This window comes from Bos indicus, chromosome 5, assembly GCF_029378745.1.
Source record: "Bos indicus isolate NIAB-ARS_2022 breed Sahiwal x Tharparkar chromosome 5, NIAB-ARS_B.indTharparkar_mat_pri_1.0, whole genome shotgun sequence".
NCBI classification, from domain to species: Eukaryota; Metazoa; Chordata; class Mammalia; order Artiodactyla; family Bovidae; genus Bos; species Bos indicus.
The window spans coordinates 44,630,294-44,702,382 of NC_091764.1; the positions used below are offsets into that span (position 1 = coordinate 44,630,294).

The window sequence follows — 72,089 nt, forward strand, 5'->3', positions numbered from 1 at the left end:
AGTACATAGAGACAGAAAGTAGATCAGTGATTGCCAAGTGCTGGGGTTAGGGGTCAGTAGGTGAAAGCTGAAGGATACATTTCTTTTTGAGGTGATAAAAATGTTCTGAAATCAACTTTGGTGACAGGTATATGTATCTGTGAATATACTAAAAACCCAAGTGTACACTTTAAATGAGTGAGGTGATGGTATGTGAATCATATCTCAATAAAAGCACCTAAGAGAAACAACAGAGTGCAAAAAATATCAGATCAAATCAGATCAGTCGCTCAGTCATGTCCGACTCTTTGCGACCCATGAATTGCAGCACGTCAGGCCTCCCTGTCCATCACCAACACCCGGAGTTCACTCAGACTCACGTCCATCGAGTCAGTGATGCCATCCAGCCATCTCATCCTCTGTCATCCCCTTCTCCTCCTGCCCCCAATCCCTCCCAGCATCAGAGTCTTTTCCAGTGAGTCAACAGGCTAAATTTTGTAAGAAAAGAATGGAGGGGGTGACAAAATGTTTCAGAACAAAAAAGCTTATCTATGCATAATATTTCAGGGAGGGCCCAGGAAACAGAATATATTTATTGCCTCCAAGGAAGAGAACTGGTGACTGAAGGACGTGTTTGGAGGAAACTTTACATTGCATTATCTTTTTACATTTTCATGTGCCATATTATTAGGCAGACTTACCATGAAACTACTGAAGCTTAAACTCTGGGCCCCTCACTTGCACAGGCTCTTCATAAGGCCCCAAGAGGGCCCTAAAACATACTTACCTGTTTGTAAAATTTATGTTCCTGTTTGTAAAATTTCCAAAAATGAAATGTGTTAACTTCCAACAACTCACCTTGCTATTTCTTTCCACTCCAAATTCCCCTTCTTTTATTTCTCCTTTTGTGATGTGTGAGGAAAGAAGAAAGAATCTGGCTGCAAACATTTTTGGGAGCCCATGCTCTGCAACAAGAGAAGCCACCTCAGTGAGAAGCCCAAGCACTGCAACTGGAGAGTAGCCCATGCTCGCTACAACCAGAGAAAGCCCAAGTGTAGCAAGACCCGGTTGAGCCAATAAACAAATAAATGAAATTTTTAAAAAAAGAAATGTTTTACCAGTTTTATTGAGGTATAAATAACATACAAAAACTGCATTTTAAAGTATACAATTTGATATGTTTTTATATATGCATACACCCATGAGGCCATCACCACAGTCAAAAAAAATGATCATATTCTTCACCCTCAAAAGATTCCTCTTATTCCTTCATCAAATATGTGCTTTGCAAAGATTTTATTCCAGTATTTTCATTATCTTAGCAGCATCTTTTTAAAAGCAAAACTTTCATAAATTACATTGACGTTCAATTTATTTATTTGTCCTTTTCTTGATTGTGCTTTTGCTGTTGTATCTAACAAACAAGTCGCAAGATTTTTGCTTATTTTTCTTGGAGGAATTCTATTGTTTTAGATTTTTCATTTAGGTCTACAATCCATCTTGAGTTATTTTCCGTATGTAGTGTGCAGTGGGTATTCAAGTTCGTTGTTTTGCATTCTGACATCTAGTTATTCTAGCACCACTTGTTAAAAGGCCCATCCCTTCTCCACTACATTGCCTTTGTGCCTTTAAAACATTTTTCTGTATTTACAGAAAAGTTGCAAAGGTAGTACTGACAATTCTGTCACTGAGTTTTCCCAATGTCAATTTCTTAGTTTTGGCAAATGAACTAGAATCACGTAAGATGTACACATTAGTAGATTACTATTAACTAAGTTCTAGGCTTTATTTGATCCTACTAGTTTTCCCACTAACGTTCTTTTTCTGTTCCAGGATCCAACAGGGGATACCACATTATATTTGTTTTCATGTCTTTTTAGGTTTTTTGGTTTACACATAAATAAAATAAAAATGCACTTAGACCAAAGTCTTCAACAGGAACAATAAAGAACATTAAATATTATTCGGAAGTGCTAATAGTTGTGGCTATTAAGATTTTAAAGCAAAAGGGACTTCCCTGGTGGTGCAGTGGTTAAGACTCCATGCTCCAATGCAGGGGGCCCAGGTTTGACCCCTAGTCAAGGAACTAGACCCTGCATGTTGCAGCTAACAGCCTACATGCCACAACTAAAGATCCTGGATGCAGCAATTAAGACACATCACAGCCAAATAAATTTTACAAGGAAGTTCAACTGTATTAAAAAAAAAAAAAGATTTTATAGCAAAAGAATTTTCTTACAGAGTTCATAATGAACAGCAGCATTATTAAATAGCAAATATTTCATGGGAATCATCAAAATAGCTGCTGTTTTAATCCAGGAGCATTCGGAAAAATACTAAAATTTAAAAAGCTAATTAATATTTATCCAAAACACTTTATTAAAAATTAAAATGGAAAAATATGTATAAAATTAATTGGTAAATAAACAAATCAGACAGCAAGTAATAGTCCATTACTGGAGATTTTATTTCAGATGTAACAGCCCTGATCAATCATTGATTGTTGTGTAATATGGTTAATATAGAAAACCTTATGAGTGATTTTTAACTTTATTATCAACTGAAAACTAGCTATGGCTTTATTCAACAAAGTGGAGCAACTTCTGGATGACTTCAACCTGCTGTTGAGTGGTATTTATAGTCAGCTGTATGATAAGAAAGCTATAATGAAAGATGTGAATAAGGCATTCTTTTAAAACATGAACAAGTACAGAACATGTGCTCTGTCTAGTTTCTTTAAATTCACTGGAGAAAATGTCACATCTTTGATATTAGGATTTGTTGAGTTGGATTCAACATTTTGCAACTATTATTTGTGTTCTTTTCACGTATAATTCTCCACTTTTACAAAAGAATTCTGTTACTAGAATTGCCTACATGATTTCCCAAAAAGATTCTAATTCCATATGCTAACTCACAAATAGTCCTAAATAAATAAATATGTATAAGGAGTATACATGCACGCAAGCTCAGTCCCTCAGTTGCGTCTGACTCTGAGACCCCCTGGACTGTAGCCCACCAGCCTCCTCTGTCCATGGATTTTTCAGCCAAGAATACTGGAGTACGTTGCCATTTCCTAGTCCAGGGGATCTTCCCAACCCATGTACCTGGAGGCAAATGAACTTCTCCAGTGTAACTGTGACTGCAATATGTGAGTTTAGAGTTATGGTGAGAGTTTGTGTCCTTGCTAAGTGCTTGCATTGTTAGAAACAGAGGCTCTTTTTAAGTAGATAAGACACCGAATTCTGGTAAAAGTTCATTATGCCCTCCAAGTCCCCTAGGAGGACACTGGCTTACTATGTGAGAACAAAATGAAGGTCCATCATCAGGACTGTGGAGGCCTTAATGAGTTCACTATTCCAGAACTTTATATACACACTCACTACTCCCTGACCAGCTCATTGGGAGGTGGCTATCTTGTAAAAATGTGGAGCTTCAACTTTATACAAGGCAACACGTGGAAGATGGCCTTTCAAATGTGGCTTGGCCATTCCTGAATACAACATGACAGTCAGATTGTGAAAGGCCCCAGACATCCACTGATTAGCAACGTTCCCTTCCAGTTATTTTCCCATAAAATGTTTTCTCCAATCATCCCCTCCTGAATTCAGTTCAATCATCCTTTTATCCTCACCACTTCAATAATATCATTCCACTCAAAGTCACCATGAATTCCAGATGTCACATCCAAAGGTCAACTCAGTCTTCATTTTATCAAAACCGTCAATAGCGTGTGACACACCTCACTCTGTTTTGTGAAACTAGGCTTCCAAGACACCCTCCCTTTCTTTCCCTCTCTCCCTCCTTCTTTCCTCTGCTTTCCTTCCCTCTCTATCCCACACTCCCTCCTTGTCTCCCCACACTTCCACCTCTCTCTTCTTTCTCTCCTCTCTTCCTTTCTTCCTTGGTTCTCTTGCCTCAGGAGCTGCTGCCTATCTTTTTTGTTGCATCATTCTATCTTCCCTATTTCTAGGTATGCTGCTGCTGCTGCTAAGTCGCTTCAGTCGTGTCCGACTCTGTGCGACCCCACAGACAGCAGCCCACCAGGCTTCACCGTCCCTGGGAATCTCCAGGCAAGAACACTAGAGTGGGTTGCCATTTCCTCCTCCAATGCATGAAAGTAAAAAGTGAAAGTGAAGTCGTGTAGTCCTTTGCGACCCCATGGACTGCAGCCTACCAGGCTCCTCTGTCCATGGGATTCTCCAGGCAAGAGTACTGGAATGGGGTGCCATCGCCTTCTCCATTTCTAGGTATAGGAGCCCCCTTTTTCAGACTGTTGACCTGTCTTCTTTATCCATCACTGTTCTCCTGGTGATCTCACCTGCTCCCACTGCTTTAAATATTAAATATATTTAGACACTGATATTTCACACAGTGGTACCTCTAGTCATAAAATTGTCCTGAATTCCAAATATGTACATTGAAATGAGTACCTAGCTCCACTTGGTAGCCTAATCGTTGTCTCAAACTCAACACGCCCAACATGAAACTTTTTATTTCTGCTCCCACCAAAAAAAAAAAAAAAAAATCCCACCCAACCCTCCAGTCTTTATCTCAGTAGAGAACAATTCTATTTTTCTATTTCTTAAGACTATAGGAATATCTTTGATTTCTTTCTCTCTCGTTCAGCTTTTGTCCATCAACAAGTAGTCAGCTCTATCTTTAAAATATACTGCCTTACTGCTTCTCCGTAACTATTGCCTCAATCAAACCACTTCAATTCCTCACTACACTAATGCAAAATCATTCCAGTTGGTCTGCCTGCTCCCACAACTGTTCCCTAACCATTTCTTCTCCAGATAGTGACCAGTGATAAAAGTGGGATTACGACACTCCTCTACTCATACCCTCCCATGCTTCCTGTCACTCTGTGAGTAAAAACTAAAATCTTTACCATTCCCTATAAAGCCCTTGGAGAAGGCAATGGCACCCCACTCCAGTACTCTTGCCTGGAAAATCCCATGGATGGAGGAGCCTGGTAGGCTGCAGTCCATGGGGTCGCTAAGAGTCGGACACGACTGAGTGACCTCACTTTCACTTTTCACTTTCATGCATTGGAGAAGGAAATGGCAACCCACTCCAGTGTTCTTGCCTGGAGAATCCCAGGGACGGGGGAGCCTCATGGGCTGCCATCTATGGGTTCGCACAGAGTTGGACACGACTGAAGCAACTTAGCAGCAGCATAAAGCCCTACCCAGCCATGCCCCCAAACATCTTCCTAAATCCATTTCCAACCATTCTCCTTCCTTCATTCTCCTATCCTTTGCTGCCTCACTTACCTTTCAGGGCATTTGCTCTTGCTATTCCCTCCACTAGAATGGTCTCCTCCTTGATATACACACGGCTGACACCCTTACTGTCTTTGCATCTCTGTTCAAACTGCACCTTATAAAGTCCCTCCCTGATGAACCTGTATAAAAATACCCTGCTTTACTTCACTTAATAACTTTAACACCAGTTGGTAAATTTGACATTAAATACAAGCTCCAAGAAGCATGTTATCTGTCACAGCCAGGGCTGCATATCTAGCTCCTGGATCTGTGGTCAGCACACTTGTTAAATGAATGAATCTCTCCTACCTGGAGAGAGATGCTATCTATACAAATTCTGATTTGAACACCATATTTGACCTCACATAAACCCCTCTTCCCAAGATATCCTAAATACTGCAGCAACACCTCTTTTGGGACTAACCCTGAAAAGTGCACATAAAAGACACTCAAAAAGTTAAGTTCCTGAGCTATGTTTTCTTCAGCCAATTTAGCTCCATAATATTCAAAAAGAACTCACAGACAGGAGCCCTCCAAACTGAGGAAAATAAATCCACTGCTTCAGAGAAAAATTACCTTTTCTTCACTAATCTTAAGATGAAGGCTGTTTTTTGTGTGTTTGTCTTTTTTTAATGTGGCCCTAGAAGAGTGCCTGGCATCTAGTAAGCACTCAGTAATTGGTAATTAAGGCCTTTCATCTGGAAGACATTATTCACTGCCATCCATATACCAGCTTCCCTAACCAATCTTGACCTGCCACCTAGTGGCAGATGCTTCTAACACTACGCTGCTGCTGCGGCTAAGTCGCTTCAGTCGTGTTCAACTCTCTGCGACCCCATAGATGGCAGCCCACCAGGCTCCCCTGTCCCTGGGATTCTCCAGGCAAGAACACTGGAGTGGCTTGCCATTTTCTTCTCCAATGCAGGAAAGTGAAAAGTGAAAGTGAAGTCTCTGCGACCCCATAGACAGCAGCCTACCAGGCTCCTCCGCCCATGGGATTTTCCAGGCAAGAACACTGGAGTGGGGTGCCATTGCCTTCTCCAACACTACGCTAGAGCCCCCTTTGTCTCAAGATGACTCTAGCTCTGGTTATCTCCATCTTAGTTAATTTCTTCAAGAAGTAGACTGCCTCCAATGTGGGAGTCATTAGCATGAATAGTTATTTTTCAGTTTTTGAAAAAAGGAGGCACCACATCACATAAGGAGGACAGAAATGGCTTGGCACAGGTATATTACTAAGTACAAAATTTCACCCAGAGTGGCTCTAATGCTGCTGCTGCTAAGTTGCTTCAGTCATGTCTGACTCTGTGCAACCCCATAGATGGCAGCCCACCAGGCTCCCCCATCCCTGGGATTCTCCAGGCAAGAGTGGCTCTAGGAGGCAGAAAACTCCAGAATAGTCTGCTCAGTGAGGGAGGGTGACTTCTCAGTCTACATCCATGTACATTGATTGTATTGCCCACTGCATTCCCTCCAAGACAACGGATACACAGAATATACTTTTGTGTAGCCTCCCATCTAACTGAAATTTCAGAACGTCTTACTTGTTACTGACCATTGTTGGTAACTGCCTATTCCAGTACCCTGGGACACTGGTCACCAGGCAGTTGGCTTCCTTTAACCCGTACTGTATTTTAAGGCTATTCTGAGAGAAAGTATTGTCATTAGCTCACTTCTGATAAATATAAACCTTACGGTGCTGGAAAAGACTCTTGAGAGTCCCTTGGACCGCAAGATCAAACCAATCAATCCTAAAGAAAAATCAACCGTGAATATTCACTGGAAGGACTGATGTTGAAGCTCCAAACTTTGGCCACCTGATGTGAAGACCCAACCCATTGGAGAAGATTCTGATGCTTGGGGAAATTGAGGGCCATAGGAGAAATGTGCAGCAGAGGATGAGGTGGTTGGATGGCATTACCGACTCAACAGACATGAGTTTGAGCAAACTGCAGGAGACAGTGAAGGACAGGGAAGCTTGGCATGCTGCAGTTCATGGGGTCACAGGGTCAGACACTGACTTAGCAACTGAACAAAAACAATGCTTTACATTATTTGAAAATTTGAAATAAAACATAAAAGCAGTATTAGTTTAAAATACACTTTTCTAGACTATACATGCTTCTTTCTTGTTAAGAATCTGATTAGACCAGGAGACTGGTTATAACATTATCTGTCTACCATCACTATGCCCTCAACAGATTGTGCTAACTCATACTTCAAGTAAGTGAAAGTGAAGTCGCTCAGTTGTGTCCGACTCTTTGCGACCCCGTGGACTGCAGCCCACCAGGCTCCTCTGTCCATGGGATTCTCCAGGCAAGAATACCAGAGTGGGTTGCCATTTCCTTCTCTAGGGGATCTTCCTGACCCAGGAATCGAACCCAGGTCTCCCGCGTTGCAGGCAGACGCAGGCAGATGCTTTAACTTCTGAGCCACCAAATTTATTTACAGTTACTTCAAGTAAACTGGTACTCAAATGAATCTTCAAACACAAATAGGAAATCAGTTGTTTTAAAGTAGCATTTGCAACGTTTTTGGAGATCTACCTTAAGTATTAAATACTTGTTAGTGGCATTATCTAGGTATTCTAGGTATGATAGCATAATCTAGAATTCATCTGGACTTACACAACAGGCAATTTCTATAACTGCAATCTTATTTTGTATTAAATATATCTAACATATATTTACAGTTCAAACCATACAATTAACAAATGCAATATGCCACCTCATGAGCCTCCTGTGGCATGCTCCCTTAACTGTATTCCTCTGCCTCCCTGCCTCCAGTACTATACTAAATGTTGTTCATGACTTCCTTGAACTTTTCTAGGGTTTTCCTTGTATTGGAATCTCTAATACAGTTTCAAAATTTTGCCTGTTTTGGAACATTATATAAATAGAAATATACTGTGTGAATGTTCTGTGACTTGCTTTTTCTAGTCAACATAATTTTAAGATTCATTTATGTTGCTGTGTGCAGCTAGAGTTATCTTTTCAGTTCGAGTAGTTATTTTCATTGTACAGATGTCCTACTATTAATCTATTGTCGGTGGTCATCTGTGCTGTTTCTAGTTTTTTGCTATTAAAAAATGATGTTGCTATATACATTCTTGTAAAAGCCTCCACACACAAAGAATCAAGTTTCCGTGGTGCATATATATGCACATTTACTTTACAAAGTAATGCTAAACTGTTTTCCAAAGTCATTGTAACAATTTACATCCTTTCCAGCAGTACTCTTCATTGCACCATATCCTAGCCAACACAGAACTTATCAAACTTTTTTTTTCCCCCTGGCCTATATACTAAGTGTGAAATGGCACCTGTGATTTCAATATGCATCTCTCAGATTCCTAATGAAGTTGAACATTTCATGTACTTATGGAATATCTTTGTATGAAATATTAACTCATGTCTGTTGCCCATTTTTCCACTGGATTTTTGTTATTCTCTTATAGAGCTGTAGTTTATTATATATTGATACTATCCTTTATTCGTTTTATGTGTCAAGTATTTTTCCCCACTTTGTTGTTCAGTCACTCAGTTGCATCCAACTCTTTGCAATCCCTGTCCTTCACCCATCTCCTGGATCTTGCTCAAACTCACATCCATTGAGTCAGTGATGCCATCCAACCATCTCACACTCTGTTATTCCTTCTCCTTCTGCCTTCAATCTTTCCCAGTATCAGGGTCTAACAAGTCAGCTCTTTGGCAAATCCCCACTTTGGGGCTTGTCTTTTCTCTATTAATGTGTCTTTAATGAACAGAAGTTCTTATTTATGTTTATCAATCTTTCCCTTTATGATTTGCACTTATATCTTAAGAAATCCTTGTCTAATCCATGGTCATGAAATTATTTCCTATGTATTTTTTCTTAATAGTCTAGCTTTGTCTGTCCCATTAAATCCACATTTAATCCACCTAGAATTGATGTTTATGTGTAGCATTAGGTAAAGAGTTCATTTTTCTTTTTCATTATAATCTTTACAATTTCCATCTTAGCATAAACTCTAGTTTTCATTTATATGTGGTTTCTGGCCCCTCTGTATTGTTCCAGGGCCTATTAATTTATTGCTGTATAAAGTTTGCACTATCTTATTACAGGTCTTGGTATGTGACAGCAACTCTTCCCTTCCTCTTTTTTAAATTTTTATTAACTAAAAAAAAAAAAAAAAAAAAGTATTTGGCAGCACCAGGTCTCAGTTGTGGCAAGATGGATCTTCTATCTTCATTGTGGCATGTGGGATCTAGTTCTCTGACCATGGAACTTAGCCGGGCCCCTTGCACTGGGGACAGGAGTCTTAGCTACTGGACCACCAGGGAAGTCCATATTATTTGCTTTTAATTCCACATAAAGGTTAGAAGCAGACTGTAATATACAGTAAGACTTGACAAACCTCTTGAAATTTTAGTTGGATCTGTAAGTCAATTTGGAGGGAACTGTTATACTTACATTAAACCTTCTGATTCACGAACATGGGTTTGTCCATTGATTTGAGTCCATATCAAATCAAAAGGACTCCAAATATTCAAAACTTCCTTCAAAAGGACTTGCACATCTTTTATTAAATTTAGTACTACTTAATCTGTTTCTACACTAATGTTCACAGAGCTTCATAATCTTTTGACTCTAATAAACTGTAGTCTTCCACACCATCTCCTATCTTCTGTAAGTAATGACAACTAAGTCCCACTGTCACAGTCTCTATATCGGCTCTTTTGACCCAAAAGTGGATTACTGCTTTGCTATTGAATCTTCCTAAATTTCTCTCTTCACCTATAAAATGAGGAACTCCAATGGAACTGATTTCTTAAAAATACCACATGGGACAGTGGCCAGTAGATGTCTGTCACTTCAACTGCTTTCTTCCAGACAGCACATGGTTTTGTGTTCTCATGCTATTTTGTACTCTGTAGTCATTTTGAATATTCATCGGGTATAAATTATTTTATTTCCTCTCAAAGGACAAAATGAATATCCCTTGGCTTATATATCCTTTCTGAATGCCACATATAGCACAGAGTGGACACTCAAATGCTAAAAAAAAAAAAAAGGCAATTCACCTAGGATTAAAAATAAAACAGGTATTATGTAGTTAAGTCAAATTAAGCCCACACTCTTACACCTACCCTGAGAATTCTATTCAGAATGGCATTAGAATACTATATACTCTTGAAAGAAAAGTAAATATATTCTCCAAATAAATAATCTACATGTAAATACAAAATATGTAGGTACAAAATTCCTTCCCTTCAAGTAACACTTTACAATATAAAGTTTTATACCTTTACAATATAAAGATATAAAATTTTCTTAATGGCTTTCATCAGAATCATCAAGAGTATTATTCTCATCATCACCTGATCTTTTGGTTTTACTGTACTGCTGTGACTTAACAGGGACAACGGCTTAGAAAAGAATCTTTCAGATCTTGGATGAGAGCTTGGCTTGGATTTTTCAGCTCTTGAGTTTGCTCTTAATTGGTATATTATTTGCGGTCTGAATGCGTACACTTAACTGTTCCCTCAATTATAAGATGAAATTACTAAATTATGACTTACCGTTTTATTTCTTAAATAAAATTATCACTAGATGGCAGCAAACATTGTTAAGATATTTTTAAAACTAAATATTTTAAAATATTATACTGTTAAAAAAACACATTTTTTAAAAAAGATACCAATTTTCATATCTAAAATCAGTAATTTTAAAAGCATTCATTATTCAAAAGGAAATGGAGAAATATCCATTTTCACATACAGCTGTGGTCAGAGGGCACTTTTATGTGTCAAAAACATCAACTGTTCATATTTACTAAATCAAGCACAAGAAACTACTTTCTGGAGAATATGTGCATTTATAATTACTCATAAGAATATTCATTATAGTATCCTTTATACAAGTCAAAAATCTAGTGGAATAATCTGAGTGTACCCAATGGTAAGAACTGATTAAAATGCCCTCCACCTAACCTAGCTATACAGTCTCTATAAAACTCATTTACACATTCGTATAGAAAAAATTCGTACTAATTACACAAGACTCAGTGTGTGTGTTCTGAAACTACACTGATAGTATTTCCTGTGATTTCATGACTTAATATTATGTAAAGCAACAAAATTAAGAAGAGGTGGCAAGAATACACAGAACTATACAAAAAAGATCTTCATGACCCAGATAATCACGATAGTGTGATCACTCACCTAGAACCAGACATCCTGGAATGTGAAGTCAAGTGGGCCTTAGAAAGCATCACTATGAACAAAGCTAGTGGAAGTGATGGAATTCCAGTTGAGCTATTCCAAATCCTAAAAGATGATGCTGTGAAAGTGCTGCACCCAATGTGCCAGCAAATTTGGAAAACTCAGCCGTGGCCACAGGACTGGAAAAGGTCCGTTTTCATTCCAATCCCAAAGAAAGGCAATGCCAAAGAATGCTCAAACTACTGCACAATTGCACTCATCTCACACGCTAGTAAAGTAATGCTTAAAATTCTCCAAGCCAGGCTTCAGCAATATGTGAACCGTCAACTTTCAGTTCAAGCTGGTTTTAGAAAAGGCAGAGGAACCAGAGATCAAATTGCCAACATCCGCTGGATCATGGAAAAAGCAAGAGTTCCAGAAAAACATGTATTTCTGCTTTACTGACTATGCCAAAGCCTTTGACTGTGTGAATCACAATAAACTGTGGAAATTCTGAAAGAGATGGGAATACCAGACCACCTGACCTGCCTCTTGAGAAACCTATATGCAGGTCAGGAAGCAACAGTTAGAACTGGACATGGAACAGACTGGTTCCAAATAGGAAAAGGAGTACGTCAAGGCTGTATATTGTCACCCTGCTTATTTAACTTATATGCAGAGTACATCATGAGAAACGCTGGGCTGGAAGAAGCACAAGCTGGAATCAAGATTGCCAGAAGAAATATCAATAACCTCAGATATGCAGATGACACCACCCTTGTGGCAGAAAGTGAAGAGGAACTCAAAAGCCTCTTGATGAAAGTGAAAGTGGAGAGTGAAAAAGTTGGCTTAAAGCCCAACATTCAGAAAACGAAGATCATGGCATATGGTCCCATCACTTCACGGGAAATAGATGGGGAAACAGTGGAAACAGTGTCAGACTTTATTTTTCTGGGCTCCAAAATCACTGCAGATGGTGAGTGCAGCCATGAAATTAAAACACACTTACTCCTTGGAAGGAAAGTTATGACCAACCTAGACAACATATTGAAAAGCAGAGACATTACTTTGCCAACAAAGGTCCATCTAGTCAAGACTATGGTTTTTCTGTGAAGAAAGCTGAGCACCAAAGAATTGATGCTTTTGAACTGTGGTGTTGGAGGAGATTCTTGAGAGTCCCTTGGACTGCAAGGAGATCCAACCAGTCCATTCTAAAGGAGATCAGTCCTGGGTGTTCTTTGGAAGGAATGATGCTAAAAGCTGAAACTCCAGTACTTTGGCCACCTCATGCGAAGAGTTGACTCACTGGGAAAGACTATGATGCTGGGAGGGATTGGGGGCAGGAATAGAAGGGGATGACAGAGGATGAGATGGCTGGATGGCATCACTGACTCGATGGACGTGTTTGAGTGAACTCAGGGAGTTGGTAACGGACAGGGAGGCCCTGGCGTGCTGCGATTCATGGGGTCGCAAAGAGTTGGACACGACTGAGCCACTGAACTGAACTGAACTGAACTGGAAGCAACAAAATATGAGTGCAAACACAAGTGGTTCAAAGAAAACTTCATTAAATGCTTTGGAAAGACTGGCTAAACATGAGTCATTTTAAAAATCACAGCTGATAAAGAGAGACATTACATAATGAGAAAAGGGTCAATTCTCCAAGACACATAACAACGCTTTATGTGTACATCTCTCACAACACTGTCAAACTACATTAGGCAAAAATGGTAAAACTCAAGGAAAAATAAAAATCACAGTTCACAGTGTCATACTTCACACCCAAAGGATGGCTATTATAAAAAAAAAAAACGGAAAATAAAAAGTTTACTCAAGATATGGAGAAACTGAAATTCTCATGCATGGCTCATGGAAAATATGAAACAGTACAGCTGTTGTGGAAAAGCTTCAGGGTTCCCCAAAAAGTTAAATATAAAATTACCTTGTCTGTGTGCTCAGTTGCGTCTGAATCTTTGTGACCCCATGGACTGTATAGCCCACCAGGCTCCTCTGTCTGTGGAATTTTCCAGACAAGAATACTGGAGTGGGTTGCCATTTCTTACTCCAGGGGATTTCCCAACCCAGGGATAGAACCCATGTCTCTTGTGTCTCCAGTATAGGCAAGTAGTATCTTTACCACTGCACCACATGGGAAATTACAGAATTACCATGTGCGTGCATGTTAAGTCACTTCAGTCATGTCTGACTTTGCAACCCCAGGCTCCTCTGTCCATGAAATCCTCAAGGAAACACTGGACTGAGTTGCCATGCCCTCCTCCAGGGGATCTTCCTGACCCAGGGCTTGAACCCACTTCTCTTACAGCTTCTGCACTGGCAGGTGGGTGGCTTCTTTACCACTAGCACCACCTGGGAATTACTATAAAATTCAGCAATTCCACTCCCATATATGTATCTGAAAGAACTGCAAGAAGAGATTTAAACAGATACTTAATACACTGATCTTCAAAGCAGCATTAGTCACCACAGCCAAAAGGTGGAAACAACCCCAATGGCCAAATTGATAAACGAAATATGGTATATACATACAACACAATATTGTCTTCAAAGGAATGAAATTTTTATTCACGCTACAACATGCATCCTGAAAACTGTATGCTAAGTGAAATAAGCCAGCCACATAAGACAACATATTCTATAATTCTACTTATATAACGTATCTGGAATACACATATTCATAGAAAGCACAGAAGTTGCCAGGGAGGGTCTAGAAGTGGGAGAGGAATGGTCAGTTATTGTTTAGTGGGTACAGGATTTCTTTAGGATGAAGTTCTGGACATGTACAGCTTCCCTTGTGGCTCAGCTGGTAAAGAATCCACCTGCAATGTGGGAGACCTGGGTTTGATCCCTGGATTAGGAAGATCGCCTGGAGAAGGGAAAGGCAATCCACTCCAGTATTCTGGCCTCGAGAATCCCATGGACTGTATAGTCCATCAGGTCACAAAAAGTAGGACACAACTGAGCGACTTTCACTTTCTGGACATGTATAGAGGTAATGGCTGCATTGCACTGTGAATGTACGTAAGGCCACTAAAATGGTTTAAATGGCCAATTTTCATTATTTTGTGGTGGTTGTTGTTCAGTCCCTAAGTAATATCCAACTCTGTGCAACCTCATGGACTGCAGTAAGCCAGGCTCCTCTGTCCTCCACTGTCTCCCAGTTTGCTCAAATTCATGTCTGTTTAATTGTTGATGCTACCTAACCATCTCATCCTCTGTGTCCCCTTCTCTTGCCCTCTATCTTTCCCAGTATGTCTTTTCCAATGAGATGGCTCTACGCATCAGGTGGCCAAAATACTGGAGCTTCAGCATCAGTCCTTCCAATGAATATACAGGGTTGATTTCCTTTAGAAGGGCTTCTCTGGCGGCTTAGAAGGTAGAGTCTGCTTGCAGTGTGGGAGACCCAGGTTCGATCCCTGGGTCAGGAAAATCCCCCTGAAGAAGGAAATGGCAACCCACTCCAGTATCCTTGCCTGAAAAATTCCATGGACGAAGGAGCCTGGCAGGGTACAGTCCATGGGGTCACAAAAAGTTGGACACAACTGAATGACGTCACTTCCCTTTCTTTTTCTTTCCTTTAGGACTGACTGGTTTGATCTCCTTCCAGTCCAAGGAACTCTTCTCCAACACAATTTGAAACATCAACTCTTCCACTCACTAGCCTTTATAGTCCAACTCTCACATCTGGACAGGACTACTGGAAAAACCATAACTTTGATTATATGGACCTTTGTTGGCAAAGTGTTAACTTTTTTAATACATCTCGGCCTGTGTAACTTTCCAAGGAGCAAGGGTCTTTTAATTTCATGGCTGAAGTGACCGTCTGCAGTGATTCTGGAGCCCAGGAAAACAAAATCTTTCACTGCTTCAATTTTTTCCCCTTCTGTTTTCCTTGAAGTAATGGTACTGGATGCCATTATCTTAAGTTTTTTAAATGTTGAGCTTTATACCAGCTTTTTCACTCTCCTCTGACACCCGCAAGAGGCTCCTGAGTTCCTTTCTGCCATTAAAGTATCATCTGTGTATCTGAGGCAATTGGAATGGTTTTAGTCACTGCTTCCTGTGTATCTGTCCATAGACTCATCTACTAGAACTAATCCCTTCAATCTATTTGTCACCTCACTGTATTACTGTAAGGGATTTGAATTTAGGTCATACTTGAATGGCTTATGTGTTTTCCCCTACTTTCTTCAACTTAAGCCTGAATTTTGCTAAGGATCTCATGATCTGAGAGTTCATGATCTGAGCCAGTCAGCTCCAGGTCTCATTTTTCCTGATAGTACAGAGCTTTTCCATCTTTGGCTGCAAAGAATATAATCAATCTGATTTCAGTACTACTATTTGGTGATGTCCACGTGTAGAGTTGTTTTTTGCATTGTTCGAAGAGTGTGTTTGCCATGACCAGTGTTTTGTGTTGTATACTTTAAAATTTGAAAGATGCTGAATTCGCTCTTATCACTGTACTGTCATAAGCTTAACAGGATAATGTGGTAGACCTAAACTTTCAGGATATTCATTCATTATTTATTGAACGTCTACATGCAATTTATTTATGTAGGCACTTGAGACTTCATATGCCTTACAGTCTTACATACAACAAACGTAACATATTGTGCTAATATTATGTATTCTTAGCTAAAAAACACTTTAGAAAAAGCAGAATGAAGGAAGACAGTGGGTTCTATTCAATACAAAGGTGAAAATAGACCTCATTAAGATGACACTGTCATGCAGATATCCAAAGCATTCCAAGCAAGGAAAATGGCCTAAATGCTGAGGGAACATTTGCTGTTGTTCAGTCACCAAGTCATGTCTGAGTCTTTGCAACCCCATGGACTGCAGCATGCCAGACTTCCCTTTCCCTAACTATCTCCCAGAGTTTGCCCAAGTTCATGTCCATTGAATCAATGATGCCATCCAACAATCTCACCCTTCGTCACCTTGTTCTTTAAGAATTTTAGAGGAACACACCTGGACTGAAAAGGGAGGCCAGGGTACTTCCCTGGTGGTTCAGTGGTTAGGACTCCAAGCTCTCACTACTGAAAGTCCAGGTTCAGTGGTTGAGTGGCCAGGGAACTAAGACCCCACAAGGCATGTGATGTAGCTGAAAATAATAAATAAAAAGGAGGGCCAGAATGGCTGGAATGCAGTGAGCAGGGAGAGAGGTACTGGGAGGTCTAGCCAGAGAGGAACTAGGAGCCAAATCACAGAGGAACATTTTAAGGACTGAAGCTTTACTCTAATAGGAATGGGGAGTCATAGCAGGACTTTGAACAGAGATATGACAGAAACTCTGACAGCTGTGCCAAGAACAGACTATAGGGAGGCAGGAGCAGAAAGCATGGAGACCTATTAGGAATCACTCCAGTGATACAGGCAAAAAATTAAAGTAGTGGGAGCGGTAATTAAGTTGTCAGATTCTAGATATAGTAGACAAAAAGATTTCTTGCTGTACTGGCCGTAGGGTGTGAGAAGAGTCAATAATTTCAAAGTATTGGCCCTAAGCATTTGAAATGATGCTGATGCTAGTTGCTGGGGCTGAGCAGGTGGTGGGGAATGCACAAGGGTAAAAGAATTCAGCCTTGGCATGTTATCTTTGAGATGCCTAGCAGACATTCCAGTAGAGATGTCTAGCTGCCAGTTAAGCCTCTAGTTGGAGAAAAAGGTCTGATTAAAGTCTAGTAAGGTTAAAATCCTCTAAAATTAAACAAATGTTCTCTGAAACTTAGATTTAAAAATAAAACAGCCTAAAAATCTTTTAGGTTTCTAAATCCTAATTTTAGTCAGATATCATCTGCTTTAAAGACCATCAAAATGGCAAAAAAAAAAAAAAACCACCACTATCCAGGAGGGTGGCTTAAATATAAAATACCAGCAATTTGTTATATTGCAAATATATGGATTTATTATTCACACCATACACAACAGTTAACAAATCATAAGTCAAACAAAAAAGACAAACTGCAAAGTCTTATAAAAACTGTGTTTTATTTTCAATACAAGATAAATACCATGCTCGTTACTAGTGCAGTTTAAAGGCCAACAATGGCCATATAGCAAACTGCTGAACAGTCACCTAAATGCTAAAGAAAGAAAAGACAGAAAGTAAACATTAAACACAAAATTGCAATTACAATCATTTTAATAAAATGGAATGAGCTTTTTAATAGAAGCTAATATGGAAGTCTATTTCTCATGGACATCAAAAAGATGTGTTTATTTGATCAAATATCACCTTACCTTTTGCACAGAAATTTTATTGTGAAGTCACCATAGAGTCAATAGCTAAAATTTTAAGACTTTCTTTGGCCTTCTGGTATTAGATAAAATTATTTACAAACCGTGGTTCAGTAATTCACGTATAGTGGTAATATGATACAATTTTTTGTTAAGGGCTTTCCATTAAAAATTGTAAAACAACTTTGTAAGGCTGTACAAGGCTGTAAACTACTTTGCTAATATATCATGGAATGAAGAGGAAGGAGGAATAATAGACCTTTTTTTTAAGGCTAAAGTCATCAATGTTATAGATGCATTCCTTAGAACACATTATGATTTACCCCAAAGGATCTTTTCCCATTAAATACCACCTGAGTACTACAATTTTCAAAGTAAAAAAATAAACATGAATTCACCATTTTAAAATAATTTAACTTACAAATGCTGGGATGGATTACGCAGTAACAATGAGACGAAAAGAACACATCTTCCAAATGAAATGTTTCCACTAAAGGCAGGGTCTGTCCAATTATGAAACTGATGTAAAACATTTACATCTATGGCAGGAGTTTTAGGATACTCCCACATGAAAAACTCTCTTAAGTATTTACTGTCTGCAGATACCGTTTCAAGATTTGTGTGACTTCAATTAAACTCTACTTAATATTTTTAAAAACTCCCATTACAAGAGGCTAATTAACATAGCAGGAAGTCTTTAAAACATTAAAATCTATATAAACCTAACCAAGTGTTTATATGTCCCATAAAAAACCATAATAGCTGCACATTCAGAGTGAATACCAACAACCTGAAACTTTAAAGAAATTGGTTAAGACAAACCTAAATCAATCCAAACACAATACAACTGCCTATTGAGTATTTATAAAACTTCATATTACTTCTTTCTGATTCCAAGAAAGAAGAGTATAAGAACTTCCTCCCAGAAGCCTAGACATTTTAAAACACATTTTCTATTTCAGCTTACAATTATTTTAATCCTGAATCTTTTGAAATCTCTAAATCAAAAATCTCACATTACAAACACAAGGAATGCTATATTTAAGGCCACATCTTAATAAATTTATAATTTTTGGTTTAGTGTTTATTAAAAAATTAGTCTAAGGCTTCTAAGAGTCAAGTTGCTAAAAAAATAAAACACATACACCAGTGTTTAAACTGAAGGTTAATGTAGAAAACAACAACACAAATACTGCAGAACAGAAAAATAGAATGTTTGCTACAAAAATCCCACTTAATATATTTCAGCACAAAAAATGTCTAATGTGTACAATGGATAAGCGTGCACTTAAAAGTACATACAACTACAGGAAACATTACAGATGGCCATGGGATGCAAACGAACTTAATGGATAAAATTTAAAAGGCAGTTATATGTAAAACAGCTAGGATCTCAATACTGTGTTCTCAGTAAAGAATTAGAACATAAACTTCCTCTTAAAAAAACAAGCTAATGCTTAAAACACAAAAGTGAGGCCATCTTACAAGATACAGAAAACACAATGATCATTCAGGTATGAAAACCAAAATGTCGAGAGCACTGCAACAGAAAGTCTTGCAGTAGTATCTCATTGTATAAAACAGTATGTATTTAGGTTATTGGCACATTTTAACACATAAAGGAAAAAAAGTCTTTACCATTCCAATTATTTTCCTCTTTCACTATAAAATGTTATACAACATTGATTAAAACCGCCATGTTTATTTTAAGAACGGACCATAAACTAGTAGAAAACAAAGTAATAATCTCCATAGGAGAATTAACTGAAAATAATACCTTAAGCTACAATCCATAAGTTTTTTGTGAACTCCAAATTGTAGTTAACTGCTTAAGAATATTCTAGGTAAATGGGCTAAATTATGATCATTAGCCACTGCAACTTACTCCAAATCTTGCTTATGAAAATCGACAAAACACTCACAAATTTATACTGGAATATCCTTTCCAAAACCTATGTCCTTTAACCAAAAGCACATTCAATTCAAAGGGCTGCTTCAGAAGTAATACCATCTAGGTGCTGTATCACTCATTCATAACTTTACCAGCTAAAAGGAATGTGACTGCATAGCACTAATAAATGCTATGGCTTAAAATTAAACTCAAGTTTTGATTTCATAGCCATTACAGTTATTATTAAAAAGAAATAAAAAAGATCTCTGGGACTCTTTTTTGGTGTCCATGTAAAGATGAATCTCTTTGGATTATTTTTAACATTAAAAAAGTTTTCAGTAACATCAGCCCATTAAAAAAGGGGGGGGTATGAAGAATAAAACAAAGCTTGCATTTTCACCTTTACTGTTATACATTCATGTATCAGATAAAGACTTCGCAAAAACTGGTCAAATCTAAAGTTATTCCCTTTTGATGACACTTAAAAATAATAGACTAACAGCAAACAAGTATAGTACACTCACATTGTCTGCAACAAAAGTACGTAATGAGATCAGCCAAGCGGGGAGAAGAATGATATAGAATGAGCAATTTAAAGGGTTCCACTGATAAAAAAAAATGAAAACATATATGAAGGATTTAATTAGTATAAAACTTCCAGTTTTCATTTCAAATTCAAGCACAGTTAAGATTTTTATGATTCCATTTTTAAACTTTTCAGAGAAAATTGTATCCTCATGGACATTTACTTACCTTTTAAACTATTAACTAATTCCCTTGTAATATTTATGTCCATACTTCTTCGCATTACGGCATTGTAATATTAAAAAAGCTAAGAAATAATAAAAACTAACACCACCTATACACAAAGCAAGAAAACTGATTTTGATACAACTTTCAAATGTTAAAAAGCCAACTGCATTTTCAACAAGACAGAACACTTAAAAAATCATTTCTGAGAGCAAATAGTTCTGATGAACACCAGTGATTCCATGCATTTACCCTAATCACAAAATGTTTTAAAATAAAACTGGCAATATTTGGAGCAGCTAATTCTATAAGAGCTAGTACGATGGTGGACAACATGAAAGTGAAGAACTGCAGTTCTCTGGAGGGCTTCTAAGGTTGCACGTTATGTTATACCAGGGTGCTTCAACTAGCACTGTCCTAAAATTTAGCTATACTTTAAAAATGTGTATTATCAGAAGATCTCTCAAAGATAATTAGATTTTAAAAACATTAAAAACAAGCTTAAAGGTTTTAACTCAAATTTCTGAAGCAGTGATTCAGAATGACCTTCCTAAACTGACACGCTGCCTATGCTGATTAAGAACACATGCTAGCCAGGTGCTTTTAATGTGGGCTCATATGCAAGGCAGGTTTGGAAAAAACCTTTGATTAACTAGATAATTTTAGCGTGAATTAAACAGACTGCATGAATACACAGAACTCCTTAAACTGTGGAGACAGGTACACCTATAATCTCCCATTACACATACAGGAGAATACAACCCAATGTTAATAAGCCTCACACCCTTCAGAAGTCTATTTTCTGTAACTGGAAAATAAAACTAAGGCTTTCTTTACTCACATTTGTCTGCTGCACGGCTGCCTATATTTACATCGCCCATGGCTTCAAAAATAAACCATAAGCACTATCAATATAAAATAGCAAATAACCGCTGCATCAAATCAGAATTGTCAAAATATTTCTTCAATGCTAGCAGTTTACAATTAAGCGTTTCAGTACATGTGTCTTGTAATTAAGCTGCATTACTATAGCAAATCACGTGTAGGTTTCTACTAAAATGTTAAAATCACAAAATCTTTGTTGACCCCTAACACAATGACTGGATTGCTATGTCGTGAAATTTCAGTTTTTTACAAGTTTACATACCATTCAGCAAAGTCACAAGCTTAACTAGGTAAAAACAGCTAGAAAAGCAGAATATAGAAATATTAAATATCCAGGTAATCACCTATTCTAATATCAAAATCAAGGGCAAGAGACACTTAATTAGTATGTTTAATTCACTGAACGCAAGATTAGGTTGATGCATATCCAAAAACGCTATTGCAATGTTTTTTTTTAACGACAGTATAAATGTCATAGTAACATTATCTTTAGATATTGCTGAACACAAGACTTTCCCTGAGGTGTAAACATCAAATAACTTGAACAGCTTTACACATCAGCCCCATTAAACAGTTTATTACAACACTACATCTATTGTAATCAAAGTGGTGCTGTTTACAGACATTATCATATGAACATTTTTTTAACAAGAACAAACTACTATAAAACAAGCATTTACTTGACGTTTTTTTTTTCCAATTGCTTGCACATTATAATGGCCAAATGTATATAACCAGTAATAAAGTTGCAAAAGCTTTAACTTTTTAAATCACACAGGTTTCCTTCAAATAAAACAGTTAAGCAACATAAAAAATAAAAGTAGAGCTACTGGTTACCATTTATGCAGATTTGCTTTATTCAGATCTATTCCTGTTCATTTTATCCATGAATCCTTACAGGTTCAGTTCAATCACAAGAAGCAAACTGCTGGATAAGCGTCATTTTTCCAGAAGACTGTTTTGTCTTGGAAGGTGTTCCTCTTCCTTCAGCTGTAATGTGTCAAAATTTATGATGTAGATTTTGCTATTCCCCATAATACACAGAAAAACGCTGGCTTAACTATACATACACAGTCGTGCATCTACGTCACTGTTACGTATTCTAACACAAAATAAGATAACTGAAACAGTAGCTGCCTTTGTGATGGAGAATGCTCCCAATTTATGTGATGATTAAAAGAGACATTCTGATTTCCTTCTTCTTAAGTATTACTGCCTTATAAATTTAATGACTGAAACAAATGAAATTGTAGCAGCTACTGTTTCTGTGAAAATGGAAACATTTGTAAGTCATTTTCTAAAGTATTCATACTACAAAAATGGAAAATGCCTGTATGATTTTAATGTAAATATTTCATTCATCCACATAAATTCTATATAACTCATAAACAAATGAGAACTGAATATAAATGCAATAAATTATTGTACAAATTAGTTGTATTTGACAGTATACAGGAACTTCTGCAAATATAAATCAAACGGACCTCCATGTTACAAAACTTGTAAATATAAGCTCAGTATGCACATGTAAATAAATATGACATTCACGTACAAATCTTTAGACATATACAAATTTATAACAGTACTGTCACTCTATTTCACCTATATCAAAATATCTAATGTATATAAACTAAACCAAAACAAGCTAAATGGGAATCTACAAATTTCATTGAAAATTCACAAAAAGGAAAAAAAAAACCCAATAAATGAGATAAACTAAAATTTTTGGAATACATAAAAATGCAAACTTCAGGTAGAGGTTCACAAAGGAAACATATTCAATTAATGTGATATTAGTGACCACTGAAACACCAGTTATTTGAAATATAAATTCCAAGAGAGCATGTCAATAATAAGATGATGTAAGAGGCAAAAGGGCACAATGTTTAGTGACAGTCTTCCATAAAATTAAGAAAAATACTTTTTGCTCTACAATTAAGAATAATTAGTATTCTGTCACAACTAACTATAAATTTTCTTTCATGTCCTTTCCTTCTCAACTAGGGTGTAAGCATCTTAAGAGCATCAATACACATACTCACATTGCCTAGCAGTAAAAACCTAAATTTTACAACTGCAAAGAGAAAAGCAGACACTATAATCCTGAAACTTTTGAACTATTTTTATTTGCCCTTATTTTTCATATAGATACTTAAGCCTTTTTTAATGCTAACTTTTATTGTACTTTATCTTATGTTGATAAAGCTTTTGGTGGAATTATTTCATGGAAAAAATCTGGAAGATGGCTGGCTTTCACATATCTTTACTACTTTTCAGTACACTTAAACAAACTGGTATTGAAGCATTAAAGAGAGACAAGGCATATATTCTAACCAAAAAAAAATTAATAGGAAATTCACAATTCTTACTGTAAGAGAACGCTATCGCCCTAATTATTCTGTCATACTGAAAGGGTTAATTAAGAAGGAAAAATTAAGTCACAATGAGCAAAACAAAAATACCCAACCCTTCCAAAAACCATATGGCATATTCTGCAATTTTATATCATTCTGAATGGAGAAGTTCTACTACTTTATATGTAAAGAATCCTGTTTGTGAAATTACAACATGTATCTTTAGGATGAATACATTTATTGTTTGCTTTAAAGATAAGACTTTTACTACTAATAAATCTCTAATTTTCACCATACAGACATAAAATCTGGGGGATAATCTGACAGTTTTTATTTCTATTTCTAAACACTTTACATGTATCCATTTGGAAATACAAATTTTACAATCTCAAAAAAAGGCAAAATTGAAGGCAATACAACCCATTTCCAATAACCCAATTCCATATTATAGTCTCAAATTTCTAGGCAGAAATCTACATAAACAAAGATATAAAAAAGAAGCTTAAAAGTAACAAATACATTCAGTGGTCATATTTTCAGAATACCATGCAGTCAAATCTATAATGTCAAAGCTACACAATGTCTTGCTTTAGCTATCAGTTATAGAAGGAAGATCTATGTAAACAGATGTAAAAAAAACTGAGACAGATGGAATCTATGGCTCTTTAATGAGTATATAAAGTGATCACTAAGTTAAAATTTCAATACAGAGAAGCACCTGGATTTTGAGATAAACCCAAGAATGATGGTGTGGGTAGCCTATCCCTTCTCCAGGGGACCTTCCCAACCCAGGAATCAAACAGGGGTCTCCTGAGTTACAGGCAGATTCTTTACCAGCTGAGTTACCAGGGAATCCCAAGATAATTTAAGATCAAGTCAGTATTAACAACTCAAATAATGAATGCTTCTGTTAGAAATTTATCCAAGAAAATGTACTGGTATCAGGTACTTCATCTTTCTATGAAGTAACTGATCCATATTAGATATGGATCTTTTACAGGTTTTCACATTAATATACTGAATTTGAAGGATTCTAATTTATTAACTCAGTATAACAAAATTCACTTTTTATCTGAAAATTTCAGAGAGGAATGGAGATGAGGTGGGCAGAAGACAGAGAAGTATCTAAAACAACTCTTTAAAATCAACATCCCTTCTTGCATTGACTAGAACATAGTACACAAAATCTTGCTTATGGTAGATATTTACAAAAAAACCTCCTTACTACCAAAACATTTTGTACTTTCATCTTTCCACTTCTAGAGACAGTACTTACCTCATTTTAACTAAAGAATTTTATTACACTATGAAATATAACATGACTGCTGCTCCAGGCAGTCCACTAAATGGCAGAAATAAACTTCACAAAGAAATACTCATCTTTGCTCCAAAATCTGACAAAATGGCCATTTCAAAATAAGCTGTGATTTAGAGTTAAAACATGCTACCACCAAGGCATTATATTAGTAAATCTGGATAGCATACATGACACCCTTACTCCTTTTTTGGTTATTAGGCTTCTTTTAAACAATGGTAACTGTTCATTCTAATTAAGTATTTATTCAAAACAATCTCACAAACTAAACCAATGGTAGCAAATTTTACACTGAAATGAAGGTGAGAGATCAAGGTGACTCACATTGGTACTGATTTTTTTTTTTTTTTTAAGAAACAGGGAACATTAATTATTTGTAAATAAAACCATATTCTTAAACCACAGTGAGCAAAACACACTACACATACATTCTAGGGATCACTTACTACCTTATTTTCACTGCAATTAACATATCTGTGTAGTCACACAGGTTTTGCTACTTCTACTAAAAGCAAGGAAAATTAAAAGTGAGAGGTAGCATATCCAGATGAAGCAGTTAAAATATATGGGGAAACCATAAACACAGGGATGGGTAATATTAGTGATCTCAGATGACCTAAGAATTGCAGAAATAATTTTTAAATCTCATCACCACCGGTATCATTCATCAGATAATTAGAAGTACTTAATTTTCAACTAAGACTCAAAGTAACACTAACTTTTAAGGAGATAAAACATCTTAACATTTAAAAAGAACATTCGATTCTTTCGGCTTTTTTGGTTTGTTTTTCCCAAATTAATGCAAAGCTAAAAAACTGAGTAAGGAATGTAAAACACCCTAAATCTTATACAATGACAACAAAATCTAAGATCATAATATTTATGATAGGAGAAGAGAAATCATATAGCAAAGGAAAGAATAATTATTTAACCTATACCCCATACATGATGTTTAAAAATCTAATCAAAGGAATGGATAATGATTTGAGAATGTGTCAAGTCATGTGTCGGGGAGAGGAAAAGCATGAATAAAAAGTATTTTTTAAAAATCCTTTCATTACTCTTCAGCATACAAACAAAAGCAGAACCATTAACAGAAATTTGCTGAACAGGGTTGTTCCCAACAAGTAATAACAGAAACATGAAAGAAAATAACTTTGAAAATAAAATTATTTCTGTAAAAAGCATACAATATTAAAAACACTGAACTACTTTTGTTTTGCTCAGAGTGGTCTGAGAATTGAGGCAGAAATTACAGAATATGAAGCACAATGTATTTACATGCTGAAATTCACAATATTGATATTCTCATTAAAATATTATATATTTGAACTTAGATATTAAATGCTTTTAGAAAAACTAATACATTTTTAAAATGAGAGAATGCAATTAACATTACCAACAGTTCAAACACAAAAAAATTAAGATGGGACAGACATTAACAGCTTGCCAACATCATTAAGTTTCCAGTTAAATTAAGAACTTGCCCTTTTAGCCATTGATCACTTTAATAATAGGTCACATTATTGTTTTATTTGTATACAGACTTAACAGTGACATTCACTTCAGCTTCCAAATTACTCTTATTCCATTTAGTCCATTTAAGGTTTACATGAAAGTTCAAAAGGACTCATATTTTAAAACTTCTAAAAAAGGTCAATAGACCTTATTTTGATGGTGATTAAATATGAAAATATTTTTATTTGCTTAAGAAAGTTTTTCACTTGGATATATTTAATCCCAATTCCCCCCACCCCATTTATTCCATGTCTACATCAGCAATAAATACTTTTTGGTATATAGCAAAGGTACAATATTCCAGGTTAACAAAATTTTTTGCACTGGAAATGCGTATGTAAAATTTTGCTTGGATGAAGGCACATAACAATATTACAACTCAATTCTGATTATAATGTACAAACAAAACATGGGAATTTTGGTATGGTACACATCAGCGATTAAGAAAAAATGCCAACAATATTTAGTTTGCAAGTTAAGAATTCATAGTTAATGTCTGAATGTAATGAAACTCAAACCATGATATAGTTAGGTGTACCCATTACTGGAATGTAATGTTAGTTAATTTAAGGTATTTAAAATTAGCAATGGGCTTTTCAGAAAGAGTTTACCTATCTATCTATGCTAGTTTAACTAAAACCAGTAAGAAAACCTGTTAATTAACTTTGGATATAAACTGGTTCAGAATGCCCCTAATGGGCATGTTCAGTCCTGGAGAAGACTGAAAAGGTATGCAAGTTCCATTCTCATGACTTCAGTAACTAGCAGCTTATTGGTAACTGACAAAGTCTAAGTAAAAATATAACTTGAAGGACCTGTATCTTACTTTAAATGAAATGACTGATGAACATTAAGCATTTACTAAGGTGGCCATAACTCACCTAAAGCAACTGATGAGCACTGGGAGTTTTTTTTAAGATGGGATTAGGCCCATTCAACTTGGGGAGAGGTGGGGGACTACATCTAAAAAATCTAATGTTTAGTTTTACATGACACAACATTCAATTCTTACATCCAAGAACAGTATCAATTCCAAAAAGCTTAGTTTTAAAAGTAAAAAAAATTTTGCCTTATATTAAAATAATGTTTTGAAAATCGTATTAAGTTCTATAATACAGTACATGGAGAACTATTTTAAAATTACAGTTTGATATATATTCAAGATGCATATTCAAAATGCAAGGAAAAGCATTCAAACTTGCCTTTCCCTTCAAAAAGCTCTTAAAACTGTAAATAATGATAACTTATTTGTAAACCACAAAAATAAGACTTACATTGCTTGTTTTCTAAGTAGTATTACTTAAAAAATGATCTCATTTGCTAAAATATATCTACTTTACTTAAAGAAACTGCTATTCTGTCACAGAATTACACACAAGTCTTTGGTTTTGCCCATAACAATCTAAACACTAACAATTACTGAATTTTCAAAAGTATTTACCAATTTTAGTTATGGAAAATAATCATGTAAAGAGTAGTAACCTATAAGGGATTTGTTTTAGTCTAATTTAATTTGGATATGCCACCAACCTATGAAGAAAAAAAATCTGTTTACAGAATAACTTTTGTGTCACATGCACAAGCCTTATAGTGCCCTCTTCCCACTCTTCACATGAATAAATGCTGTTCACAAATATAAAAATAAAATTACACGTGAAAATGAAGTATAAACAGACAAACTCTTCCCGCTTTATGAAAAATGTACACAATAGTTTTAAAATACAGAAAAAAAAAGACACAATGATTATGGTTTATGAATGAAACATCAAAGAAGATTACTTCAAGGTTATTCTAACCTGAGATGTATGATTTGATACAGCTTAAAATTCTCTATAAGGAATACTTGAATTCATTTTAACTGAGTAACTTTCTTATCTTCTTTGCAAATCAAAGAATACTGTTTCTTTTCTTTTAAAAACAAAGCCCAGATGGCAGGAAAAGTGTCTTTTCTTTAAAAAAAAAAAAAAAACGTTTTTCTCAATGCTAACAAACCACCTTCCAACTAGCAACAAGTGTCAGATTGTCTATAAAATTTTTAGGGATAAATAAAGTTAGTTCAAGGAGAGAAACTTTAAATTTATTTTTTGAAGTCCAAGCATATTATAATAAGAATTAACTCCTATTTTATACTTTAAATCACATGCAAACTATGTATGTGATTAAGAGAATTCCAATTTTTAGATTTTAGAAGTAGACAATGAGTCCTCTTGATTATTTTCTTGCTTTCTTAGGATCATTAACAGTCTGAAACCTAAAAGCTGTAACTCAAACAAGCAATATTTAAGGATAAGAGGTCAAAATGTTTACCTGTCATTACTCACCTGTCATTTACCTCAGATGATTCCAGAAGATTAAACTCAGAACAAGTAGTTGGACGATATAAAATGTGGGTATATACTGTATAAACAATAGCCTTGGAGTTATAATTACTATTAATAATAGGTATGCTAAAAACAACAGGAACAAGGAATACCCACCTTCTAACGATGACGATACTCGCGCTCTCGGTCACGCTCTCGATCCCGGTCTCGGTCCCGGTCCCGGTGTCTCTCTCGTTCTCGGCTTCTCTCTCTGTAATAATCATCATGACGATCTCTACTGCGGGATTTATGACGCCGACTCTTTTCTCGTGATCTACTATGATCCCTTTCTCTTGATCGTTCACGTCTTCTAAAAGAAATTACTGGATTAATGCTCTCCATAATTAGCTTTAAAATTTAGTATTTTGATGTTTAAAAATACCCAAGGCAAAAAAGTAACTTACAAATATAGTTTAGACTAAAATATCCTGAACAGACAATAATGATTTATCAACTCAGCAACAACCAAGAACTGGAAATCCCATTTTAAAAAATATTCACCTAAAAATTGGGAACCAGACACATCATGGCAATACATCATATCATCTATTATAACCAGGAGCCTAAAAGAGACATGCAATATTTACTGAATGAAAAGCAGAAAGGTAAAGTAGAGAAAATCTCATAGAACTTGTATTTTAACCAAAAGAATATATAGAAAAGTAGTTTTTTAGAAATAAAATTCATGAAATCACTCAATACACAATGAGACTTAACTACTTAAAATTATCACCCATTACTGTAAACATGTATGTAAATATTAATCTTACATTTATAACTAGCCAAACCATGGTTCATCGTAAGTGCTACCCTGCTAAGAAACTTTCCAAAGAAATATATACATATGTATGCTTGGAGGATGGTAGTGCTGAGAAGCATGGTGGGACGCAAAGAAGAAACTTAGTAAACACGACCACTAGAAAAGATTGATAAATTATTCACACTGTTATTTAATAAAGAGAAACGCTGCATGAACTTCCTTTAGAAACAAACAAAAAACAGGTACGTTAACCAAAGTATGTATCTTAGAAATCCTACTAATCTAAGTTCTAAAATTCACAATTAGGAAATAACTGCCTATTAGTTTAATCCCTATTTTGTATTTCTGCACCAGGCAGCTCAACTTAGCAAACATTATTAGGTGTTAAGCTTGTGACCAAGGTAGAAGTTATTCTGGACTTAAAAAGTTAAAAGACTATGTAAGATACAGCCTTTAGCTATGAAAATTTGTTCAGATTCAAAGATCCTTAAACCGGGTCACAAAATTAATAATTATAAAGTTGGGGACCATGACAAAGACAAGCTCCTTTTCCTAGCTTAACGAAGATGACTCTACCACCTGGTAAGTATACTAAAGACCTGAAAGTATCATGTCAAGATTAAGCTTTACCTTTCTAAACTATGTAAAATTTCAACGTTAGCAGTAATGCCAAAAAAAGAATTGCCTAATTAAAAAAAAAAAAACCCTAAGAAATGATCATAAACTCTCTTGTTCAAGAAATACTTATTTAGCACCCATTCTCTACATCATTACCAACACAGTAATCAACAAGACAGGTAAATAAGACCCCTCCCATTTTTCAATGTGTTCTACTGAAAAGAAATAAGAACAATAAGTAACAATACTTAACAACAATAAGAAAGAACAGATTGCAAGAAGAATTATTAAATAAGTAATCAGAATAACCTGGGAGAAGACCCCCTCCTAGAGGGGGTCTTCAATCCTAGAAAGATTGAATTGAGAAAAGAACAAGGAACAGCTATGTGAAGAATCAAGGAAAAGGGCTCCCAGTAGAAGAAATACCAAGTGTTAATACAGAAACAAGAGTTTCAAGAGGAAGAAAAGGGAAACCAATATTGCTAGAGAATAGTGAGCAAGAGAGGTACATAATGAGGCAAACTGTATCATACTGTTTACAATGTTTACATTTGCATTATTACATTTATTCTAAGAATGTGACAACAACTGAAAGCCTTTGAGGTGTTTTAAGCAAGCAAACACCTGACATTTATTAAACAACAACAAAATCACATTAGCTGCTAAATAAACAGTAATAAGTAAAATCAAAGTCCTATAGAGTCCCAAACACAATATTTTTCTCTATTTGCAAAGCAGCAATTTTATATAGACATGAGACAGGAAAGTTTTACCTTGATCCAGAACCATAAGACTTGGATTCAATTCCATGCAGGCAATCTTGCAAAGAGCTAATAAGAACTTTGCAACGATCATCAGCAGATACTTTGGATTGTTTAATTAAAGAAATTGCAGTTACCAATGTCTCAATAGCACTCCCATAATCACCTGTGAGTGGAAAGAGAGAGGTTTAAGTCAAACAAATTTTGTTTTCAAAAATATCACCTAACCATTTGAGGCAACCATTTTAAAAAAGCAAAGCACTTCAAAATGATTATAGACGATGTCTTAATTTTTTCAGTTTCATCATTTTGGGAAAGGCTTTAATGTACATGAAGTTTGTTATTGTTATAGCTGTATGAAACATGTGATCATTTAGTAAATATAGGAATAAATGAGCTGCCTTGAGGCCCCTAAGCCATTAAATGTCAGGGCTAATACTTAAATTTATACCTAAAATGTTTATATTAGGGGTATTTCACTACACTGTGACATACAGTTTCCTTCAATGCCTTTTAAATATAAGATAGATAATGATTGGGAAATATAAAAATAACTACTACATGTAGATGACCCATCTTCAAAGCTGTACTTAAAAGCTTTGGGTCATGCCTAGACTTCCCTGGTGGTACAGTGGAAAAGAGTCTGCCTGCCAATGCAGGGGACACAGGTTCGATCACTGGTCCAGGAGGATCCTACATGCCTCGGAGCAACTAAACCCACGCGCCACAACTACTGACCCGGGGTGCTGCAACTACTGAAGCCTGTGTGCCTAGAGTTTGTGCTCCGCAGCAAGAGAAGCCACCACAGTGATAAGCCAGTGCACCGCAACTAGAGTGGCCCCTGCGTGCTGCAACCAGGGAAAGCCTGCCCACAGCCAAAACAAAAATCATTTTTTAAAAGTTTTAAGTCATTCCTAATAACATAAATAAGAAATATGAATACAGAGAGAAATATACAAACCAGCACTGGCATCAGACACAGCTCTTGAAATAGCACTGCTTGAGATTGCCCTATTTCTATTCATGATTTCTTCAAACTCAGCTTCACTCAATGGCGTTCTTGCAGTATCCATTTCCCTATAAAATCAAAATAAACCTTAAATCATACTCAAAATTCTAAATTAGTCATAACTGTGTAATGCAATTCAAATAACTGCTTTTGACAAGTGCCTCAGAGCTAACAGTTATTTTCTCATATTGAAATATACTATTTTTCGTACAGAGCAGGTGTATGAAAAATTCCCTTGTACAATTATTATCTTTCAGCTGAAATAAAAGTAGCAACTTAAAAATATCTTTCTGGAGGTCAGAAATGCTATATCTACATAACTGCAATAAAATATTTTTAGTCATACAAAACCATGTAAAAAATTGTTTTGATGTCTGTCTATATATGTATGTATATCTAAGCAACCCTACACAAGCCAGGGCCAAAATCTGGTTTCATTTATATTTGGATCCTTTAGGCACAGAGCCCAACTCACAACAGAAGAATAATAAATGTCTAACTAATAAAATTTCAGGAGGAACAATATCTTAGACCTATCTTGTATGCCCCACTGAATCCCCAGGATATCTGGCAAATAAAAGACCCTCAGTACCTACAAATATTTACTGAAAAAAAAGTAACAAAATCCCAAGATTTTCTAAAGCTGCTGGACAACTTAAAAAATTGTGACTACATGTGTAGTACAGAAAAGGTAAACATTTTGCCATCTTAGTTATTAGTTACTAGGTAGAATGCTGAATCAAGGCAAGCAGAAGCAGTTCATTCAGATGAGATGAGGAAGAGCTAATACAACCTTCTGCATGTTTATAAGGTATTACTGTTATTCTCAAAACTTTATAAGCAGTCTAACCAAATTACAAGTTTTCCAACATCCATGTATGATTTAAGATAAATTCTGTGACTCATACCCATCCTATTTCTTTAAAAAAAAAAAAAAAAATCAGTTTTCTCCCACTTCCAATTAAAAATTACTCAATAATAACCAAGTATATATACACAAATATTTTTAGAAAAACTGGTACTACAGAAATTCTATTATGTTAGAAAAAAGACATGCAATTCAAACTAAACTTACCAAACCAAGCCACCTAACCCACTCCCACACAATGAACACTTAACAGATAGGTGCTCACTGGATTTAAGTTGAATAGAAGAAAAATTGTGCTACCTTCCTAGATATAACATTTCTCAAAAGAAAACAAAGTATTTCAGGCACAATGTCTATGGATAGATAACTGTCAGAAGACTTTATCTACAACATCAAATTTATTTCCCTGGCCCTGTACCCTTGTATGAAATTAGGCAGATGCTCAAATCCATCCCTGCAGTACATTGTCAGACAAACTGAAATACAGAATAATTCAAAGATAACAGTAAAAGAATATAAAATCAAGAAACTGAAGGGGACAAATTCAAGTAGTTTTTAAAGATTAACACAGCTCTCCAGATTATGATTTGAGCATGGATAGCTTTAAAAGTCGGAGAAGGCGATGGCACCCCACTCCAGTACTCTTGCCTGGAAAATCCCATGGACGGAGGAGCCTGGTAGGCTGCAGTCCATGGGGTCGCAAAGAGTCAGATATGACTGAGCGACTTCACTTTCACTTTTCACTTTCATGCACTGAAGAAGGAAATGGCAACCCACTCCAGTGTTCTCGCCTGGAGAATCCCAGGGGCGGGGGGAGCCTGGTGGGCTGCTGTCTGTGGGGTCGCATAGAGTCGAACACTACTGAAGCGACTTAGCAGCAGCAGCAGCTTTAAAAGTACTTTAGTTTCCATGCAGCTTTTCTCTAAGGATGGCCATTAACTATTTTAATTCCCATAAAGCCTGTGTTTTACAAGTCTTTGTCTACCCAAAGATGTTTATAAATTATTTAATGTCCCCACTTTAATTAAAAGTTAGTAATTTTGCTATACAGGACTCCTGATAAGCATGAGATACTATCTAATAAACTGACCTAATTTCTAAAACAATGAAGAAACTTTAACTTTCTATGTAGTGTCATCAATGGTAGATGAATGATACTGATGTTAAAATTTTAAAAGTAGCTTGAGGATCCCATTAGCTTGCTTCAGGATCTTTATCAACCTCTTTTAACTTAAAAATGACAGAAATAATGTGACTTGCCCTAAAATCACAAGCCTGTGGAAGTGGTAGAGCTGAATTATTCCCAACCCTGTTCAGTATGTTTTTCACCGTATCATACTGCTTCTTGTAAGAGAAAACATACACAACATTATGTATCGGGAAAGCTCCTAATTTTTTAAAACTTCACAGACAAGAGTGAAAAATAGCTTTTGCAGATCAAATATACTAAGTCTACTTTTACAGACGCATACTAACTTACCTCCCAGGAGGCCCATAGTCACCCCTATCATATGGCGGAGGCCGGCCATATGGATCTGTTGGTGGTGGGCCTCGGCTATCTGATGTAGGCATGCCGCTGTTAGTTGGTGGAGGAAAGAAAGCTGGGTTCACATGTGGAGCTGGCGGTGGGGCCCCTGGAGGTGGTCCAGGAAGATGCGGAGGAGGAGCGAGTGTAAGGGGTGGCCCAAGAGGGCCAGGTGGGCGAGGTGGAAAGGGGCCTGGAGGTGGAGGTGGTCCCTGTTGTGGAGGTGGTGGACCAGGAGGGGGGCCGTAGCCTGGAACTGGAGGTGGAGGACCAGGAGGAAGCGGACCCAATGGAGGCTGCCCAAAAGGCTGTCCAGGAAAAAGAACTGGTGGTGGAGGGCGATCTCCCCGATTAGGAGGCCCAGCTAAAGGAGGAGGCAGAACCTGACCAGGAGGTGGAGGACCTGGCGGACCGGGTGGGCCTGGAGGACCTAAGGGTGGGCGTGGTGGAGTCTGTCCAGCTACAGAATAAAGGGGGGAGAGAGAGAGAGAGAGAAAAAAAAAACACACTTCAATAAGGTGTTTTAATCTTCATGCCACAATTATACTTTTAAAGCATAACTCATAGACCAAGACTCTTTCTCTTTAAATGAAACCCATACGGTAAACGCTATACTAACAAGTTACAAGGATGAAGTATATCCTTACACATTTAACTAGCTCAATTTAATGCTTAAGAAAAACTACTGAAACAAAAACTTTAACAGATTACAATGCTTAGAGATAGTTTCCATCTTTCAGCATACACACACTTCTTACAGTGAAATCACCCACCTTATAGTCTACTCTGATGACAAGCTAGAAAGTGAAACAAGGAAAAATGGTCTTGAAAGGATTTTTTAAGAGGTAAGAAAATAAGACGGATGTAAATATTCTATATATAAGTCAAGCAAGTTTGGAGAAAAATAAAGACCTTTTAGGCCAAAAATGGGTAATTCCTCTATGCTGTGCCCCATATGCCATGGAATCCTAGTTTCCAGGAACAAAGGCCGAGTTCCTTTAACAAGATGCTTGATCAAATTTCCTGGATTCCAAAAATAGCATAACAAGGAGAGTAAGTCACATTAATAATGCATTACTTGAAAAAGAGAGAAAAGGAAAAGAGGTATTAGGTAGACACATTTTATCCATGGCAATTTAAGAAAAATTTTACCTGGAAAAGGTGGAGGTGGCCCTCCTGGTCCTGCTGGCCCAGGAAATCTGTCCCCACCAGGAACAGCCCCTGGAAAACGGCCCCGTCCTCTACCACCTTGTGGAAATGCTGCACGTGAACTGCCTCCCGGAGGACCAGCTTTACCTTCCCCAGACATTTGTCCTGATTGTGTAGCTGCAAATATCCAAATACTCATAAATAGCATTTATTAAAATAGTTATCTGATATGTAACCACTGTTAGATATTAGAAACAACTCTAAATCAAAGTTTATGTATACTGCTTACTAACTTCCAGATGCCTTGGGCCCGTCCAAACTACATGAGAAGTACCCATTTAGGAAAACCTTCACATCTATTTAAATTCTTTTGAAGTCTCAAAGATCTAGGCTTAAATGTATTTCTGATAAACAAATAATGAGTTACTTTCAAAATACCAGTATTCTGCAGCAGCCAAGACCAAAATTCTCTAACAGAAATCTAAATTTCAGTAAGTATAAATCATTCAAACTTTTAAACATTCATCAGTTAAGTTTTAAGTGCTAGAACATTAAGAAAAACAACCACTCAAATTTCTATTAATTACATTATCATTCATTTCTCTCTTTAAGTGATAACATTTTTAAGTATATAATGGCAAATCTTTTCTATAGTCACTTTACCAAGTGGTGATAGGTCTTGGTGCCAAGCAGAAAATCAACGAATACTTTCTGGTTATCAGTAGTTTCTCCCCAACCATAACAGACATCCACATAACTTTCCTTCAACCTAAGGATTAGAATGTAGTTTCTTCCTTTCTTTAGGATGGGAATGACAGGATAAGAATGGCAGGGCTATAAAACTTGCACACTGTTGTATAATGTTGGGTCTGTAACATTTAGAGAAAAATGGGCATAGGTTTCCAGTACACGGAACCAGTCATAATCAGTAATTTAAATCAAACTCAAAGCATGGATTTTCTAAAATGGATTCTCCAATGAACTAAATATAAATATTAAGATGACTTCTCCAATACAACATATAACAAATGCTAACAAGACTGGTTAAAATGCACATCTTTTAATAAAAGCCTCTGAGGGGGGTGCTTACTTTTCCTGGACTGCATTTCAAATTGACTCAGGAACTGTTTATTGCATGGAGTTACAACAGGATTCTGACCATGAAGCTCTCTCTTAGGCAACAGATCCATTAACTTTTTTGAGGATGCTTCAGATCCAACACCAACAAGGGCAAACCTAGAAGGTGTTTAAAGGGATGTGGGTAGAAAGTGAGGAGGGATTAACTGTTATTGCAGTTATTAAAAATGAAATGATGTGAATTTAATTTTACCTACCAAAAAAACCCAAAATATTTCTTAGAATACAATGGTCACACTTCCAGCTCTAACTTTTTTTTATAATAACACATCATATTATTCAAAGTGTACAGAATTCAATGCTTTGTTTGTTTAGTATACTCAGAGTTTTACAATCACAGCCACATCAATTTTAAGAACATTTTCATCACTCAAAAAAAAAACCCCATAACTGTCAGCTGTCACTCCATTTCCTCCCATCCTCCAACCCTAAAGAACAAATCTGTACATCTGCCTATTCTGGACATTTCATTAAATGTGAATAACACGGTGTGTGGTCCTTCATGGGGACTAGCTTCTTTCACTTAGCATGATGTTTTCAAGGTTTAATGCATGTTAAAACATGTGTCAGTGATTAGTTCTTTCTCATGACTGAATAATATTTCATTATATAGATATACCACATTTCCTCAAAATCCACCAACTGACAGGCATTTGGGTTGTTTCCAGAACCCAAATTTAATTATTACGAATAACATCACCATAAAAAGATGCTCAATATCATTAGCTAACAGGAAAATGTAAATCAAAATCGTAATGATACCACTTCACCCACTAATCAAAAAGATAATTAACAAGTGCTAGTGAGGATGTGGGAAAAACTAGAACCCTCATACACTGCTTGATGAAAAAATACATAATAGTACAGACACTCTGACAAATATCCCAGTAGCTTCTTAAACGGTTGAATATAACAGAGTTAAAATATGATCCAATAAATCTCCTGGGAATTCTCTGGCGGTCTAGTGGTTTGGAGCTGGAGCTTTCAGTGCCATGGCCCAGGTTCAATCCCTGGTCAGGGAACTGAAATCCTACAAGCCTTATGGCAGCAAAAGAAACAAAACTCCTGAGTGTATACATGTACCTAACAGAACTGACTGAAAATATTACGTTCATACAAACTGGTACATGAATACAGAGGAGGAGTATTCTTAAGAACAAAATTAGAAATTTTTATAAATGTTGATAAATTTAACTTCTTTCACTAAAGATTTTTCTGTCTATATAAAAGGGTGGCTTTGGAACAGTTGCAAATCATACGGGAACTACAGTGTAATCTATTTAGATAAAAGAAACAATTTCCTTAAAAAAAATGCTCATTCTAAAACTCATATATGAATATTCATAGGGGCCTTATTCATAATAGCAAAAATGGAAACCACCTAAATGTCCACCAAATGATGGATGAAATTTTCAGAATTTCTAAATTTTTGACATTTTAAATGTGGTATATTCACATAGTATAATATTTAGTGGAATATTAATATTTTTAAAAAATAAGTACTGACACATGTTACAACATGATGAGACCTGAAAATCTGCTAAGAGCAAGGAGCTAGGCACATGGGACCACATTCTCTATGATACCTCTTCAGAACAGGCAAATCCACAAAGACAGTTGCTAACAGACACAGGATTTCTTTTGGGGGTGATCAGAACATTCTGGAAATAGACAATAATAATGGTTGTACAACTTTATAAATAAAGTCCACTGATTTTAATTCTTTAAAAGGGTGAATTTTATATTATGTGAATTGTATCTCACTAGGAAAAATAAATTTAGAACAGAAAAAAATGAATGAGTGTCAATTCATAAAGTTATATAATATTCTAAATTATTCTCAGAAGGTCTCTTAGGAGTCTTTACTGCCTAGTATTCAAAATGGTCCTTTAATTAGATCCTGGTCAACAAAGTCTGCTGTTTGATTCAAGATTACCTTGGGTCACAACATTTAGAGACAATTTAACTAATTCACTAATTTAATTGAGCACCACTTCCTATATGCCATGCCTCACTTTAGGGTTAGGGAATACAATAGTGAACAAAGCTCTTTTGGAACTTACAATCTAAATCTAGTAGGAGACAAGACCATAAACAAGTAACATACAATGTAAGAAAAGCGGAGGAAAAAGGAACAGTGATAGGAGTCGAAGCTCTTGCACAGTGTGGCCAGATAAGGGGAACTCAGGCAGAATCCTGATTGAAGTGAAAAGATCCCAAATGTGGATATTTTGGGGAAAAGTCAGTCAAACAGAAGAAAGAGTGTAAAGGTCTCAAGTAGCAATATGTCTGAGGAACAGCAAAGACTAATTAATGTAGCTGAGCAGCACAGCAAAGTAAACAGCAGTAGGAGATAAGGTCAGAGATGGTAACAGAGTGGGGAAAACAGGTCTTCGTGCCTTATAGACCACAGTGAAGATTCTGGGTTTTACTCTGAATAAAATGGACAATCAATAGAACATTCTGAGGAGACAAATACTGATGTCACTTTTTTTTCAACTTCTGCTATGTCTCTATGTAGACTGTAGAGAATTAGAGTGAAGGCAGGTACATCAGGTAGGAAGCTACTGTTCAAGTAAGAGATAACAGTGGCTTGGACCAGGCAGTAGAGTGGAGTTCATGAAAAGCAGTCAAGACTCTGCACATGTTTGAAAATATTCCTAGTTATTGCACACTGGCACACTGGATATTAAATAAGTACATTAAGCATTTTTTTTTTACTTTATCATTCTGTAGTTAGCAAATTATCTTCTAAAAAATCCAAAATCTATACCAGAGATTTAAATAAAACATTATTTCTAATAGACAAAAACTGAAAACTCAAATAACCAAAAATAAGAATGGTAAAATTAGTTACAGTAGCAAAGTATGATGGAAAGAACTAATACATTAGAGAAGATGTATATTTATTAATTTTTTTACGGTGTATCAAACACACTATAAAACGTAAATTGCAATCCTATTATTTTTGCAATAAAAATAAAGCACTAGGAAAATACCTGAAAGTATATTCACTAAAATGACAAGAGTAATCACCTACAGATGATGACATTCTATTTTTTTACTGTCTTACTTTTGGACATCTGGATTTTATAAGTCTCCTACCTCATCTGTGTAGTTTAATAGTTAAAAAAATAATGCAAAACATCCACGCTACAGTATTCTTCAGTGGCCCATCTTCCAATACCCCTTAACCACAGGGATAGTGATGCTTCTTCAAACTGTCATTGTTCAACCACAATGGAGAAAACGCAGGAAAATTGGAAAAGAGACCTAATCTCCCAGCTCCACTAGTTTTAGGGAGGTAGATCACAGGATACATTAAATGAGTATGAATCTTTGCCCAAGAACCTCCTGTCAGTGTAGAAAAGAAACATCCTACACATGTGTAGATAAGTATTAACTTCAAGGAAAGTCACCCCTAAAATTGTAATTGTTAGCTACAAACTCCCATTGGGTGAAAAAAAAAAAAAGAATTAAAACAAAATTCTTACCCCTTTGACTGGCCATTTGCCCGATTTTCAAAAAACTTTATCTCCAAAATATCATTTACTCCCAAAGAATGAACTGCTTCAGTTAAGTCTTCATCTGTTGTCCACTGCAAGATATTTCCCCCTCATTAACCATCATATCTAAGATTTTTATTGTTTCAATTTAGTTTGTAAGGGTAAACTCAGGACAGACAAAATTAATCCTTAGTGCAAACTATGTACAATTACCGCCAGTCAGTCTCCAATTTTTAAATAGCACAAAAGCACCTGAAGACATACTTTCGTCCCTTGATAAGAGTTTTGGAAATAGAAGGTACATACCCTCAGAGAGAATATAGAATTAAAAAAAGAAAACCCTTAATGAGTTTTTGGTCTCTTCCAGCTTTCAACTGCTGTGACTTTAAATTTTCAATAAACCAATCTCACCTGCCGCTTTTTTTCTTAAAAGAAATTATTTGGGGAAATAAACTCCACCTTATGTTTCTAAGTATACAAAACAAAATCCTAATGTGTATTCAGTGCCTACCATACCCTTTTACCAAATATTTAATTCTCAAAACACAGAAGTCCCATTTTACATATAATTCCTATTTTACACTCTATGCAATAGAGAGGTTAAAGAAGTTGTCCAAGGTTATAAAACATATGTAGGAGCCAAGACTCAGTCTTCCTCAGCAACCACACTCTTTTTATCTACAATACAACTGTCTCCAACATTATAAAAATTGCTCAGATGATGGGAGATTGGCCAGCTTTTTAAATATGCAAACATTTAAAATAAAATACTATTAAGGAAATGTACAGTAACAACTGATTTCTAGGCAATTTTTAAATTTTCAAGTATGTGTAATAAACGTTTTTAAATAGAAATGCAAAAACTCTACCGGACTATTTTAGTAAATATTTAAGATTCAATGCTAATAAAACACAGATAATACTACTACTAAACATTCAGCTAATGAAACTCCAATCAATAAACCTGTAGGTTTACTACTACTGTAGTATCATAAACCAAATTAAAATACAATGTATAATAGCAGTATTTCTGTAAATCAGATTTCAAATTTAAGGGCAAAAATGAAATTCAGTATGTGTGTAATTATGGTTTGAATAATGAAAACTCTTAAAAACAAGAATTATATTGTGTATCTTTCTCTCCTACATTACTGAATCCTGGTTTGAGCCTTTATGTGAGCATTTTCCTTTGTAAACTGAGATAGCTGAAGTGTAGGAGTAGTAAAAGATAAAATAATTGAACTACATTTAACTGGAATCTCTACCAAAACAAGTTGAATGTCTACAAAATTCAGAACTAGAAGATTCTGGTACTTACTATATTTAAAAGGTACATGCATGTCCCCCCCTTGGTGCATAACGAAGCATCTAGAACCAATTTAATAACTTGAAATTCTTATTTTATATACTGGAGAAAAAATTAACTACTGGAATAGTTTGAAATCAATCACCAAGGATTTAATTCAAATCAAGTCACTTACCCATGTTAGATTCCCAATATACAATGCAATTCTCTTTCCCGTATATGTATAGACAACATTTGGTGCTGCTCCTTTACCCACGTCATCACCAACAGTTGGTGGGAGAGTATCCATGTAATCCCGATCTTCCGGGGCATCTCCATTATTTGCAGATGGAGAGATGACATCATCATACAAATCTATCTGATCATGCCCACCATATTCAGCTTCCTGAGATACAGAAATAATGTTCTAGATTATACAATAGTCAGACGACTTCTAAAACAGATGTGAATGCAAATTTATTCAACAATTTTCTTTTAAAAATTTGGTAGAAGACATAGGTCAAAGATCTCAGTACAAATCTTTCACTTTACGGCACTTCTTGAACAGTGCCTATAAAGTGAATTTCTATACAATGAATCCTATTTCCCCACTGATACTTATTATAAGAACTAATGTTCCTCTAGGAACAGAATAACATGTAGACAAAATAAAATAATGAACTTTTCATGGAAGCGAAATACTCAAAGTAACAACACTGACTACAAATTTTCAATACAAAAATATCACAAACAGAAATCAGAGCCATTATGAATCTTTAATAATATTTTTAACTGCAGAAAAATACAACTATTATTTTCTATAGTATTCAGGATCATGCTTCCCAATTCTGTGGAAGCTGTTAGTTTTAGAAAAAGCATAGTAAGCTAAGCCACAGGAAAGGGATAAAGAAATATGGCTATGTAATGATTCTATATGTCACAATAAATGAACAAGGGAAAGAGAAAATACAGGTTAAACTATCCAAATTAGTATCTATATTAAGTTTTATTATTCTCAGTCAACAAAGAGTTAATGCTTACCTGACTTCTTAGATATATAGTCAATTAGCAAAACATCTACATGGTCAAGAGAAAAGGGACATGAACACGGAAGAATCTAGTAAAGTTTTGCCATCAAGTGTCACCAGCAGAATTAAAACAAGGCTAGGAGATGCCACTTACATGCCTAAGTAATATGCAAGTAAAAGGAAAATGAATAATAAGCAAATATGTGAACAGGAGAAAAATAGAAAAATAGGGTTCAACCTGTAAATAAGCACAATAAAAATGAAATGCAGGTAGTGGCAGAACACTGAGCATCATTTAAATTGCCTTTGGTAACAGTTACTGGGCCACTGGCTTGACTAGCCAGTAACAGAGGAAAAGCTCTATTTTTATCTTCCTTTCCACCACAAAGTATCTAAATGGATGTGAACTACTTCATTCTGAAAAGTGAAAGTGAAGTCACTCAGTCATGTCTGACTCTTTGCGAGGCCATGGACTGTAGCCTACCAGGCTCCTCTGTCAAGGTAATAAAAGAAAGGCAATTACGCTTAGAAAACGAATATAATTCTTATCTTCTCCATTATTACAATTCAGTAAGAATGAATACAAATGGTAGATAAGGAGAAACTAATAGTTTTAGGAACTAACCATTTTATGGATAAAGAATGACATTGAAAAAAGGCATGAATAATATGACTATGAACAGATCAACAAAATACTGTTATAATAAGAGTCCCAAGGGAACATGGTTCTTGTTTTGCTATTCAGAAGGAAGCCAGAAAAAGATTTTTTTTTAAAGAAACAGGAAAAGAAAAAAAAAATCTAGAAGGGGAAATATACCACTTATCAGTTCATAACACATAGCATATCAGGTAATCTTCTGCATAATGAAGTTATCCAATTCGCTGATAATGCAACAGAATCTCTACATAACAATATTGTTATGAGGCTGAATGTATGTAACTTATTTATTAAGGGACAAAATCTTAAGGTACGTCAGAGAAGAAAGCCCTCTTTAGCAATGGGCAGAAACTAAGACCACAAATCACTGAATAATGCCATAATTTTCTTTCCACAGCAGTACCAAAATAACCTTTGAGAACTGAGTTTTTTGAAACCAAGGAACATGATAGTAAAAATTGTGATAGTGACAGTAAAAATTAGAAAAAAGAAAAAAAAATTAGAAAAAAACAGTGATAGTAAAAATTAGAAAAAAGAAGGTTGAGTTTTGTTAAGAAGTTTCAGTGTAGCTAAAGCTTCAGGTGGCACGGCTGCAGCAGTTGATTCCACACACTTAAGATACCAAAGTTTCCCACAAGGGGTAGCAGGCACTTTGAAATCGTTCGCAATCCAGTTTTGCACATCAAGTAAATTATTGTTACTATTATTCAAAAGGAGTTGTGTTTCCATCCTCCTCTGCAGAGACTATAATCACAATATATGGTTTGAGGGAGAGTAAAACAGAATGCAAGGGTTATTAATAGTAGCACTAAAAGTATTTCAATCTATACTTTGATGAAATATTATTTGACTTTTCACTAGTTATAAATCTAGGAAAATGTTCACATAAGTCGACAATAATTTACAGGCATAATAACTGCAGCTACACTAACCTGGTGAGTCACAACTTACTATTTTTGTCCATCCCTGAATTCCTGTGTTGATACTAATCAATTTTCCATACTGATATGATTCTACCAATATTTAATATCAGTCACTTGGTCTGGTAGTTGGACTGCTTCCAACTGATTGAAATATGATGCTAACTGAGACCACAGTCCTGGGGTTTGATTTCCAAGTAGACTAGTTAGCTTCGCTCAGTTCCAAGGCCACAGCCTATACTTTTAGCCCCATGGTATGCATTTGGACTTGGTGAAAAAATATTAATGAATTTGAATACATTACCACCATTACTAAGAGGCAACTTAAAACACACACTCTTCTGTAATATCAGTAACCTTCCTTTTCAACTTCACCATATCACACCTATCCTCCAGATTAAAAAAATAATTATATACAGAACACATCCTACTTTCTGTTCCCACTCTAAAAGGGGGAAAACATGCACATTCTAAAATTATGTAAAATGAGTATCACAAGTCAGGGCTTCCCTGGTGGCTCAGTGGTAAAGAAACTGCCTGCAATGCAGGAGACCCAGGTTCGATCCCTGGTTCGGGAGGATCCCCAGAAGGAAACGGCAACCCACTCCAGTATTCTTGCCTGGAGAATACCATGGACAGAGGAGCCTGGCAGGCTACAATCTACGGGGTCCCAAAAGAGTTGGGCATGACTTAGGGACTAAACAACACCACCACCACCACAGATCACATACAAAGAAGGTGAGCTCTGAGAGTCTATTTGGACAAACTTTGTCAAAGAGTAACAGTCAACAGTGTCAAGTTCTATATGCAGTCTTTTCAATTATTACCATTGGGAAATTTTAAAGGTACTCAAAAACAAAAAATAATCAATATTACCCCTCTAATTATTTTAGATTACAAATATTGCCCAATTTGTTCATAGCAACTAATAACCAATAGAACTATACACTATATTTAACTTCCAGTAGGCAACAGCTCTTAGGGTTTGTTAAAAAAATCCACTAAGTTATTTCATTTTCTACATTTAATTACAATAATTATTTTAAAGGCAAGGTAGCCTTTCAAGATTCTGCATCTCAAGATCATTCATGTTCCTCACGACAAATGAGTAGCTGTAGCCAGGTCAGAGACAACACTCAAATTAAGACAGATAGTAAAATAACCAAATTTCAATCAGCTCCTCTTAAAAGCAATGTTTCTCAACCTTTTTTTCATTATCACCATGCCCTTGCTCTGAAGAGGGACATACTTTTGTTAATCACCTCCCACGTAATTTTAATGTCAGATATTCTGTACATTACTGGGAAGACTGTGATAGTTGTCCTGTAACCTTCACTCTTCCTGACAGGCACAACACTACTTTTGGTGTTCCTAAAACTGTATTAATGCCACTCCTGCATTATGTTACCACCACTAATGTCACAGCAAAGGCCACTTGTTCAAAGTTCCTCTATTGGAAAAAAAAAAATTCCATTTAGAGAAATACAAGCAAAATACAAGTTTGCACTTATAAAATGTTTTCTATACCATGGAAAAGAATACACTAACCCACAAAATCCACAAAACAGATAATCTAATACATACCTATCTTTTTAGAAAATATTTCAGTTTCTGATTTTGTTTACATTTCAAGTAGATATTAAAATCAGTTTCCAATCCCTGTTAAAAGCTCAACTAATGGTAAGGAAGCCAATTTGGTACTACAAATATGGCACATAAATCACAAAGTGAACAACAGAATGAACTACTTATAAATAATAAAATAATTAAGAGTTACAGCTCCCCTAAACATTTCTACCCAAGTTTCTGAATCAGTCTTTACCTACTTCAGTTTCCATCTTACATGCCTTATCTTAAAGGGTTCTCTATTCAATATAAATTTGGTGGAAATAAGATTTCACAGATATTTGCCTAATAAAACTTATTTTCCAAAATTAGCTAAACATTGGCTATAGTAGACACACAATAACTCAATGTAAAGTATAATGAGTCATGATATAAAGACAAGTACATTTATAAGGATGTCTACGTCTGTAACTTCCGAACGAATTTTTTCCCGCTATCTACATACATTTTCATTTTAAAGTCTGAATGTCAGATCACTGAATGAGCACTGCTCTCAGTGACCTACCACCAGGTACATCAAAAACTACATTCTACGTGAAGGGCTTTGCTCCCCAAACAAGCAAAATACACACTACTTCAGTGCACCCAGGATAAGCTTTCCTGAAGTTCAGAATTTGACTTCCCTCTCCTCTCCTCTGCCAACAAAAGTTTACACATACAGACAGACATAGAAGAGTGGTTTCTGTAACACATGACCTGTCAGTGTGTCATATCTTTTATGTAATCCCACTACAGTGCACTTAGTCTAGACACTATATATACTTTGTATCCTTCCTTGAAAGTGAAAGTGAACATCCCTCAGTCTGTCCACTCTTTGAGACCCTGTGGACTGTAGACCACCAGGCTCCTCCTTCCATGGGATTCTCCAGGCACGAATACTGGAGTGGGTTGTCATTTCCTTCTCCAGGAGACCTTCCTGACCCAGGGATCGAACTCTGGTCTCCCGCATTGCAGGCAGACGCTTTAACTTCCGAGCCACCAGGGAAGCCCTACCTTGCTGGCATATAAAATACTGAACTGAGTTAAAATAAATTTAGTTTAGTTTAGGTCAAAATAAAAGTCTGTAATTATTAAATATGAGACTAGTAACTACTACCTTGAAGTACAAATTCCAGTTCAAACTGCACTGATACACACTATCAATTCAGTGAGAGACTGAAACCAACAGCTTTCTTTTCAACTCCAAATCCAAGTAATATAGAGGTTTGGAAGGAGTTCAAATTCTTTCACTTGAGCAACTGTTCTCAATTTGGTTCCATCCAAAGATCTTCAATTTAAGAACTAAAGAGCAGCTATAAAGGATAACTGAGGCCCTTGTGCATTCTTCCCTTCTCCAATTTTATTCTTCATTCTAAATTCATCTGGTGAAGAAAGGAGCTGTTCTATAGCTTCAATAACTTTTTTCTCACACCATCTCCAAATTACAGTTTCTAAGACAATTGAATGTCTCACTTTTTGAAATAGGTTTACACTGCTCTTTACCAAAGTATATACATGAAATAAACATCATACAAGTATAATTATTTAAAACAGAAAAAATAAAAAACACATATATTACAAAGAATTTCGAAGTATACAATGCAATTAAAACTACAGCTCACAATGAAGAGATTTTTTAAATGTTTACAACAGTTTAGAAGCCGAAATAAAACCCGTTATACTTAGCAAAACATTCTACTCAACTATAACAAAATAAAGTCAGTTTAGCAACCAATAGAAGTAATGTCACCAGCTAATAAGAATGCAAATTAAATCAACCAACAATTTTGTAGTTGCTTCTAATTTTGATAAAATTTCAGGTAAATATTTCAATACTAGTAACATTTTTAAAAATTAAGAATGTACCTTAAAAAACCATCAACTATCTATTTATGGCCATATTGTGAACAGGAATTATCACAGCAAGCAGTAGATTACAAAGGCCAGTGATACCCAAAATAATAACAAAAACAAACCCTCTATTTAATGCCATTAATTGATTCAAAAGTATAAAGATCCTAGAGGTAAAAACCATTCAAATACATGTGCAATATAATGCTATAGGTAAAATCCACAAAATGTTATTTTTGAAAGAACCCTATTAAGCAGTTCATCAGGGCTACCAAATTTTAATCTCTTCTTAACTCCTGTTCGGTCAGCACTAGCTGGTGCACAGGGATAAGCAAGTATCACTCCATCCAGCTATACAGATGACAAAAATGCCCATCCCACATTAAGTATGCAAAAGCCTAAAAAGTTATTTCATTAAAAGGTTGTGAACAATGCTCAACTTCTAAAATTGTAGTCCAGCTCTTCCTTTACTGTGACTAGAAAGACAAAAGGAAATATATTTTCTTGAAGAGAGCTAATGAAGACTGCCTTGAACATTTGTTTTTTTACTTGCAGGTACGGACCTCCTGTCGATGGAATGTTACACTCATTTGATAAATAAAAGGAAAAGAAATTTCCCAGAGGTCTTTGTTTACTGATCTTAAAAAAAGCATTAGAATCCGACTGTGTTTAGCACTCAAGGTAACTTTCTAAATTGTCACTGACACAACTCAGGCATAGCAAAAAAAAATTTAAGCGCAACACAATAAAGATTTTAAAACTTAACATTTGATAACAATGAGTTACGTTTAAATATACTCTCTTTTTTAACGGAGTAGAAAACATTTAAAGCTAATTGAACTTTTCTTCTAATATTTAAACAACAGGGCACCATCATCCCTCAAAAAAAAAAAAAAAAAAAACCGGATTTCTAGTTTTCCCTATTTAAAAAAATCCTTAAACTCCTTGCACAAATAAAATCCTTAACGGAGGGGTAAAAACCCCACAAAAACACATTAACCAGAATTTTACTAAGCTTCTCACATGGACCTGGAAAATGTAAGAAAGCTATTAGGAACACTGCAGTTAAACACAATTTGCTTTTTTTAAATGTGTTACTATATAAAAGACAGTAGATGTGACCAGAATGCTTACAGCTTAAACGTCACTGCTCTAGTAACAACCTTTTGCAAGGATGCACAACATCAGACATCATAGCTCCGCGGCTAGTCCTTCTAGGCAACTGTGGCCTATGAGATACCGGAAAAACCTTGCATTCTCACTTTCTCCAGCCTTTCCAAACCCCTCGGAGAACAGTAAACATTTTGCTTTCGGAAATCGGGAAACAGCTATAAAACTAACAAACACCATGTGAATTTTGGGTGAGATTCTTTAATCACTATTCTGATCTCTTCTCTTGGTGAGCTACCATCTTTTTTGTTCCATCCAACCCTCGCGCTTCCAAGTCTTCCTTTGGGCCCGGGCCACCTATCTTCACTGATATTTTCATCACAAAGACCGAGAACGACTGGGCCCCGGAGGCACTGCAAGCCCTCGACCACCGAGGTAGGGCCAGTGCACCGACTTTCAAAACACGATCCATGGGTCCGAAAGTCAAAGGACTTGTTGCAAACGTGCCCGCACCGAAGCCGTCTTCCCAAAGAGTGAGAGAAGGAGAGGGACGGCGCCACGCCGAAACCTGTAGCAAACGTGGGCAGGGGAGCTCAGGAAGCTGGGCGCGCGGGATACAAAGGGCCGTGAACACGGCCTTCCATGAGGCGACCGAGTGACGACAGAGACACAAAATGGACCGACCGAAGGAATCGGAGCCCGAGCGGCAGGGCCGGGGGCAAGGAGAAGGCCGGCGCGCGCCCCGCTGGGCTTCCTCCTCCACCTAGCCGCGGGGGTGGGGGCGCAGGGGCGGCCCGTTCTCCCCGCCGCGCACACGCCGCCCCGCCGCCCGGGCCTAGCGAGGCGGGAAGCGCCCGCCGGCCTCCAACAATGGGGAGCGAGGCGGCGGCGAGGGAGGAGCCGGCGGCGGCTGCACAGTGGCCGGCGTCCGCGCTCGGGGCCCCGCGGAGGGTGGCGGCGCCCGCCGCCCACGAAACGACGCGGTAGAACGAGGGGCGAGGCGGGCGCTGCGCCGGGATCGGGCGGCGCGGCCCACAGGCGCCAAGGGCGCACGGTCTGCAGCCGCGCCGGCTCGTGGCCCGCAGCGGGCCCGAGGTCCGCGTCCCGGCCGCAGCACCGCCCACTTCGGCGGCGTGAGCCCGGGCCCACACGTACCTGGTTGAACTCTTCGCCCACATCCGCGTAAATGTCTATATGGTCCACACCGTCCGCCATCTTCCCTCGGCCTCGGCCGCCGCCGCCGCCTCTTGCAGGTCCGCCCGCCGCGGCAGCAGCAGCGGATCTAGCGGCGGGGGCGGGGCGCGCTGCGTCACTTCCGAGGCCCGAGGGCCGAGGCGGGGGCAGCCGGGGGCGCGGGTCTCCGCCACCGCTTGCTTGGCTGGCGGAGAACAGAAAACTGCGTTTCCGAAGGCGCTGGCGGTTTCTTTTGTGTGTCTGGATTAGGCTTGGGGGGCGGGGCGGGGGTGGTCCCAGTTGTCTCCAGACAGTTTCCACGTTGTCTTTGGCACACTTAAGCATTTTGTGATATTTTCATTTCTCAGTTTTTCTTACGTTTCTCACAGCCAGGGCTTTTAGGGAGATGGAAGTTTTATGTCTAGATGAAACACCAAAAGTGTAGCCCGGCTTTCCGTGAGCGCCTCCAGAGGATGTCTTACCTCTGCATCCTCAAAAGACCAGCAGAATTTCGTCTGCCTCGTAAATGCTAGTTACCGGTTGATGGTTTTCTTGAGTTATTTGCATGCTACTTATGTCATTTGCATACCGTTTATCTTTCCATTTGTATCTTCTGCATCGTCTTCTTTCATCTCCTCCCCCCGCCCCCTTTTCATCGCCCGTCATTTTTAACCTCCTTGAGCTGCAGTTGGTTGTTCGTGGGATAGTTTAAATGTCTCAAACTTGAATGCGGTCACCGTTGGGCCCGCCCCATAAAGTGGAGGTATCTTCAGACGAGGGGACTCCTCTCTTATACTCATAGAATGTCGGAGAAGGAAGGGAACTAGAAAAGATGACTTTAGGTCCAAACATCTCATTTTACAGATGATAAAGGGAACTGAGGCCTAAAGAATCTTAAGCGGCTTAACAGGAGTCACGTGGTTAATAAAAAAGCGTTTGCCAGCCAATGTAGTAGTCTGTCCTGAAAGAGAGTTTCAGTTGCCTGGGGTCAACTGCAGTCCAAAAATGTCAAATGGAAAATTCCAGAAATAGTTTCTAAGTTTTAAGTAGCTATAGTTCTGGGTTGCATCCAAGAAATCTTTAGCCATCCTACACCAACCATCCCTGGAAATGAATCATCTTTTTGTCTAGCACCTTTTATACACTACCTGTTAGTCCAGAAAAAAGACATGGTATATTTAGCTTTGGGTACTACTGCAGCGTGTGAAAATCCCATGGACCGAAGAGCCTGGTAGGCTGCAGTCCATGGGGTCGCTAAGAGTCGGACACGACTGAGCGACTTCACTTTCACTTTTCACTTTCATGCATTGGAGAAGGAAATGGCAACCCACTCCAGTGTTCTTGCCTGGAGAATCCCAGGGACCGGGGAGCCTGGTGGGCTGCCGTCTCAGGGGTCACACAGAGTCGGACACGACTGAAGCGACTTAGCAGCAGCAGCAGCAGTTTCAGGCATCCACTAGGGGTCTTGGAGCATATCCCTTCTGGGGTTCTTTACCACTAGCCACTTGAGAAGCCCCAAGTGGAGACTGCTGCTGCTGCTGCTAAGTCGCGTCAGTCGTGTCCGACTCTGTGTGACCCCATAGACGGCAGCCCACCAGGCGCCCCCGTCCCTGGGATTCTCCAGGCAAGAACACTGGAGTGGGCTGCCATTTCCTTCTCCAATGCATGAAAGTGAAGTTGCTCAGTGGTGTCCGACTCTTCGCGACCCCATGGACTGCAGCCCACTAGGCTCCTCTGTCCATGGGATTTTCCAGGCAAGAGTACTGCAGTAGGGTGCCATCGCCTTAGTCTCTCCAGTTTGAAACCTCCTCCTATTCTTTTTCATCCTTTTAAAAACCCACCAAGTTAGAGTGTGTTTATAAGATACATCCTGCCCAGAAATTACTGATACAATGGTAAGCAAAAGTAATAACTGTACTTGATATGGTGGAAAACCTTGGTTCATTGAAGTTTTATAGACAGGTATGGTGATCTGGATACAAATTTCTAGTCAGTTACTTTACCAGCTAGATGACCTCAGTCAAGATACCTACGGGCTCTCAGGTTCAATCTCAGAATCTTTAAAATTGGGGTGGTAATGTTTACCACCTCAAGGTTGAAGGTTGATAGTGGTTTAATGTACAAAAAAATGCCTATCCACTTTTGCTTCTTGGAAACACTTGGTTTCCCCTTTTTCCAAAGGGCTTTATAGGAAAAAAGAACCACTCCTCATAAAAGGCAAGAGCACTTTTTAGACTGGTAATGCGGTAGGTACAATAATGCCTGTCATAGAGGTCCACATCCCAGTTCCTAAAATCTGGGACTATGTTACCTTATATTCCAAAACAGACTTTGCAGATATGATTAAGTTACGGACCTTGAAACAAGAACCTTGAATTCTGGATTTCCTGGGGTTGGCCCAAAGGAATTACAAGAGTCCTAACAAGTGAAAGAGCAAGTCAAGAATCTGAGGAGACCATGAGGATAAAAGTAGTTTCTGTTCTTTCAGGACACTTAAAAATCATTTCAAGATTCTGACTTCTATTGCTACCTGTGAAACAGCTCTTAGTGTGACTGTTATTTTGAAGGTCATTGGAGTTTTTTCCCCCTTTGGCTGCTTTAAAGATTTTCTTTCTGTTAGACTTTGGTTTTCCGCCCTTTTACTATGTATGTCTGGAGGTGTATTTCTTTTTATTTATGACGCCTTGAATTCATTGGGCCTTTTGAATATATTGATTGATGCCTTTCGTGAGTTTTGAAAAATTCTCAGATATTACCTATTTTAATATTGTTTCTGCCCCACTCTTTCTTCTCTCATATAACTCCATTTAAATGTTTGTTAGATCTTTTCTATCCACTATTTCTCTTACCTTCTCTCTTTTATACATCTGTATCTCCCTATGCTTCATTTTGAATAGCTTTTTCCTTTTCTTCTGGGTTACTAATTCTTTCTCCTATAGTGTTAAATTCATCTACTGAACTGTAATTTATTTTTTTTATTTTTTTTTAATTTTAGGTTCTAGAACTTCTATTTGATTCTTTTTAAAACTTAGGTTCATTTTAATGGCATCAGATTTTTTTTTTTTTTTTTTTTTTTTTGCTCAAACTGTCAATCTTAGGTTTTGTCTCTTTGTATATAGTAGGCATCACTGGTATACGGTTTTGGTCTCTGATAACTCCATAATCTGGAGTCTTGTTGTATCTGTTATTGCTTCATTGTTCTAGTTATTCTTCATTGTGCTGATTCTCACTCAAGTTGTCTTGTTACCTGACTGTAAGCTGGGCATCGTAATTGAAACATTTGAAGAAATAATGTGAGATGTATATGATTTTCTTCCATGATTGGAAGATGATTTTCATTTTCTTTGAGGCATGTTGCAGTACCAACAAACAGGATCACCCTAACCCAGGTGACTGGGGACCTTGGGGAGACTGCTTTAGTTTGGCTGGCCTTTACTTCCCAGGGTACTGCCCTTGTGAAGCCCAGCCCAAAATGTGGTATACCAAAATCATCACTTTAAATACATATATATATATTTATTTATTTGGCTGCATCAGGTTGGTGCACATAATTGCAGCACAAAGGCTTAGTTCCTTCATAGCATGTAGAATCTCAGCTCCTTAACCAGGGATTAAACCCTCGTCCTCTGCACTGCAAGGCAGATCCCCAACCACTGGACACCAGGGAAGTCCCGAAAATCACCCGCTATTGACGGGTCCAGAATTACACTTTTGACAGATCCAAGACTCCATATTTTGTTCTTCTAGTTGTCAAAAGTGGGGTTCAACCTCTCGGTCATCTCTTTTGAATCTAAAAATGTCCCCCAGGGGAGAATGAATACACACACACACACACACACACACACACACACATATATATATATATATATATATATATATATATATACACGGCTGAGTTGCTCCTGCTGTGCACCTGAAACTGTCATAACATTGTTAATTGGTTATACTCCAACATAAATTTAAAAGTTTTAAAAAATTAAAAATTTTTTAAAAAGAAGAAATAAAGAAAAAAAGAAAGAAACAAAAATTAAATTAAAATGCCCCCTAGGACAAAAGCACTATGAATGTATAGACACTATTCCCTTCTGCTTCTTGGTCAGGTAATTCCTAACTCACTTCTTGGTTAGCTTTTTGATTATTTTATTTTTAAAAATAATTTTTATACAGTTTTGTTTTCTTAATTTTAATTTTTTTGGCCATGCTGAGTGGCTTGCAGAATCTTAGTTCCCCGACCAGAGATTGAACCCTTATCCTTGGCAGTGAAAGTGTGGCATCCTAACCACTGAACTGCCAGGGAATTTTTATATGCAGCTTTTAAAGGTTACTTCCCATTTACAATTATTACAAAGTATTGGCTATATTCTGTGTGCTTTAAAATATATCCTTGAGCCTATCTTACACCCAGTAATTTGCGTCTCACATTCCCCCAACTTTTCGATGATTTAAAAATGTTGTTCCAGGGTACTTCCTTATTTGGCCACAAAATGGCATTGTAGTGAATTACAAAGGAAAATACATAATAATAATGACAGCAGTGACAAACTCTGTGGCTTATTGAGTATCTTCTACATAACAGTCTCTTTGTTAGGCATGTTACAGTTGTTATTGTACATAGATGAAAGATAGGAGACTTGGGTTCTTGTACTGGCTTTACAACTGATTAGCCAAGTAACCTTAGACAAGTCCTTTCCCTCAAATTCTCCATGAAGGTCCCTCTCAGTTCTAAATTTCTGTTGTTTAAAGATACAGAGAATTCTCTGAAAGTTCAAGGTACCTTCTGACAATCGTGTATTAAATATCGTAGAGGAGTTTCCTACTGGCCCACCTGCATTCGTTTCCTATTGCTGCTGTAACAAGTTACCATACATTGAGTGACTTGAAGCAACGCAAGTATCTTATCTTACAGTTTTGAAGATCAGAAGTCTAAAATATATCTCACTGGGCTAAAATCAAGGTGTTGGGAGACCTGCATTCCAGAAGGCTCTAGAGCAGCGTTCCCCAATCTTTTTGGCGTCAGGGACTGGTTTTGTTGAAGACAGTGTGTGTGGTGGGGGTGGGACAGGGATGGCTCAGGATGATTCAAGCACATTGCTTTCATTGTGCCCGTTATTACTATTACATTGTGAGAATGATGTAATACGAGCGCGGGGGCACGGCTGTAAGTACAGATGAAGCTTCCCTCACTCTCCCACTGCTCACCTGCTGCGTGCAGCACAGTTTCTGACAGGTAACAGACTGGTACCTGTCTGTTGCCCAGGAGTTGATGTTGCCCAGGAGTTGAGGACCCTGCTCTAGAGGAAAATTCATTTTCTTGCTTTATCCGTCTCCTCGAGGCTGCCCACATGCTCTCTTTATGACCCCCTTTCCACAATCTCATCACTCTAATAATATAAATAATATAAAATTAAAATATATAAGATTAGCAAAGGGATTAGAAGAGAGATCATATTCTAAGATTCCCTATACATCTGCTTTTTCTCTGTATGGAAGAACCTTCTCTCCTTTTCCACGCACATGGTCTTGCAACATTGGCAACCTCAGCTGCAGAATTCAAATAACCACTATTCAAGAAAATGGCCATCTGTCTTAGTTTCAATTATAAAACCTAAGGAGAAAGCAACTGTTTAGCACAGCTGTAATAGAAGTCTACTCCTAGTCCAGCCAAGTTTGTCTAAGGCAGTGGGGTCCCAGAGTAACAACTTGGCTTACAATTTCTACTGTGTGAGTTAGGGAAGTGTGGAGACTTGTGAGTGAAAGATGGTTGTTTTGAACCAAGCGGACACTCCACTTGTTATCTAACACATTCCTCTTATTGAATGACATCACATAGACAAAAACCTGATGGTTGGAGACAGCAAATCCAGTCCATAAATACTTAACACAGGCTATCATTCATACTTACCCCAAATAAGTCAAGGCCATGACCTCTACAGAAACATGATTTTGGTTCTAACATACTACAGGTCATAGTTTAGCCCTATGGTCCCCAAACTTTTAAAAATACCTACCCCTATTAGTATATTTTAAAACATGCAGCCATAAAATATGAAAATATAAATATTATTTTATTGAGACATGTTATATTGACATCAGACTTAAATTGAAGAACGTGGGGAAAACCACTGGACCAGGTATGACCTGGTATGATTTGATTCAGGTATGACCTAAGTCAAATCCCTAACGATTATACAGTGGAACTGAGAAATAGATTTAAGGGACTAGATCTGATAGACAGAGTGCCTGATGAACTATGGACGGAGGTTCCTGACATTATACAAGAGACAGGTATCAAGACCATCCCCATGGAAAAGAAATGCAAAAAAGCAAAATGGCTGTCTGAGGAGGCCTTACAAATAGCTGTGAAAAGAAGAGAAGAGAAAAGCAAAGGAGAAAAGGAAAGATATACCCATTTGAATGCAGAGTTCCAAGGAATAGCAGGGAGAGATAAGAAAGACTTCCTCTGCGATCAATACAAAGAAATAGAGGAAAACAATAGTTTGGGAAAGACTAGAGATCTCTTCAAGAAAATTAGAGATACCAAGGGAACATTTCATGCAAAGATGGGCTCAATAAAGGACAGAAACGGTATGGACTTAACAGAAGCAGAAGATATTAAGAAGAGGTAGCAAGAATATACAGAAGAACTGTACAAAAGAGATCTTCATGACCCAGATAATCATGATAGTGTGATCACTCACCTAAGCCAGACATCCTGGAATGTGAAGTCAAGTGGGCCTTAGGAAGCATCATTACAAACAAAGCTAGTGGAGGTGATGGAATTCCAGTTGAGCTATTTCAAATCCTGAAAGATGATGCTGTGAAAGTGCTACACTCAATATGCCAGCAAATTTGGAAAACTCAGCAGTGGCCGCAGGACTAGAAAAGGTCAGTTTTCATTCCAATCCCAAAGAAAGGCAATGACAAAGAATGCTCAAATTGCCCCACAATTGCACTCATCTCACATGCTAGCAAAGCAATGCTCAAAATTCTCCAAGCCAGGCTTCAGCAATACTTGAATCGTGAACTTCCAGATGTTCAAGCTGGTTTTAGAAAAGGCAGAGGAACCAGAGATCAAATTGCCAACATCTGCTGGATCATCACAAAAGCAAGAGTTCCAGAAAAACATCTATTTCTGCTTTATTGACTATGCCAAAGCCTTTGACTGTGTGGATCACAATAAACTGTGGAAAATTCTGAAAGAGATGAGAATACCAGACCACTTGACTTGCCTCTTGAGAAACCTGTATGGAGGTCAGGAAGCAACAGTTAGAACTGGACATGGAACAACAGACTCTTTCCAAATAGGAAAAGGAGTTCGTCAAGGCTGTATATTGTCACCCTGCTTATTTAACTTATATGCAGAGTACATCATGAGAAACGCTGGGCTTGAAGAAGCACCAGCTGAAATCAAGACTGCCTGGAGAAATACCAATAACCTCACATATGCAGATGACACCACTCTTATGGCAGAAAGTGAAGAAGAACTAAAGAGCCTCTTGATGAAAGTGAAAGAGGAGAGTGAAAAAGTTGGCTTAAACCTCAACATTCAGAAAACTAACATCATGGCATCTGACCCCATCACTTCATGGCAAATAGATGGGGAAACAATGGAAACGGTGAGAGACGTCATTTTGGGGGGCTCCAGAATCACTGCAGATGGTGACTGCAGCCATGAAATTAAAAGACACTTGCTCCTTGGAGGAAAAGATATGACCAACCTAGACAGCATATGAAAAAGCAGAGACATTACTTTACCAACAAAGGTCCGTCTAGTCAAAGCTATCGTTTTTCCAATAGTCATGTACAGATGTGACAGTTGGACTATAAAGAAAGCTGAGTACTGAAGAATTGATGCTTTGGAACTGTGGTGTTGGAGAAGACTCTTGAGAATCCCTTGGACTGCAAGGAGATCCAACCAGTCCATCCTAAAGGAAATCAGTCCTGAATATTCATTGGAAGCTTCATGCTGAAGCTGAAACTCCAATAGCCTGGCCCCTTGATGCGAAGAACCAACTCATTGGAAAAGACCCTGATGCTGGGATTGAAGATGGGAGGAGAAGGGAATGGCAGAGGATGAGATGGTTGGATGGCATCACCGATGTGATGGACATGAGTTTGAGTAGGCTCCAGGAGTTGGTGATGTACAGGGAAGCCTGGCATGCTGCAGTCCATGGGATCGCAGAGTCAGACACGACTGAGCAACTGAACTGAACTGAACTGAATGTTTAAAAATAAAAGGTTCTCTCCATGACTTTAAAGTGTATTGTTTGTTACAATTAGTCTTATTTTGTGCTTTGTAAAATGTATTTGTCTTTGTGCTTTTATTTTTATTTTTTAATTATAACTTTTATTAAATATTAAAACTTATTTTAAAAACTAAGACTAATTTGTAGGTAGCCCTAGGAAACCACTTTTTAAAAAATATATATATAAATTTATTTATTTTAATTGGAGGCTAATTACTTTACAATATTGTATTGGTTTTGCCATACATCAATATGAATCTGCCACGGGTGTACACATGTTCCCCGTCCTGAACCCCCTTTCCACCTCCCTCCCCATACCCTCCCTCTGGGTCATCCCAGTGCACCAGCCCTGAGCATGCATTGAACGTGGACTGGCGATTCATTTCACATATGATATTATACATGTTTCAATGCCATTCTCCCTGTCTTTGTGTTCTTAATGATTTGTTTCTGGAAATTACTGGAGGTGAAACAGAAATATACAATCCACATGAAGGATTGTACTTCAGCAAAATACAATAATATTAATGTGAATGGAAGTATTTTTCAACATCAAAAATCACTTTTTATGGAGTAATGGGGCTCAAAATTAGTAATCATACTGTTTATTTTTTTCCTACAACTTCTATGGCAACTAAACAAATGTATAATGTTAATGTTAATCACTCAGTCTTGTCCAACTCTTTGCGACCCCATGAACTGTAACCCACCAGGCTCCTCTGTCCATGGAAATCTCCAAGCAAGAATACTGGAGTGGGTTGCCATTCCCTTCTCCAGGGGATGTTCCCAATCCAGGGACTGAACCCAAGTCTGCTGCATTGCAGGCAGATTCTTTACTGTCTGAGCCAACAGGGAAGCCCCAAGACTCTGTGTTTTCATTGCTGATGGCCAAGGTTCAATCCCTGCTCTGGGAACTAAGATTCTGCAAGACACAAGACAAAAAAAAGAGAGAATTGAATAACAGAACAAATAAATTCTACATATAAATTCTACATAATGTAGAATTTATTCGTTCCATTATTCAACACATTTTTTTTTCTCTTTTTGTTTTGCATCTTGAGAGATCTTAGTTCCCAGACCAGGATTGAATCTGGGCCCTCAGCAGCGAAAGCACAAAGTCCTAACCACTGGATCACCAGGGTATTTCCTCAACATATATTTTTAATCCAACTACTGTGTGTGGACCACTGTAGTAGGTAGTAACAAGTGTTACAAATGTAAATAAAATTTCATCATATTGTAATAAGAAGTGGTATGGTAGCCTGCAATGTAACAGATATTGGTTTGACACCCAGCTCTGTCATTTGAGACCCAACTGTGACATTTTGAGCAAAAGTTACTTAACCTCAATAAGACCTGTTGAAAAAAATAAGGATAATATTAGTACTATCTACCTCAAATGGAGTTCTAGGTTGAAGACCTAAGAAACAGGAAAGAGCCAACAATTATTGAGCATCTAGTAATACGTGCCCCTGAGATGAATGCTTTATAAGCATCAACTCAAATTAGAAAGTATGTGTACAGTGTGGTGTAGGGGAGCTGGTAATCCTTAGAAACACAGATATTCCTTTGGAATTCTCTGGGAATATGTGCCAGCCAGAACCCAGCAGGAAAGGGATGCCGCACTCACTGGGGAAAATAGAGAATTTAATTGAGCAATCATTTATGAGAACATGGGCAGGGACAAGAGAAACTAATTAAGGATGATGAAGCACTGTAGGGCAAGCCTGAAGGGACAAAGAGAGCCATCAGTTGCTAAAGCTCAGGGAGAAATCTGTAACTTTTAAGAGAAGACTGCTTGCCTAGGCTGTAGCCTTCAGTAGAGGCACACGGCAGAGAAAGCCTAGGCAGTAAATACCTGTTATTTCTCCTCTCTTGACCTTGGATCTCCTGGTAGAGCCTCTCATTGAATGAAGCCAACTGGGAGGGTGGAAGATGTACCATAAAGGGGTAGAGAGCAGAAAGTGGATCTGGAGAGACCAAGAAGAATGTGTAACAAAGAACGTAAAGAAATGAGGAAGTGTTATCTCCTATGTTCTCCACTTTGTAAAACTTGATAACGGTTTTTAAAAAGGGACCAAATGCATCCCTTCTAATTACGATCTGGAGCAAGTCACCTTCCTCCATTGTAAAATTAGCACATTGTATTAGATTATCTTTGTTGGTGTGAAGGCCTGGGGCAAAATACAGAATACAATAGCTTGTGCTAAGGTTCTGTTCTGCATTATGATAGATCTATTGAAAAACTTCAGACAAAGGTAGATACAGATTATATGTTATATTGCTATATACGTTAAATATGTTACTCAGAAAATTAAAGGTAACCTCCAAAATCAGAGTTCAGGAGGTCAGAAGACTGAAATGAGTCTCACTGGGCTAAAATCTAAGTGTTGGCAGGACTGTATTCCTTTTGGAGGTTTCAGGGGAGAATCTGTTTCCATGCCTTTTTGATAAAAGATCAGTCTTCAGCTTAAAAATATCTAGCAGAAACCTTTGACTGTGTAATTATGTGCACAATAGCCCCCAAGCCTGTAGCACAGATATTCCTTTTGAAAACTAAGCAGCCCCAAGTATAGCACATTCTACAAAGACTATTTTAGATGTAACCAGAGACAAGAATGGACAGAAAGAATCTCCCATAGGGTAAAATTTGGGTCATGGAGAGTAAAGGGCAAGGATTCAGAAGAGAGATCTCCACATCCCCCAGGCAGCAATAATAGCAACTGCTATATGGGATAACCTAGGGACTCACTCCAATACCAGGGCAGGGAATCTCTGCAATTACTCATCTGTAGCATTTGATGGTTGGAATGAACCAGAGGCTGCTGTGTCTTTCCCTCTTTCCCATTCTTCTCTTTACTCATTCTCTCTCTCTCTCTCTCTCTCTCTCTCTCTCTCTCTCTCTATATATATATATATATATATATAATAGGCAATCCTATTCCTGTTTTACAATTTATAACAGGATGATTGGAGGCAGGTGACTTTCTTTTAGTTTAGAGGCTACCAGACTATAAGGAATTATAAGTGGATGTCATAAATAGGAATGAGAATTAACCAAAGATTGTGAACTTTGAGCTGGATGCAAAAACTAGATGGGACTTTGGTGGTTTCTGCCCCTAGAAAGGAAATCAATGCATAAGAAGAAAGGTGCATGTGGATATTTGGGTGACTTGAGGGACAGAATGGGCCAAAGACTATTAACTGCCCCTCAGTATGCCCCTCAGAGAAGTCTTTCTTAATATTAGAATTCTTTAGTTTGGCACATGACTACCCAGGAAGACGGTATATTTCCCTGCCTGCTTACAGCTAATTTATTAAGACCTAGGTAATGGGATCTTCGCATGAGGTGGCCAAAGTATTGGAGTTTCAGCTTCAGCATCAGTCCTTGCAATGAACACCCAGGACTGGTCTCCTTTAGGATGGACTGGTTGAATCTCCTTGCAGTCCAAGGAACTCTCAAGAGTCTTCTCCAACACCTCATGCGAAGAGTTGACTCATTGGAAAAGACCCTGATCCTGGGATGGATCGAGGGCAGGAGGAGAAGGGGACGACAGAGGATGAGATGGCTAGACAGCATCATCGACTCGATGGACATGAGTCTGAGTGAACTCCAAGAGTTGGCGATGGACAGGGAGGCCTGGCGTACTGCGATTCATGGGGTCGCAAAGAGTCAGACACGACTGAGCGACTGAACTGAACTGAACTTAACTGAATGGGATCTGAGAGGGAGTGATGTTTGTGACTTCTAGGTTGCACTCTTAAAAGGAGTGGCATATTCCCTTCCTCTTTTCTTTCTTGTTGGTTGAAATGTTATATGATATTACATCTGGGACCATGAAGTCTAAGAGAACACCATAGGGATAGGGAAACAATAAGATAGAAGGAACTTGGACCCCTGACACTGTGGAGTGATTTATCAGATTTTTACATAAAAGAGAAATACTTTTTCTCCTGTGAAGCCACTGTTATTTGAAGTCTTATTTGTATGGCTGGAACCATATTTTAACTTTCATATTCATGTCGAGTTTGAGGTGCCTTTAAAATTTCTTATGAAAAGTGTTATACATATGCAAAGTAGAAAGAATAGTAGGTAATGTCATGGATACTTAACTTTCACTTCAACAATAACCACTTCATCTATCTGATTTAAGCTAAACTCACACATCCCCCTCTTTCCACTGGAATATTTTGAACCAAATTCCAAATATTGTATCATTTCTTCTATAAATATTTTAGCATGTATCCCTAAAGCACATAGATTTTTTAAAAAGAAGAGTTTCAAATGCTTTTGAGTAAAAAAATGTAGATATCTAGTAGACAGTTGGGCATATCTCTTTAACATTCAAGAGAAAGTTCTGGCCTGAAGGTGCTACTTTGAGAGGCATCGTCACAGAAGTTACTTAAGGCCTTGGCAGTAGATGAGATAACTTGTGGAAGGTGACCTCCTGAGTAGAAAGGAGAAAAATTTTTATCAGTTTAGAGAAGCAAAGATTTCTTTACTTGGTGTCAGGTAGCATGAAAATTGTAGAAGATAGGGTAAATGCACATGAGTAAGATACTTGCATAGACTTTGTTTCACTGCCTCAAATCCATTCTACATCTTGATTTCCTTTGGGGTAGAAAGCTCCAATCTTATTTCCTAGGTACCAGTTATTTGTTCAGTGATGGTCGTATATCTTAGTCACAGCTGATGAGATCCAAGGAATATATGCTTCTAAGAAATCCTCTCAGTTCCTGACGAACTGCTTGCATCTGCTGGATGATGTGATATGATGGAATGTGCTGGAACTGCTGCAGCCATCTTGTCATCATTAGAGCATTCTAGAACTACTGAGGACCTTGTTGCAGAGGCTGAGGATGAAGTCAACACTACGTGGAGAGACAGAGAGAGGAAAACCCAGTCCTTAATGATATAATTTGTACTGCTGGTTCAGGCTTCTTAGAACCAACCCTCACTCTGGATCTTTGAGTTAAGATGTACCAAAGGCTTTGACTTTGTTGTTTCAATGGTTTTAAATTGGATTTCCTGTCACTTGTAATGCAAAGTGCTCTAATTGATAGAGTAAGCCATGAGGTTAAGGTTTTTCAAGACCTGGAGGAATGCCAGTTTTATAATGGGCAGGTAATATGTTTGCATTAGAAAAATAACTAGACAGTGATGTCCTCCACTCAGTGCATTTCCTTGATGTTCAGTGTTAATAAACACAGGTTGCTTTCTGGCAAGTAGGAGGATTTCCTGCAGGCTCTCTCTCGTGGCTTATATCTTCTTCAGGTACTGTCGTTGATGCGGGTAATGGTGGTACTTAAAGGTATGGATAAATAGCAAACATGGAACCAGCTGCTGTGAAAGAAAGTGTTTCTTTCACTGTGTAGTGAAATGCAGTGAGTTGTGTATAAAATCCACTTTGGCTATGGGATAGACCTAATTCTTCTCTGTAGAAGCACAGCATGGCGTATTGCTCTAAGATGTAACTAATACACCCAACCAAGTGGACAAGAAGATGAAAAATTATATCTTTTTGAGCCATATCCTTCAAAATAGCAGCCAACACAGCAGTTCTTAGAGGTGGATATTTCTTTGACAAAATGTTAGCGGGAGGGCGGATGGATGGTGTTAATGGAGGGCTAGAACAAGAGATGAAATGTACCATATTGATGCGAGATGACCTCAGCCTTCAAGGTTGTATTGAATTCATGGGGCCATCATCATCTGGATGTAGCTTCGTTCTGTAGCACTGACACTTTAAGCAAAGAGTGCTCAGTGATGTGAACAATTACTAAAGTCACCTCCTCGATGATTTTCCTATATGCAGAAGGGGAATTTCTATTCCTTTTCATGCACCATTGAGGAAAAAATGGCAGCCATGAGGACTATTTGCCAGGAAGAGTACTCACATTTTATGACAGTGATTTGTCAGAGAAATTAGCTGAGAGCATGCATCTCTTATTAGGTAAATGGAAGACAGCATATGAATATTTTTTTTAAAAAGCAATTCGCATCTATTTAAATTTAGCTCAGGGTACTGCAGTTAGTTAAAACTCCATAGATAAGGGCCTGTACAGGACAGGCTTATTTTCTTTCTTTTTTTAGAATTATTTTTTTGGTGGGGGGATGCGCTGGGTCTTCGTTGCTGTGTGGGAGCTTTCTCTAGTTGCAGTGAGTGGGGGCTCCTCTTCGTTGTGGTGCACAGGCTTCTAGTTGTCGTGACTTCCCTGTTGAGCTCAGTAGTTGCAGCTCTTGGGTTCCAGAGCTCGGGCTCAGTAGTGTCTTCAGTTGTATGTGGAATCTTACTGGACCAGGGATTGAACCCTTGTCCCCTGCGTTGGTAGGCAGATTCTTATCCACTGTACCACCAGGGAAGTCCCAAGCTTATTTTCATTTTTAAGTACCTAGAACCCAGCATTTGGAGAAGCCAAAAGAGATTTATTATTTAACTACAAAATATTTATGAATATTCTCATTAGCAAACCAAACATCATGGTCTTTGGACTCTAAATATAGGGTAATATGATTAGTAACCACATTTGCCAACCTTAGAATAGGGAGGGACAGCCCTCTTTAGATCAGATCTGTTGCTCAGTCGTGTCCAACTCTTTGCGACCCCATGAATTGCAGCATGCCAGGCCTCCCTGTCCATCACCAACTCCCGGAGTTCACTCAGACTCACGTCCATCCAGTCAGCGATGCCATCCAGCCATCTCATCCTCTGTCGACCCTTCTCCTCCTGCCCCCAATCCCTCCCAGCATCAGAGTCTTTTCCAATGAGTCAACTCTTTGCACGAGGTGGTCGAAGTACTGGAGTTTCAGCTTTAGCATCATTCCTTCCAAAGAAATCCCAGGGCTGATCTCCTTCAGAATGGACTGGTTGGATCTCCTTGCAGTCCAAGGGACTCTCAAGAGTCTTCTCCAACACCACAGTTCAAAAGCATCAATTCTTCGGCGCTCAGCCTTCTTCACAGTCCAACTCTCACATCCATACATGACCACAGGAAAAACTATAGCCTCGACTAGACGAAACTTTGTTGGCAAAGTAATGTCTTTGCTTTTGAATATGCTATCCAGGTTGGTCATAACTTTCCTTCCAAGGAGTAAGCGTCTTTTAATTTCATGGCTGCAGTCACCATCTGTAGTGATTTTGGAGCCCAGAAAAATACAGTCTGACACTGTTTCCACTGTTTCAACTGATGGGACCGGATGCCATGATCTTCATTTTCTGAATGTTGAGCTTTAAGCCAACTTTCTCACTCTCCACTTTCACTTTCATCAAGAGGCTTTTGAGTTCCTCTTCACTTTCTGCTATAAGGGTGGTGTCATCTGTATATCTGAGGTTATTGAGATTTCTCCTGGCAATCTTGATTCCAGCTGGTGTTTCTTCCAGTCCAGCGTTTCTCATGATGTACTCTGCATATAAGTTAAATAAACAGAGTGACAATATACAGCCTTGACGATCTCCTTTTCCTATTTGGAACCAGTCTATTGTTCCATATCCAGTTCTAACTGTTGCTTCCTGACCTGCATACAGATTTCTCAACAGGCAGATCAGGAGGTCTGGTATTCCCATCTCTTTCAGAATTTTCCACAGTTTATTGTGATCCACACAGTCAAAGACTTTGGCATAGTCAAGAAAGCAGAAAGAGATGTTTTTCTGGAACTCTCTTGCTTTTTCCATGATCCAGCGGATGTTGGCAATTTGATCTCTGGTTCCTCTGCCTTTTCTAAAACCAGCTTGAACATCAGGAAGTTCACGGTTCACATATTGCTGAAGCCTGGCTTGGAGAATTTTGAGCATGACTTTACTAGCGTGTGAGATGAGTGCAATTGTGCGGTAGTTTGAGCATTCTTTGGCATTGCCTTTCTTTGGGATTAGAGTGAAAACTGACCTTTTCCAGTCCTGTGGCCACTGCTGAGTTTTCCAAATTTGCTGGCATATTGAGTGCAGCACTTTCACAGCATCATCTTTCATGATTTGGAATAGCTCAACTGGAATTCCATCACCTCTACTAGCTTTGTTTGTAGTGATGCTTTCTAAGGCCCACTTGACTTCACATTCCAGGATGTCTGGCTCTAGGTCAGTGATCAGACCATCGTGATTATCTGGGTCATGAAGATCTTTTTTGTACAGTTCTTCTGTGTATTCTTGCCATCTCTTCTTAATATCTTCTGCTTCTGTTAGGTCCATACCACTTCTGTCCTTTATCGAGCCCATCTTTGCATGAAATGTTCCTTTGGTATCTCTGATTTTCTTGAAGAGATCCCTAGTCTTTCCCATTCTGTTGTTTTCCTCTATTTCTTTGCATTGATCACTGAGGAAGGTTTTCTTATCTCTTCTTGCTATTCTTTGGAACTCTGCATTCAGATGTTGATATCTTTCCTTTTCTCCTTTGCTTTTCGCTTCTCTTCTTTTCACAGCTATTTGTTAAGGCCTCCCCAGACAGCCATTTTGCTTTTTTGCATTTCTTTTCCATGGGGATGGTCTTGATCCCTGTCTCCTGCACAATGTCACGAACCTCATTCCATAGTTCATCAGGCACTCTATCTATCAGATCTAGGCCCTTAAATCTATTTCTCACTTCCACTGTATAATCATAAGGGATTTGATTTAGGTCATACCTGAATGGTCTAGTGGTTTTCCCTACTTTCTTCAATTTCAGTCTGAATTTGGCAATAAGGAGTTCATGATCTGAGCCACAGTCAGCTCCTGGTCTTGTTTTTGCTGACTGTATAGAGCTTCTCCATCTTTGGCTGTAAAGAATGTAATCAATCTGATTTCGGTGTTGACCATCTGGTGATGCCCATGTATAGAGTCTTCTCTTGTGTTGTTGGAAGAGGGTGTTTGTTACGACCAGTGCATTTTCTTGGTAAAACTCTATTAGTCTTTGCCCTGCTTCATTCTGTATTCCAAGGCCAAATTTGCCTGTTACTCCAGGTGTTTCTTGACTTCCTACTTTTGCATTCCAGTCCCCTAGAATGAAAAGGACATCTTTTTTGGGTGTTAATTCTAAAAGGTCTTGTAGGTCTTCATAGAACCATTCAACTTCAGCTTCTTCAGCATTACTCATTGGATTACTGTGATATTGAATGGTTTGCCTTGGAAACGAAGAGAGATCATTCTGTCGTTTTTGAGATTGCATCCAAGTACTGCATTTCAGACTTTTTTGTTGACCATGATGGCCACTCCATTTCTTCTGAGGGATTCCTGCCCGCAGTAGTAGATATAATGGTCATCTGAGTTAAATTCACCCATTCCAGTCCATTTCAGTTCACTGATTGCTAGAATGTTGACATTCACTCTTGCCGTCTCTTGTTTGACCACTTCCAATTTGCCTTGATTCGTGGACTTGACATTCCAGGTTCCTATGCAATATTGCTCTTTACAGCATCGGACCTTGCTTCTATCACCAGTCACATCCACAGCTGGGTATTCTTTTTGCTTTGGCTCCATCCCTTCATTCTTTCTGGAGTTATTTCTCCACTGATCTCAAGTAGCCTGTTGGGCACCTACTCACCTGGGGAGCTTCTCTTTCAGTCTCCTATCATTTTGCCTTTTCATACTGTTCATGGGGTTCTCAAGACAAGAATACTGAAGCGGTTTGCCATTCCCTTCTCCAGTGGACCACATTCTGTCAGATCTCTCCACCATGACCCGCCCATCGTGGGTTGCCCCACGGGCATGGCTTAATTTCATTGAGCTGGACAGCAAAATACCTCAAGTGATAGAGGGAATGCCTGGAGACAAGAGTACAGAGCCCCCTGCTGGCAAAGACTAGCAAAGAAAAACAGAGACCAAAAAAATGTAGAAACACTCATGGAAATGCTGTCAGAAATAATAAAATAAGACGCAGAGAACAGGCTTGTGGTTGCCAAGTGGGAGGTGGGAGGAGGAGGGATGGAATGGGAGTTTGGGATTAAGAGATGCAAACTATTTATATAGGGAATGAATGAATAACAAGGTCCTACTCTATAACACAGGGAACTATATTCAATATCCTGAATAAACCTTAATGCAAGAAAGAGGATAAATTAATAAATAGGCTTCCACAGACAAGCCTTTGGAGAAGGAAATAGCAACCCACTCCAGTGTTCTTGCCTGGAGAATCCCAGGGACGGGAGAGCCTGGTGGGCTGCCGTCTATGGGGTTGCACAGAGTCGGACACGACTGAAGCTACTTAGCAGCAGCAGCACGGACAAGTCAAAAAAAAAAAGAAAAAGAATGAAATGGATAAGAACGTGAAGGTTTAAGGTTGACAAGGGAGATTAGGTTTGTTGTTACCCTTAGTACAAGAAGCTGAGAGATCGAAGGTGTAATCTGAGAGACAGATACAAAAGTTGCCGCAATCAGTGCAAATGAAGATAGCAGAGGACCAGCGCAGGTGTTAGTCGCGTTGGTTGGTTGTGTCCAACTCTTTGCGCCCCCATGGACTGCAGCCCACCAGGATCCTCTGTACATGGGATTCTCTAGGCAAGAGCACTAGAGTGGGTAGCCTTTCCTTCCTCCAGGGGATCTTCCCAACCCAGGAATTGAACCTGGGTCTCCCATACTGCAGGCAGATTCTTGACCATTTGAGCCACCAGGGAAGACCAGAGGACCAGAGGAGGAGTCAAACAAATCAGTAAAGAATAATTGGCAGCAGTGGAACAAACCAGTTACAAGTGTTGCCTTGCGATGGGTAAAGGACTTGGGCAGTGTACATGTGGCAATCCAGGTCTAAGGGCAAGTTTAGCAAAGACTTCTCCAGAACTGGAAAGAGTTTTTTGAGATGGTAGCCTCTGGACGTTCCTGGCCAAGAACCAAAAGGGCGTATTCACCCAAGATCTACCTTCACTCCCACTCCCACCCTTGTTGCTGCTGCTAAGTCACTTCAGTCGTGTCTGACTCTGTGTGACCCCATAGACAGCAGCCCACCAGGCTCCCCCGTCCCTGGGATTCTCCAGGCAAGAACACTGGAGTGGGTTGCCATTTCCTTCTCCAATGCATGAAAGTGAAAAGTGAAAATGAAGTCGCTCAGTCGTGTCTGACTCTTCTCAACCCCATGGACTGCAGCCTACCAGGCTCCTCCATCCATGGGATTTTCCAGGCAAGAGTACTGGAGTGGGGTGCCATGAGCTTCTCCCACCCTTACCCTGGGCCCATTTGTGGGAAGGATCGGGGAGGCCACTATTGGAATTTGCTGCCCGATGCTGTTGGCACCCAAACCTCCAGGCCATCCTCAGACATGCTATTTCTCTGTGTGCGTGTGATAATTGCTTTAGCCCATACTCTCCCTATGTACGATGCCTGACTCATTTCTTGTTGTGTTTAGTCACTAAGTCATGTCCAACTCTTTGTGACCCCATAGACTGTAGCCCATCAGGCTCCTCTGTTCGTGAGATTTCCCGGGCAAGGATACTAGAGTGGGTTGCCATTTCCTACTCCAAGCTGGCTCATAGTAGATGTTTAATCCATATTTGTGAGGTAAATGAATAAATCATTAAACGAGACCTGTGGGAGGCCTGGTAAGGTCTCAGAAGAATAATTTACATGTATATTCATTTTCTTCTCACTTTATTTCTATTCTCTCCTCTTCCGTAAGTGTTTGGAAAAGCTTACAAGAATACATATGATCCATTAGAAAATATAAATAATAAATAGGATCATTAGAAACATCTATTAGGCAAAAACAAGTCAATGGAGTGGAGTAAATTATATAAGCAATAGGGTTCCACAGAATTACCTAAGCTGAGCCACAGGTGAGAATTTGAATTTTCTGCTGAAAAAATAAAGGTCAATCATAATTTTTCTTGACTACAAAAGTAAAACATTCTACTTTTTTTTGTTTTAATTTTATTGGAACTTAGCTCTAAAACTTTTTTTCTGATATGGTGTTTTATACCTGGGACATTAAGTAATATAGTAAACAGTGTCCTTAATGATGTTCTTACAACAAATTCAACAAAGTGTTTCTAAAGCTGTGTTTTAATGTGTGCCTGCTAAGTTGTTTCAGTCATGTCTGACTCTTTGCAACCCTATGGACTGTAGCCCACCAAGCTTCTCAGTCCATGGGGTTTTCCAGGCAAGAATTCAGGGGTGGGTTGCCATGCCCTCCTCCAGGGGATCTTTCCAACCCAGGGATCAAATGCAAGTCTTCTGTGTTTCCTGCATTGGCACGTGGGTTCTTTACCACTAGCACCACCTGGGAAGCCCATTACTGCATAGTAAACTACCCCAAAACGTAGTGGCTTAAAATAACATTGGTGGACTTCGCTGGCGAGATACAGTAGAAAAGAATCTGCCTGCCAATGCAGGGGTCACAGGTTTGACCCCTGCGCTGGGAAGATTCCACATGTTTCAGAGCAACTAAGCTCGTGTGCCCTAACTACTGAGCCTGTGTGCTGCAACCACTGAAGCCCACGAACCTAGAGCTTGTGCTCTGCAGCAAGAGAAGCCGTTGCAATGAGAAGCCTGCAGATCACATCCGGAGAGTGGCCCCTGCTCCCTGCAACTAGAGAAAGCCCATGCACAGCAACAAAGACCCAGCACATCCAAAAATTAATTAATTAATTAAAAATAAAACTGGTTATTATTAGTATCTCTCATAGTTATAGGTGTTGGATGGGCTTAACTAGGCAGTTACGCAGTTGCAGACAGTGACTGGGGCTAGAATCAAGTGACGGTCTGCTCAATTACATGTCTGGTATCAGGTTGAGGAGACTCATCCAGCTTGGGGCTGGAACAGCTGGGCCCCTGTGCAACTGTGAAACTGTATCTCTATGTAGCTTCTGCATATGGTCTCTCCAGCAGCATGGCTTTAGGCTAGCTGGGCTTCTTCCATGGCGGCTCAGAATGAAAGAAAGAGGGAGAGGGAGAAGGGCAGGAAGAGAGAGAGAAAGTCAGGTAGAAGTCATATTGCCTTTTTTGACCTAGCCTTGGCAACCACATACTGTCACTTCTATCACAGTCCATCCATTGAGGCAATGTACAAAGTTCTGCCCAGGTTCAAGAGGAAGGGATAAAGACTCCAGGAGGTATTGATGGGGAAGTGGTAGAGTTTAGAGGAGCATTTGGGAACAAAAATGTTATTGCAGCCACATCTATAAATTTCAATCTCCCACACCCTCCTCATTTCAAAGGTTCACCAAAGGAGTAACTATAACCAAGACAGGATCATTCTTAAGAACCTATTTTGGTCTTTCAATAAATGAGCAAATTCAAGTCCCCGAAGTTTTGTTTTGTTTTTTCATCATCATGTATGGATGAGGTAACTTAGCAAGGAAAATTTTCAAAGAGGCTTTACTAATCTAATCACTCATCACAGAAATAGGAAAAAGGGCATAATGCTACCATGAAAATTCCAACTTTGAGCAATTTTGAAGCCATTCCTAATTCATATCTCCAGCAGGGAGGAATGTACCCAGGTCATCTACGGGTTTTCTGTCAAAGAACATTTTAAGAAAGCATGGGAGGGAGGAGAACATAGTCCTGCTTTAGGTCCTTCAACATAGTTATCTGGTTTGCCAGGAGACAGATCTGTCAGAAAACAGATACTGACTCTTGCTATGGTGATATAATGCAGCTTTTATGTAAGAACCAACAACTGGGAAGTCAATGCTGTGCTCAGGAAGCTTAACCTAGAATCATTCTAGTTCAGGGTTAAAGGCAGAGGAAAGATAGGTTAAAAAGCAAACAGGAAAAACCAACTCTAATTCATTTGGGTGTCCCTGGTGGTTCAAATGGTAAAGAATTTGCATTTACTGTATTTAAGTTTTTAGTTGTGCACATTTAGTTCCAAGAAGGTGAAGCAATAGTCTATTGCTTCCCTAGTGGCTCGGATGGTACAGAATCCTCCTGCAATGCAAGAGACCCAGGTTCAATCCCTGGGTCGGGAAGATCCCCCTGGAGAAGAGAATGGCTACCCACTCCAGTATTCTTGCCTGGAGAATCCCATGGACAGAGGAGCCTGGCTGGCTACAGTCCATAGTGTCTCAAAGAGCCAGACACAACTGAAGCAACTTAGCACACACAGTCTATTATATTATTATTGATAATTTTTTTCTATTAGGTAATAGTGGCATATCTATGCTTAAAACTTGAATAAAATATTGATCCAGAAATCCTCAGTCTGAAATAAGGAAGAAATAGA

The 72,089-nt window shown here is 38.1% G+C and overlaps 1 protein-coding gene across 9 annotated transcripts; it reads right to left on the reverse strand.

The window, feature by feature from the left end:
• Positions 1-17,418: 17,418 nt before the first annotated feature.
• CPSF6 (cleavage and polyadenylation specific factor 6) lies at positions 17,419-49,862 on the reverse strand. Of its 9 annotated transcripts, none has more exons than XM_070789318.1 (12): positions 49,705-49,862; positions 41,574-41,783; positions 40,081-40,184; positions 36,540-36,685; positions 35,453-35,626; positions 35,213-35,323; positions 34,256-34,760; positions 31,860-31,975; positions 30,911-31,064; positions 29,261-29,322; positions 28,877-29,066; positions 17,419-28,796 (listed from the first exon to the last, which is right to left on the reverse strand). In XM_070789318.1, the coding sequence occupies exons 1-12, from the start codon at positions 49,762-49,764 to the stop codon at positions 28,757-28,759; spliced, it is 1,872 nt and encodes a 623-aa protein (XP_070645419.1). In that variant the 5' UTR covers positions 49,765-49,862; the 3' UTR covers positions 17,419-28,756. The 9 variants fall into 9 exon arrangements, with proteins under 9 accessions (XP_070645419.1, XP_070645420.1, XP_070645418.1 ...); XM_070789319.1 differs by having other exon boundaries at positions 17,419-22,202; positions 28,877-29,069; XM_070789317.1 differs by having other exon boundaries at positions 28,877-29,069.
• Positions 49,863-72,089: the final 22,227 nt, after the last annotated feature.

Coding starts and splice junctions, on each gene's coding strand:
- CPSF6 (XM_070789317.1), bottom strand. CDS start 49,764: ATGGCGGACGGTGTGGACCATATAGACATTTACGCGGATGTGGGCGAA. Junction 35,627..36,539: donor TGAAATGCAGTCCAGGAAAA/GTAAGCACCCCC, acceptor GGATATTTGCAG/CTACACAATCAGGACAAATG. Junction 35,324..35,452: donor GCCACCTCCACCTTTTCCAG/GTAAAATTTTTC, acceptor TTTGGAATCCAG/GAAATTTGATCAAGCATCTT.